Source organism: Geotrypetes seraphini, chromosome 11, assembly GCF_902459505.1.
Source record: "Geotrypetes seraphini chromosome 11, aGeoSer1.1, whole genome shotgun sequence".
NCBI classification, from domain to species: Eukaryota; Metazoa; Chordata; class Amphibia; order Gymnophiona; family Dermophiidae; genus Geotrypetes; species Geotrypetes seraphini.
In genome coordinates this window covers 122,134,851-122,200,320 of record NC_047094.1, presented here as the reverse complement: position 1 = coordinate 122,200,320, position 65,470 = coordinate 122,134,851, and the positions used below count along the sequence as shown (strand labels likewise).

The 65,470-nt window shown below is 44.8% G+C and overlaps 1 protein-coding gene across 7 annotated transcripts; it reads right to left on the bottom strand.

Annotated features, from left to right (window-relative positions):
* Window positions 1–11,943: 11,943 nt before the first annotated feature.
* On the bottom strand, window positions 11,944–61,049 carry SNPH (syntaphilin). 7 transcript variants are annotated; one of them, XM_033914292.1, is made up of 5 exons: window positions 60,970–61,049; window positions 38,921–39,007; window positions 37,081–37,188; window positions 27,665–27,814; window positions 11,944–14,049 (listed from the first exon to the last, which is right to left on the bottom strand). In XM_033914292.1, the coding sequence occupies exons 2-5, from the start codon at window positions 38,962–38,964 to the stop codon at window positions 12,867–12,869; spliced, it is 1,485 nt and encodes a 494-aa protein (XP_033770183.1). In that variant the 5' UTR covers window positions 38,965–39,007; window positions 60,970–61,049; the 3' UTR covers window positions 11,944–12,866. The 7 variants fall into 7 exon arrangements, with proteins under 7 accessions (XP_033770183.1, XP_033770180.1, XP_033770178.1 ...); XM_033914289.1 differs by lacking the exon at window positions 60,970–61,049 and adding an exon at window positions 60,724–60,938; XM_033914287.1 differs by lacking the exon at window positions 60,970–61,049 and adding an exon at window positions 60,540–60,610.
* Window positions 61,050–65,470: the final 4,421 nt, after the last annotated feature.

The window sequence follows — 65,470 nt, the reverse complement described above, 5'->3', positions numbered from 1 at the left end:
TGCTTGACTTTCAAGTCTATCTTTGGTCTGCCCCACTCTCCCATGTCCAGGACTTGGCAACTGAGAAAGCCTGCTTGCAATTTTTCACTCCAGCCACAGAGAGAACTTGAAAGTGCACTTCTGCCCACCGGATCAGCAACCATGCCTCGATTCATTTCTGGTGTCCCCCTGTCAATTCACATATGCCACAGTAGTGGGGTTGTCAGAAATCACCCTTACCGCTTTTCCTTCCAGGATGTTTTGGAGAGTTTTCAACGCCAGCCATATGGGTTGAAGTTCTAGACAGTTGATTGTTCAACCCTTTTACTGAGGAGTCCACTGGCCCCAGATGGAACAGTCTCCATAATGAACTCCCCAGCCAGAAAGACTGGTGTCAGTCATGAGAGTAATCCACTCGAAGGGCATGCCCTGCCCCTAGGCTTCTCCCTGAATCCACCAGCTGAATACACATGCTAATTCAATCCATGAGTGTGGCATCTGAAGGGGATGACACTGAGGGGACCCCTGAGACAGGAGGGACTCCTGTAGAGGCCATGTGCGCCAGGGCACAACCTCAAGGAAGGCCTCTATGGACTCCAATACTTGGTAATGCCAGGCAGTGGGGTTTGGGAGCACTAAGATCTATGATCTGTTTCTGGAGCTTCTGTCTACTTATCTCAGAAAGAAAAACAGGACCTTGTACCGTGTCAAACTGAACTCCCGGGTCTTCCAATGTCTGAGATGGTGTTAGATGGTTCTTTTTGAAACTAACAATCTAGCCCAGGCATTGTAGAAGAGACACCACTGTTTCCACTGCCTGCTTATACTCCAGCTGGGACGGGTGCCCTGATTAGCTACTTGTCCAGATAGGGATGAACTTGAACCCCCATTTTGTGAAGGTGTGCCGGGAGGCCATTGCCAGCCCAAAGGGAAGGGCTGCAAACTGGAAATGTTGCTGGAGAACATGAAATCTCAGATACTTTTAGTACCTCAGAAATATGAAGATAAGCTTCTGTGATATCCAGAGATGCTAGAAATTCCCCTGGAGTCATTGCTGCGATGGCGGATTGTACTGTTTCCATTCAAAAGTGCAGAATTTTCAGAAAAGCAATGACTGCCTTGATATCCAGAATGGGATTCCAATCCTCTGAGTCTTTCTTTGGCACAATAAAGTATGAGTATCTCCCGGAGCCAGATTTGCTTTCAGGAACCAGTTCTACAGCTTGAATATCCAAGAACTGCTGCAGTGTCACTCGGACCTTTGACGCCTTTTCCAGCTGGAGAATCCATAAATAAATCCAGGGGTGACAAAAGAAGTCTATCATGTCCCTTCCGTGTAATGTCCAGTACCTGGCAAAACGCCAACAACTGGCCTCCAATGCGAGGAGATGCAGCTGGAGTCCTGGCGTCATTGAGATTTTTTCTAAGACTTTTTGGTGCGAGAGCCCAAAACCTGCTGGTGTCTGGGGTTGCTATAGCATCTGTACTCTTGGGAAGATCTCTGGGTGGATGAGCTCATGGAATTCTGGCAGAACCTCCGTGAGATATGAAAATTACGGTGACTCCCTCCAGGGGGACAGTGAGGTCTGCTATCTGGAAGAGACTTAGGATGGCAGTCATGAGGTCATCCAGCCCCTTGCTGAAAAGCATTTGTCCTTTTGACGGGGAGCTTGTAAGCCGTCACTGCACAAGCCGAGACCTTACCTAGAACCCTTATAAGGTGTCCACTACATAGTCCACGCTACCTGTCCAAGCTCTGGCAATGGAAAATAAACCTTACAGAGCTAGTCTAGACTCTACTGTTCAAGAAAACAAGTTAGGAAAGTTTAGAAAAATTAGCATGAAAGACTAGAGTCAGTTTGAAAAGGCTATCCCCTCTAGAGTTAGCCAAAAAGGGAGAGAAAGCTTTTTTTGGATTGTTGGGGGGTTTTTTTGAAGGGGGAGAGGTCTAGATTTGAAAACAGAGCAGATATAGTCAGCACAGATTAACTAAGTAATTAAAAGTTTATAGAGAATAAATATCAGGCAGCAAACCCTATGACGAGACAGATTAAAATTAAGAATAAAATCAAAGAACACTTATCAGTGTTGTAGTTCAGGTCTTTCAAGGATAGCATATGGATGGATCTGTACCAGAGCCTCTTAATTCAGTAGCATAATTAAATGAAATAACTACTTCTGAAGTTTATTGGACGGAAGAGATTACTTGAGGGGACAAATTTGATTCCAGGAAGGACAGACGGGGACAGATTTGATTCCAGCGGGGATGGATGGGTCGGGTTTGATTTCTGTCCCCGCGCAACTCTCTAATCTCTAAGTTGTGTCTGGTCACTCAAAAGCACTGTCTCATGTAGAGGACTGGCTTAGTAGTTAAAGTTGCTGCCTCAGCACCCTAAGGTTGTGGGTCCAATCCCAGTGCCACTCCTTGTAACCCTGGGCAAGCCCCAAGTACCATTGTTAGATTGGTAGCCCACTGGGACAGATAGGGAAAATTCTCAGAGTACCTGATTTAAAAAAAAAAAAAGAAACTGTACACTGCCCTGAACTTTTCCAAGATATGGCGGTAGATCAAATACCAATAAACATAAACATTTATCTCTTACCTGTCTGTGCTGTGAATGAAAGATTAGGTTTCTTACCTCTGCTAATCTTCCTTCTTGTAGATCTCCTCTGGAGCCTGAACTAACGAGGTAGTGCATCCATTCCAGCCGTGGCTGCAGAACTTAAAAATAAAACCAACCCCCTCTGTGAGGTCACCTGTGAGGCCACTCCCCTTGAAGTTCAGTAGGTAGCAAAGCCTGGAGTATCTAATACAAATAGGAAATACAAGAAAAAGAGAGGGGGTGCGGGGACTCCCCGATACAAATCAATGCTGCTCATGATAACCAAATACATAATCAATAACCGCCAAAAAAAAGGCCAAGTTAGGATAATAAGAAATTGAAACATTTCACACCTGCAAAACTGAGTAACAGGTCACTAAAGAAGACCCAGCCTAAAGAGCAGAAGGGGCACCACCCCAGGACCCTTAAAACCCCATAAGCTTAAATAAAAGAACACTCGGGAAAATGTTAGCGGGGCTGGTCAAAGAGAGAAAGCCAACTGCATCACCCATAGCTGCCACATCAAACCAGTAAAACCCAGAAAAAGTATGAAGGGAAACCCATATGGCTGCCCGACAAATCTCAGGCGAGACCACATGAGAGTCAGCCCACGAGGAAGAGTGAGCCCTCACGCCAAGGGGAGGCTGCTTCCCCGCTGCCACATGGGCCGCGGAAATGCCCGCATGTAACCAACGCGAGAAGGTAGCCTTGGAAGCAGGCCGACTCCAGCGTGCAGGGCCCGCCAGGACAAACAGATGGTCTGACAGACGGTAGTCGTTAGTAGCCTCAAGGCATCTCAAAAGAAGACGCTGCACCTCCAGAGACCGCAAAACCCGGGTCTTAGACTTGGAACCCGACAGAACAAAAGTGGGTAGACGAACTACCTGGGTGACGTGGACTGCTGACCCCAATCACCTCTAGGCTTTCGCGGAAGCTGACCCCATTGAATTCCTGTTGCCATGAAGAAACATGGCAATGACAGCAGAAGAGAAGCCCCTAGCCCTCAAGGCCGTGCGTACATCACCAGGTCACAACCTGTCCGGAACTGGAAAGGCTGTCGGGCCTTGCATGAGCAATCTCCGAGAAACACAGACCCCTCACTAAGCTCAACCGCACCAGGTCTGCGTACCAAGGACAGCCGGGCCAGTCCAGGACCACTAGGAACACCAGACCTGCATGACTATTGAACTCTATGAAGGGAGCTAAACTGAGACAACTGGTATTGGAGCCAACAAGGGAACAGGCAATACTGGACCTATTGCTTACCAATGGCGAAAGTGTCACTGAGGTCTCAGTGGGCGACAAGTTGGCCTCCAGCGACCACAACATGATATGGTTCAAACTCAGGAAGGGTTTCGCCAAAACTAGCACATTAACCAGGGTCCTTAGCTTCAAGAATGCCAACTTTGAGGGTATGGGGGATTTCATCAATCAAGCACTACAAAACCGAGCAGGAACAGATAACGTAGAGGAATTGTGGTCGACTCTGAAAGCTATCATTCAGGAGGCGACCAATCGCTATATAAAATCAATGAGTAAACGGCGCAGGAACAATAAGCCACAATGGTTCTCTGCGGAGATCTCGGACCTCATAAAAGAGAAGAAAAAAGCGTTCATCTCCTACAAACATACAGGATCTCAGGACTCTAGAGAAGTCTATTTGGCTAGGGCAAGAGCTGTCAAAACAGCGGTTAGAGAGGCCAAATTCCGAATGGAGGAAACTTTAGCAAAGAACATCAAGAAGGGCGATAAATCCTTCTTCAGGTATATTAGTGACAGAAACCGCAGCACAAGTGGGATATTACGCCTTAGGAAACCAGACGGGAACTATGTAGAAGCAGACTCAGAAAAAGCTGAATTGTTAACTGAATACTTCACCCGCGAGGTGCCGGGTTCCGGCCCTCATCTGCAGAAAAAGAATGGCTCAGGAGACCCGTTTAGTAATTTCAAGTTTACAACAAGCAGTGTCTACTGTGAGCTGTCTAAACTCAAGGTTAACAAAGCAATGGGGCCAGACAACTTACACCCCAGGGTGCTCAGGGAGTTAAAGGACGTCCTGGCGGAACCACTATCCACACTCTTCAATCTCTCCCTTAGTACAGGTAGAGTCCCGTTGGACTGGAAAACGGCTAACGTCGTTCCACTCCACAAAAAGGGTTGCAAGACAGAGGCTGAGAACTACAGACCAGTGAGTCTCACATCTATAGTGAGTAAACTAATGGAAACCCTAATCAAACACCAATTAGATAAGATCCTGGATGAGGAGAATCTACGGGATCCCCGTCAACATGGATTTACCAAGGGGAAATCCTGCCAATCCAACTTGATCAGCTTCTTTGACTGGGTGACGGGGAAGCTCGATGTTGGAGAGTCCTTGGACATTGTATACTTGGACTTCAGCAAAGCATTTGATAGTGTCCCACACCGCAGGTTGTTGTGCAAAATGAGTTCTCTAGGATTAGGAGACACTTTGACAAAATGGACTGGCTTAGTGGTATGCTTCAGAGGGTGGTGGTGAACGGCACCCCCTCTGTAACGACGGCAGTGATCAGCGGAGTGCCACAGGGCTCGGTCTTAGGCCCGATCCTTTTCAATATCTTTATAAGGGACTTGGCTGAGGGGCTTCGCGGTAAAATAACGTTATTCGCCGATGACGCCAAACTATGTAATATAACAAGCAAGAGCACAATGAACAATATGAAACACGACCTACTCCTATTGGAGCAATGGTCAAGGACCTGGCAACTGAGTTTCAATGCCAAGAAATGCAAAGTCATGCACCTCGGCAGTCAAAATCCATGCGTGACTTACACCCTAAATGGCGAGATCCTAGCAAGGACTGTTGCAGAACGGGACTTAGGGGTGATCATCAGTGAAGACATGAAGACTGCCAATCAAGTGGAGCGGGCTTCATCTAAGGCCAGGCAGATTATAGGATGTATACGTAGGAGTTTCGTCAGCCGTAAGCCTGAAGTCATTATGCCATTGTATAGATCCATGGTGAGGCCCCATCTGGAATATTGCGTGCAATTCTGGAGGCCTCATTACCGCAAGGATGTACTGAGACTTGAGTCAGTCCAGCGAATGGCCACCAGGATGGTCTCGGGACTCAAAGATCTCCCGTACGAGGAACGGCTGGATAAATTGCGGCTATACTCACTCGAGGAACGCAGAGAGAGGGGAGATATGATCGAGACGTTCAAGTACCTCATGGGCCGTATCGAGGTAGAAGAGGATTTCTTTTTTTTCAAAGGTCCGACGGCGACAAGAGGACATCCATGGAAAATCAGGGGGGGGAAGTTGCACGGTGACACCAGGAAATACTTTTTCACCGAAAGAGTGGTTGATCGCTGGAATAGACTTCCACTTCAGGTGATCGAGGCAAGCAGCGTGCCTGATTTTAAGAAGAAATGGGATTGTCACGTGGGATCTCTGCACAGAGTTAAATAGGGGAGGGTCATTGGGGTGGGCAGACTAGATGGGCCGCGGCCCTTATCTGCCGTCTTTTTCTATGTTTCTATGCCCAGAATGCACCCTATCATAGGCCATGAGGAAAAGCCACACAGATGTTCCCCATCAGTCCATGGTTGAACCAGAGCGCCGAGCCCTGCTCTGCCAACCTCCCGTCAGTTGCTGAAGAACCTGTCCGCCTTCTGGTTCCCCGAGGACGCTATCAGATTGAAGGTATGGTGACCCCTCCGAAGAAACATGGCTTTGAACGCTAGCTCAGACAGGGACCATTCTCCCAGGTCCAGAATCCGACAACTGAGGAAGTCTACCAGCACATCGTCCACCCCTGCCACATGAGCAGAGGACAAGGCCATCAGACACTTTTCCGCCTAGGCAACAAGCATCTGAGCCTCTAGGCTCAGCAGGGGACTCCTCGTGCCCCTCTGACAAGATGACATAGGCAACCACCGGCTCAATGTCCGAGAATACGCAGAAAATCCCTTGAAATCGCAGCAGGCCAGACAGATCATACACATCTCCAGCTGACTGAACAATGCAGTCCACCAACAGTGGACTGGCACAGACTGGCAAACTGCTCCCCAACCGGAGAGACTCGTGTCCGTCGCCAGGGGCACCCAGTCCAAGACGCACAGAGGGAGCCCTCTGTACAGAGTAACCAGGTTCAACCACACCACCATACAGCTGCGAGTTGTTGCTAAGCACAGCAACTTCACCCCAGCACATCCCGCTGAGGATTCCACCAGGATAACTGAAGAGGATGGATGTGAGCCCTTGCCCACGGATCACAACTATGGTCGCCACCAAGAAACCCAATACCTGCAGATACTGCCAGGTTGTCCGGGCTGGAGCCACTAACATGTCCCGACTGCACTCCGAAGCTTGATTGTCCCGGATTCCATCAGAAACACCTGGTTCCTGCCCATATGGAACAGGACTCCCATGTACTCCAACCTCGCGGTGACACGTCATGAGATGGATCACCCAGCCGAGACTGTCCAGCAGTCATTGCTTGACAGACTGCCAAGGGTCTTCCACCAAAGAGGGAGCTCTGATCAGCCAGTCGTCGAGGTACTGATGGACTTGCACACCCAGTGAGTGCAGATGGACAGCTACCACCACCATGACTGTGGTGAATGATCTGGACGCCGACACCAACCCGACGGGCAGCGCCGCAACCTGGAAGTGCATCCTGAGAACATGCAACCTCAGGAACCTCTGATGATCCGGAAAAAAAACAAAAAATCGAGATGTGGAGGTACGCTTTTGAGAAGTCCAAGGAAGCCAAAAACTCCCCGGGCACTATTGCCACCACTGAATGCACCATTTCCAGCAGGAAACGTGGAACTCATAAGATGCGTTCACTGCCTTCAGGTCCAGAACTGGTCAGCAATCTTCAGTTCTTCACTGGCATGATGAAGTAAATGGCGTATCTCCCGGTGCCCCAGTTTCCCTTTGGGACAGGCTCTAAAGCTACCTGATCCAGCAACCTGTGCACCTTGGCTCGCACCTGGTTGGCCCTGTCCGGAATTCCCACAGGAGGGGACAAGAAGAATTCTGGCCGGAAAAACTGTAGTCAAAGGCCTTTCCTGGATGAGGACTCGCTGGGCCGAGATTACCATTTGCCATTCCGGAAGGAAGGCCGAAAGTTGCCCCCCGAATTGGGGGGGCCCTCGCCAGAGACCTGGTGGCATATTTTTCTCTAGGAAGGGGCAGAAGGCCGGGAGTAGGAAAACTGTTGGTGCGCTGCACCTCCAAAGCAGGGATTGGAGGGATCTCCGAAACGCTGTCCTGCCACTGGAGGTCCGATAAACTGAGAAGTGCGTTGGCAGGGACGAAAATCTGGCCGTCCCACACCCCTGATTGGATGAGGTTTAGAGCCAGGGAGCACCTCAGGCTACAGACCTTATCACTGGCCATAAGGTCATCCAAACCTTGGCCAAACAGGAGCGAACACTTAAAAGGAACCTGCTCACTGAGCCTTTAGTTGAAGTAGCACCCAACCACTGGTGAATCCAAGTCATTTGCCAAGCAGAGCCTGAAGAAGCTCCAAGCTTAGTTCAAAATGCTACAGAGTGCTTCGGGCAAAAAATTCAGACATTCCCAGGCCACACAGAAGTGGCCGCCGCAGCTCGCCCTCCCGCCATAGCGGAAACAGAAAGACGCTGGAGATCAAAATGCAATCGTCAGTCCTGAACATCCTGCAGGACAATCCCGCCATCTGAGGAAAAAGGTACGCTTGGCGACCTGAGCCACAGCTGAATCCACTGTCAGTGGGACCAGTCTCTAGTTGAAGACCGATTCCATGGGATACAACTTTGCCAAGTCCAAGGATAAGGAAGCCCTCCAAGGACTTCCAGACTTCTAACAGCACTTCCGCCAAAACCACACTGCATCAAGGAGGCAGACAATGGAGGCATAGACTCCGAACTATACATTCTGTTGGAACTGCATGGTCTGAAACCAGGTTCCGTGTTCAAGACTAGCCGCCTGCCCATCTTTATTTTTGGGCTACTGTGAAGAGCCAGCACTCCGCCTGGTAATCCACAAGGTCTCGGAACCCATTGGTCTGTATTACCCAGATCCGCTAAGTTAGCCACCTCTGCTGATTCCACCGAAAAAACAGGCGACAGCAACGGCACAGACACCGAAACAGAAGCAAGGACGGGGATGAGCCGCCTGCTTTCTGGCACCCCAGTAAAGAAACATATCATCATGCTGGCATCCAAAAGTGGATGGAGTACTGGAGTACTGTTGTACTGGAGTCTGAGTGGAAGAAACAGGCAAAGTCCCTTTTACTCCTGGTTGATTTTTTTTTTACAGTCAGATACCACTGAACCCCAAAATCTGGGGAAAAACAGTCACCGGCAGCCAGAGCTGCTCTGTGCGTCTCAGATCTCACAGGATTAGCAGACTGAGGAGATTATTTTCCTGAAATTGCGCTTGCGTTTTGCAAAAATGCCATCCGTGCCCAGTTTAGGTGCCCCAGATGCAGCAATCACGACTCCGGTGGAATTAAAGAGCATTAGGGCCTCTAAGGAGGAGGGGAGCGTGGGATCTGCTCACATCTCACTCCCCCTCATGGCCCGCAGCACACGGGATAAACGGCTGCGAATCCAGCCGCCATCCGCCGCATCTAAGGCATGAATCCATGCCATCCTGTCCTGAGGTGGCCATCTGTGAAGTTTGGAGCAAAAACGAAGCTTCTAAGTCCAAAAAATATACTTTTAAAAACTTTTAAGAAAATCCAAGATGGCCGCCGTGGATGCCGATTTTGACAGAAAAACAGCCATTAAAAACGCAGGAAAATGCTAAAGATGGCGATTTTAGGATTTTACAGGTGGGGGACCAGGGCATGTAGGTAAACCCCCCCAAACCCCGATTTGAGGACCACCCCCAAAATTGGCAAACTTTATGACTCACAGACACCACAGATACATATGCTGCAATGCATTTCAATGGCAGCCAGCATTACACAGTGCAAGCATAGGGAGATCATTACCTCAGGAGCTGATTAAACTGGAATTTCAGATCTTCTGGCCACCTCAACTTCCTTGCCAACTTAGATCATGACCGCCAGGACCCCCCAGGGAAGACACGCAGTGCGGTTCCGATCCCGGCATACCTCTTCGGAACCGCCGCAGCCTGCACTCTACCCCTTTGCGGACAAACTAGGGGAGAGATGGCTCCCAATCCTGGAGACCCAATCCAATCTGCAGGCTGCAGTTTCAGGCTTACAGGGCACCCTCCAGAAGCAGACAAACTTTAAAAAGTCTGCAATCTCCCACCGATGGATCACTCGCACAGAGTTGATCCGCAGCACGAGGGCAAACCCGCGGTACTGAAGAAAATAAAAGACTAGGAATTGAGAAATAAAATTACGAGCAGAAGAAAACTAGAAGTTCTCAGCAAGGCTGCAGAATCAAACTGAACTTCAAAGAGAGTGGTCGCACAGGTGACCTCGCAGAGGGGGTTGGTTTTATTTTTAAGTTCTGCAGCCAAGGCTGGAATGGATGCACTACCCCGCTAGTTCAGGCTCCAGAGGGATTGTACAAGAATAGAGTAATGGGAAAGAATGAATTATTGATCTTTGGTGTTTTGACTTCTAAAATGAAAGCCTATCGGGGGTACAGTACCAATACTGGGCTGTAGTTGTACAATGCTGAGCTGTGAGCAAGGGTTGGGTGAAGCTTGAAAATCTGCACACCACTTCAGAGGAAGAAAAGTTGCACCCTGCCACCTGACCCTTACTTAAGTAGGCTTCATAGTTTCCCTCTAACTCCCAGCTTGGCATGACTTGGTGCTGTGTGTCCTCTCAGCAGGTCAGAAGGACTTCCTGGATTTTTTTTTAAGGTTTTGTTAGTTTGCAAAAATTAGATAGTTCTTTGTCTAACAGATGTTGGCAGTCATCTGGAAGCAGGAACTTTAGATCATTTATTGTTTCATTGCCTATTTATTATGAATTTTTGGAAATCAATTTGGGACCAAATTAATAATTTATTAGATAACCCAGTGGCATTATCCTATGATACTGTGATATTTGGTATGGAAATGAGAGCAAAAAGTCAGATTTCTGCAAACAACAATAAATTATTACTTACAATGACTGGTGTTGCCATTCAGCAAATCACATATAATTGGAAGGATTGGAGGAGATTAAATTATAACTTTTGGTGGAACTCTTTATGTCATATCTATAAAATGGAAAGGTTTATTGCACTACAACAGGGATATTTTAAGAAATTTCAGGATGTGTGGAAACCATTAACAAAATATTGGAAAGATTAATTGTAATTATTTCCCTTATATTTATCAATTTAAGGTGTAGGGAGGGGGGAATTTTATTATGATATGTTTTATATGATAATGGAGTATATAATAATAATAATAATAACTTTATTTTTATATACCGCCAGCTATCTTGCGACTTCTAGGCGGTATATGGGTGGGAGGGATGGGAAAGGGGAAGGGAAAATAATTTATGAAATGTACCAATGATTGTTTGTAAGTGATGTATTTATTGTTAATGTGAATGAATATATTTAACACTTAATGTAATTATGAAAATGAATAAAGAATATTAAAAAAAAAAAAAGGTTTTGTTAGGAAATAAGAGAACTTCCTAGGGACTATATGAATATTTGCTTCCATAGTAATCTTTTACACTTGGCAGCCTCAGACCATGAATGTGCAATTTTATTCAGACTTTATTAAATTCTTATAGTGCATCAGTATGTCAGTTAGACACCATTCCCCCACCACTCCCACCTTTGCCACTGCTTGTGCTTATAGGTAACATACCTCTCATCAAGGCAGGATTAACCAAAAGGCCAAGTAGGCACGTGCCTAGGGCCCGAAATGGACAGGGGGGCCCGATGAAGGAGGGCATCAACATTGTTTTTTCCAAACGGCGATGAGCCCCTCCAGCATCGATTGTCAACGCGGGCCCCCCCGATCAGCAACGTGGGCCCCACCCTGATTGGCAACATTGCCCCTCCCCATCGACGGAAAGTAAAACAAGCAAGCAACGTGGGTAAGAAAGGCAACGGGAACTGTAATTGTGCAAGTGGTGCTGCTTGCCCAAAGCTTCCCTCTGATGCAGCTTCTTGTTTCCGCCTGGGCACATGGTGGGGTGGGGCAGGAGGCCCAGTGTACTTGTGTGCCTAGGGGCCCTTGACGAATTAATCCTGCCTTTCCTCTCATACAATTGTATTGAGAACCCTTTAGGAAAACCTTTTCATAGTCTCTCCTCTCATTCACTAGGTTTGTGCTGGTTCCTGGGATACACTAGTCTTGATCAAGGACTGGTTCTGGCCTGTATGCTGAGCTGACAGCACAGGTGCTGCTTTGAACACAGTGTAGGCAGAGAGAAAGGGGTACACAGACCAATGACAGAGACTTCAAACAGATTTATTTATGTTCAGTGATACAGATATGAGGGAAAGTCACAAGATGTGCACAAGCTGAGAGCTCCAGAGCTGATAAAATATACATTTTCATATATGTCTACATATGTTGGCTTTTGTTTTCCAAATATAATCTACTTCTCATTAGGCAAAATTTGGACATGTGCAAAGACCCTAAATGCATCTTCTTTTAGGAGGTGTGTTTTTACAGTCACCTCTTTCCCTGCATGGTGTCAGAGCTTCTTCCAGTATAGTGCAAAGCTGTTCCCCCATGTCTCCTCCTTCAAGGCAAGGTACCTATTAAATGTGACAACAGCTTTGAGGCCCTTTTCTTGAGGGCAGTTTACTTACAGCTCCAACCAGGAAGCTGAGTGAGGTAAAGAATCCAGTTGGGTGATAGGATATGCACCACCTTCTTTGCATAGATTCAGCTCATGTTCTGGGAAATCTGTATTGTGTTTAGTCAATCAAATGAACCTTCCACTTTCTCTGATCTGTCTCTTAAGGGCTGACTGAGAACAGGCTTTAGGTCAGAGTTGAAACAGATTCCATGGCTTTACTTCCTCTGCTGAGCTGCGGACACTGCAGATTAAAGATACAAGCTGGAGATACATTTCCCCTGCACTGCATCAATGGCAGGCGACTTGGGGTGAGCTCCTCTGTGGAAAACTCCACAAAGTTTAACTAGTGCCAGGATGAAGCAGTAACAAGAGCAGACTTACATATTCTCCTCCCATACCATCTGTAACTCCAGGTGTCTCCCTCACCCATACCAAGACCAAAGGACATTCCTATACCTTCCCAGAGATGGCTCAGATGTTCAAGCTGTCAAGCACTTATGGAAGGAATACATATCATTTACAATCTATGGACAGACTAGCTGTGGCCCTCTGCAGCACATAGAGATGAGTCATGGTTGTGTGCTTTGACAACTGATCCTACGTATAGAGTGCAAGGCCACTGTGCAGCAGCCACGTAACAAAGAGCTGATGTTATAGATAGGCTGATCTTGTCTGCGCTGGGAGCGACACAACCAGGCCACTGTAGGTACAACTGGTACCACCACTGCCAGCAGGTCCACAATGAAATGGCGACTCCAATATGTCTTCAGTGCTGTGCTGGTAGCTTCAGGACCCAGCTCTGTACTTTCTTCCTCCATGGTGCATATGACACTGTCTGGTGGATGTGTGCCAGAGGCAGCCAGCCAGAGGGAATCATGGTGATTCTTGAAAGTCTCTTGGGGATTTTGGTCACTTTTTTCTGCAGAGTTGATATCAGTCTGGACAAGGACCTTTGCTGCTGTAAGGTTTTGAATTTGGGTGTCACTGGTGAGACCTATATCCTCCATTTCAGAGACCAACTTAGAGCTAGATTTGCTTAAGATACAGGCCTGGGCTTTATGGACCTTTTCCATAATGTTGCAAGGACTGGGGTGGTACTGCACACACTCTGTTTGCACAGCCTGCTCTGCCATGCAGCTGGCCTGCACTGCAACCTCTGTACAACTTGGGACCTCGGCAATGTTCCCCAGCAGCTTATCAGATGTAGAACTGGTGGGATGCTGGGGGCCATGAAAGGACTCATCTTCCAAGTAGCGTTCTGCCCCCAACATCATCACACTGCTCCGAGCCAAGAAGTCTGTCTGGTTCAAAGTATCATCTGTAGCCACAAAGCCACTGTCTGCTGTGTCCTCTGCTGAGACACTCTGTGAGTCTCCAATGCTTTGCTCAGTGATGGTGTGCTCATTCAGTTTTGTGTATGTAGAGCTGCGCGTTAGTGAGCGGGCTGGGGAGCCTCCAATGGACTCTGTTGCCCCCTCATCCCTCAGAGTCCCATTCTGAGCTATTTCCATGCTATGCAGGAGGGTCTCCAGCTTCCGATTTTGGATATTAATGTCCACAAAATATTTTTGGATGCCCGTGTCCTTCTCTGGAAGGGTGTTCTTCACAGTGTCAATGACTTGCTTCAGTTGTTTGATCTCCTTGCGTGCTTCCTTCAGTGCCAGTTGAGCCTCTACACGGTGACACTCTTCTTCAATCCAGTCCTCTTGCATACGTGACAGCTGACTCCGTAGCTCCTCAATTTCCATGTTCCTACAAATAGGCACGTAGGTGTCAAAAAAATGCATTCCTGTGCACATTGAAATTTCAAAAATACTTTGTAAATAGGTCCAGAATCAGGCACTTGTAAAGGGGAGCTGAATTGAAAGGAAGAGCAGCTAGCCCTCTGGCCCAGCACTTTCTCACATGCCAGAAGCATTGCTTGCCTGCCTTGTGCTTTTAAACATGTGTGATGGGTGCTGCTATTTAGACTTTTGTGTCAGCATAACGTATGTTCCAGTGCAAAAAGCATGAGTTCTGAACCTGTGGGTAGTGCACCTTCACCCCCAAGGAATGTAGAGGGCATCTACTTTTTCAACTCCGTTTCCCTGCATCACCAGGCACTGCCCTCTCTTATAAATATTTTTCCTTCTGCAAGCGAGTTGAGAAGGTGTCTTTTCATCTGCTCTGTTTAAATTTCTTATTTTTGGGTTTTTATCTGATATTTCGTTCAAGGCTTTGGGTGCTATAGAGGCTCCCAATATTCCTGGAACAACTCTGTCCGGAAGAAGCTGCAGACTCAGTATTCTGGCTTGCTGTACATTTGTCTTGCCACACCTGTCTGGCCAGCCTGCCCTAACACTTGGATCAGTTTGGGGTTCAGCCCCTGGGAATCTGCTTGCCCTGGTATTGTTCAAGTGATTGAGCGCAGGATATATTTGACTCTGTACTGATCGGGAGACCTTGCAGATGCCCGAAGAGTCATGTGCAGACTGGTGGGGTAGAGGGTTTCAGCCTATGTAAAAGGCAGCCCGAAGAGACAAGGCTCTGGACATCCTGCTTGCTTGTCTGAGGCAGGAAGGCTTTCCTTTTCTACAGTTACAGTGAGAAGCTGATAAACATAAGGCTGAATTGCTTAACAAATATTTCTGTTCTGTGTTCACAACTGAAGCACTGGAAGCAGGACCGCAGAAGACAAATGCAAGTAGGGATAGAGGTGAGGTAAACCCTGATCAATTTTCAGAGGATTGTGTTCGCAAAGAGCTAACTAAACTAAAGGTAGACAAAGCGATGGGACTGGATTGTGTACATCTGAGGGTATTGAAGTAACTTAGGGAAGTTCTGGTGGCTCCGCTGGCTGACCTTTTCAATGCTTCTCTAGAATCGGGAGTGGTAACAAAGGACTGGAGAAGGGCGGATGTGGTTCTTCTCCACAAAAGGGAAGTAAGGAAGAAGTAGGGAATTCCAAGCCAGTAAGTCTGACTTCTGTGGTAAGTAAATTAATAGAAATGCTTTTAAAACAGAGAATAATGACATTTCTGAAATCCTGTGGATTACAGGACCCGAGGCAATATGGATTCACTAGAGGTAGGTCTTGTCAGACATATGTAAACCATTTTTTTTTATTGGGTGACCAGAGAATTGGATAGAGGGAGTGTATTTGATGTGATGTATTTTAGATTTTACGAAAGTATTTGACAATATTCAACACAGACGTCTAATAAATAAACTGAGTGCCCTTGGGACGGGCCCCAAAGTGATGGACATGGTCAGGAACTGGTTCAGTGGAAGGTGACAGAGGGTAGTAGTCAATAGATATCTCTCTGAGGAAAGGGATGTTACCAGTGGTATGCCTCAAGGTTTGGTTTTTGAGCCTGCTCTTTCTAACATTTTTGTAAGCGATATTGCTGAAGGGCTGTCAGGTAAGATTTGCCTCTTTGCAAATTATACCAAAATCTGCAATAGAGCAGACACCCCTGATGGTGTGAATAGCACAAGGAAGGAACTAGCAAAGCTTGAAGAATGGTCTGAAATTTGGCAGATAAGATTTAATACTAAGAAATGCAAGGTCATACATTTGGACTGCAAAAACTCAAGGGAACAGAACAGCTTTGGGGATGAAGAACTTTGTGCATGAAAGAAGAGTGGAATTTGGGTGAGATAGTATGTGATGATCTACAGGTGGCCAAACAGGTTTAAAAGGCAACAGCGAAAGCTTGAAGGATGCTAGGGTGTGTAGGGAGAGGTATGGCCAGTAGAGATGTATGACCAGTAGAAACAAGGAGGTATTGATGCCCCTGTATAAGACTCTCTGGTGAGAACTCATTTAGAATATTGTGTACAATTCTGGAGACCGCACCTTCAGAAAGATATAAACAGGCTTAGTAGCCTTCTTCTGGACCGACTCCATCCTGGAAAGTGGTCTTCATCATAAGACGTATGAGAACAGACTTAGGGGAAGATTCTGTAATGTTCGCAGTAAAATCCAATGGGTCGCTGTTGCTGCCGCTATTGTAACCATTTCAAAAAGGCAAGTCATTCTTAAAAAACATACATTCAAATCTGCATATGCCAATCGTTGGTGAGAGCAATCGACAAATGCACAGAATACACACACAATTTTTTTTTAAACCCATATCAAAGATCGACAGGAGGGATGACCACTCCCTCCCGCCACCACCATCAAGCATCCCACCTGACCACCTCCCCAGCAGTTTTTTAGCCGTTCTTACTCTGTATCATAGACAAAAAAACTCCACTACTTCTCTAAATGAAATCTTTCAAAATAGGAGAATATTTCACCACTGTGCACAGGGAACAGGAAAAAGAACCTTCAGGAAGGTAACACTTATCCTGAAGGTTCTTTTTCCTGTTCCCTGTGCACAGTGGTGAAATATTCTCCTATTTTGAAAGATTTCATTTAGAGAAGTAGTGGAGTTTTTTTGCCTATGATACAGAGTAAGAACGGCTAAAAACTCATTGGGTTGCCGTCTGCATATAAAATTAGTTGAGGCTTTTTTCTCCACTTTACTTAAATGATTTTTCAAAGGATAGTTCCACCACTGGGCTTATAACATTTTTGCAACATTTTTTTGCTGCAGTAATTTATTTAAGATTGTTATTGTTAGTATTGTTTCTAGAGAGACATTTAAATACCTAAGTGGCATAAATGTGCATGAGACAAATATCTTTAATTTGAAAGGAAGCTCTGTAATGAGAGGGCATAGAATGAAGTTAAGAAGTGAGTAATCTAAGGAAATATTTTTTATAGAAAGGGTGGTATATGCATGGAATAGTCTCCCTGTAGAGGTGGTGGAAACAAAGACTGTGTTTGAATTCAAGAAAGCATGGGATGGGCACATGGGATCTCTTAGGGAGAGGTGGAGATACTGGATGCTGTGGATGGGCAGACTTGATAGACAATTTGGCTTTTATCTGCCTTCATGTTTCTATGATGCAGGCACAGCACATGGCAGCACTGTGAGTACAGTCCATTGCTGTCTGTAGGGGACATCGATGTAGAGTAGATTTGGGCTTTTTTGGAAGTTTCTGGGGCTTCCTTGAGGATTCCTCACCCCTAAAATCCTGTTGTTGGAATTTTTTGTCCATTACTGTAGCTCCCCGGGCTGTTTTTGGGACTAAAATTGCTGCCACAGCAACCATCTTAGATTTGTCAATTTTATTTTAAAAGCCTCAAAACACTTTGGGTCTAAATCTGGTCAGGATGGACTCCATAGGGATTCAGTTCAGGTTTGTGGCTCTGATTTTGTGACTCTAATGTATGATGCTTATTTGAAACGCAAGCAGTCCACCGGTCCAGCTGAGATGATGCTGGTTAGTACGCAGGAGAGGCTGTCCTTGCAGAACTTGGCTTCTTCTCAGGAAAAGGGTCTCTGGGAGCCTGAGGTCCAGTCAAAGAAGGACTGGGATGATTGGAGATCTGAATCAATGCCTCTACTCTCCAGAATTTCTTCCTTTTTAGGGGACACAAGGTCTCTTGGGGGGGCGCATCCAGCCAGAATACTGTAGCAGCCCTAGACTAGGGAGAGGATCTGACTTTTTAAACTAGCTTAAATGAAGTCATTGCAGTCTCTCTGTGGGAACTAGATTTAGAGGTTCTGAATACTAGTTCTATAGCACTTCCTGTTTAGTAGCTCTAAGACCCAGAATATGTTTTTTCCTTAGCATCCTGAGATTACTATGATGTTGATGGAGCATTGGGAGACCCCAGAAGGTCCCTTGTGGGGGCTAGGACAATGGTAAAGTTTTACCCCATGGCTCCTGACTTCCAGCAACTGTTTGCGATACCTAAGGCAGATTCCTTGGTGGCACAGGTTACAAAATGTGGAGAAGTTGTCCTAAAGGATGCTCAAGATCACAGGCTGGATTTGATCCTCAAAACATAGTTTGAGGCCTTGGCTTTGGGCCTTAAGTTATTGGTGGTGGTTTGTATGATGTGTTTAGAGTCATAAGTAAGATGTTTGCTTACTCTATTTTCACCCATAGGATGCTGTGGATCAGACAATGGGCAGGTGATTCGAATTCGAAAGCCACCTTGAACATGCTTCCTTTTAAAGGGCAAATGCTCTTTGGTAAAGGGCTAGATGATGTTATGACCAGTGTGATGGATTGGCAGCCTAAGCCAGATAGTAAGCTTAGAGAGTCAAGTCGTGGATCCTTTTGAGACTACAGATGGTCTTGCCAGGCTTCGGTGAACTTCACTTCTCAGAGATCATTTAAGGGGTTAAGGCAAAGCTAGGATTCAGGTTCATCTGTACTTGGATGACTGGCTCATCAGGGCTTTGTCCCAGTCAGAGGGCCACAAGGCAGTGTCGCAAGTAGTCCACCTCTTACAGGCTAGATCACCAATTTCCAAAAGAGTCATCTGGATCCTTTGGAGTACTTGGGGATTGTATTCAACACGACATGTCTTTCATCCAGGGGCTCACAAACAAAAGTTGAGGTGGCAGATATTAGAGATTCTGGCAGTCCCCACAGCAGGGCATTATCTACAATTATTGGGGTCTATGGTAGTGACAACAGAGGTGGTATTGTGGACAAGAGCTCATCTCCAACCTCTCCAGAGCACACTATTGTCCTACTGGTCGCTGCAGAAAGACTTTCTTCAGATGCCTTTAGAGTGAATAATGGAAGCCTATCAAAGTATGTGATGGTGGCTAAGGCCAGAGCCACTGTCCAAAAGATTGCCTCTCCACACAGCAACATGGGTGATCCTGACAACAGATGCCAGCCTTTACGGCTGGGGAAGTCATTGCAGGGTGATCCTGACAACAGATGCCAGCCTTTACAGCTGGGGAGGTCATTGCGAAGGTCGTTCAGCCCAGAGCCACTGGGAGCCTTCACAGAGAACACGGTCCATCAACATATTGGAGCTCAGAATCATTCAAATGGCTTTATGGGCCTTCCAAGAGACTCTGGAAGGGAAAGTGTTCAAAGTCTTCTCAGACAATGCCACAGCAGTGGCTTATATCAACAAGCATGAAAGCATCAAGAGTGCGCCATTAAAGCTGGAGGCCCAGATGTTATTCACTGAGCAGGGAATCTTTATCTGCTAGTCATCTTGGCAGCGCATGTAGCAGGAGTGAACAAAGTTCAAGCTGATTTTCTCATTCAACAGACCCTGGATCCACAGAAGTGGTCATTGGTCCAGATAGCGTCTGACAGGATTGTTCAGTGCTGGGGGCATCTGATATTCAACATGATGACGTTAGCCTGCAATTATAAGACCATACGATACTTCAGTTGAAGGTGCAAACGGGGAAGCGCTGTGTGGACACTCTAGTACAATCTTGGCCTGCCAGGGATCTATTGTATGTGTTCCCGCCCTGCCAATAATAGGTCAAGTTATTAAAAGAATAGTGGCGCATTGAGAGTTGGTGATCCTCATAGCTCCAAATTGGTCACATCATCCATGGTACGTGGATCTAGTTCAGCTGCAAAGAGATCAGCGTCTGAGACTCCCTCTCCATCTAACCCTGCTCTCGCAAAGTCCAATTACCTTTGAGAATATGGAACGCTTTGGGCTTATGCCTTAGTGCAAAAAAGGTACTCAGAGGTGGTCATAATCATCCTTCTTGCCTCTAAGAAACCAGTGACAGTTATGCGAAAACCTGGAAATTATTTCAACACTGGTGTTCAGAGAAACATATAGAGCTAATTAGGGCTCTGATAGCCACGATCCTATCATTCTTTCAGGAAGGTCTAGCGAAGGGCTTGGAAGTTCGTTCCTTAAAGGTTCAGGTGGCAGGTCTTTCCTGTTTTCAAACTTGATTAGAAAGAGGTTCCTTGGCTTTTCACCCTGATATTTCTAGGTTTTTGAAGGAAGCAGTGCAGTTGTACCTGCCTGTGCATCAAACTTGTCCTTCATGGAGCCTTAATCTCGTGTTGAGGGCCCTCACCCTATTTCCAGGGGTCCATTGCTGGGGTGCCTGCCTGTGTGACAAACTTGTCCTTCATGGAACTTTAACCTAGTGTTAGCTGTAAGTAAGGCCCCGCACAAGCCCTTACAGGAGGCCACACTGATGGACCTCACTGTAAAGACGGTTTTCCTGGTAGCCATCATTTCAGCTAGAAGAATTTCATAGCTTCAGGTCTTGTCATACAGGGAACCATTCCTCATAATCACTGAGGCAGGAGTGTTCCCTCTTTTCTGCCAAAGGTGGTGTAGGCATTCCATGTGAATTGAGAAGTCTGATTGCTGACATTTCAAGTCACATGTGTAAAGAAACAGGATATAGTTCCAGCACTAGATGTCCGAAGGGTACTCCTTTGCTACCTGGAAGTGGCAAATGATTTAAAACTTTCAGATCATCTTTGTCTCACAGGTCCTGGCCTGAGAGGAAGACCAGACTCTAAAGCCTCGATTTCCAGATGGATACAAGCGTCTATTTCCTCTGCATATACTGGTTGTGGTAAACGTCTGCCAATTTCTTTGAAAGCACATTTCACAGAAGTGTGGCTTCTTCATGGGTGAGTCCAAGATGGTTCTGCCCAATACCTTTACTAAGTTCTACAATACAAGGAACTGAAATGCAAGGGACCTGGGGAGAGGAAGAAGCGATATGGATCACTCTGAAAAGAGAAGATGGAACTTCTATCTACGTGGGTGTAGTCTACAGACATCCGACTCAATCACAGCAAATTGATAAGGATCTGATTGTGAATATCCAAAAGTTTGGAAGGAAAGAGGAGGTTCTACTGTTGTGAGATTTCAACCTGCCGGATGCAGACTGGAATGTTCCGTCTGCGGAATCGGAAAGAAGTAGGGAGATTGTGGATGTCTTTCAAGAGGCTCTACTCAGACAAATGGTGACGGAACCCAAGAGGGAAAAAGCGATATTGGATCTGGTCCTCACTAATGGAGAGAGTATCTCTAATGTTCGAGTGGGTGCTCACCTGAGAAATAGTGATCATCAAACGGTTTGGTTTGATATAACGGCTAAAGTGGAGCGTGGCCGCACGATATTTAAAGTCCTAGATTTAAAACGTACGGACTTTAATGCAATGGGAGAGTACCTGAAGAAAGAGCTGTTAGGATGGGAGGACATAAGAGAAGTGGAAAGACAGTGATCTAAGCTGAAAGGAGCGATAAAAATGGCTATGGACCTTTATGTGAAGAAAATCAATAAAAACAAGAGAAAAAGGAAGCCGATATGGTTCTCCAAACTAGTGGTGGAGAAAATAAAGGCGAAAGAATTGGCGTTTGTGAAATATAAAAACCCCCAAGAACAGGAGTGCTGAAAGGACTACAGGGTGAAACTGAAAGAAGCCAAGAGAGAGATACGTCTGGCGAAAGAACAGGCAGAAGAACAAATGGCTAAAAATGTAAAAAAGGGAGACAAAAATTTTTTCAGGTATATTAGTGAAAGGAGGAAGATGAAAAATGGAATTGCTAAACTAAAAGATGCTGGGAACCGATATGTTGAGAGTGAAGAGGAAAAAGCAAATGTGCTAAACAAATACTTCTGCTCTGTGTTCACAGAAGAAAATCCTGGAGAAAGACCGAGATTGTCTGGCAAAGTTACACGAGAAAATGGAGTGGATTCTGCGCTGTTCACGGAGGAGAGTGTTTGAGCAACTTGAAAAACTGAAGGTGGACAAAGCAATGGGACCAGACAGGATCCATCCCAGGATGGGAGCTCAGAGAGGTTCTGGCGAGTCCTATTAAAGACTTGTTCAACAAATCTCTGGAGATGGGAGTGGTTCCTTGGGATTGGAGGAGAGCGGATGTGGTCCCTTTTCATAAAAGTGGTCACAGGGATGAAGCAGGAAACTACAGGCCGGTGAACCTCACTTCAGTTGTTGGAAAAATAATGGAAGTGTTGCTGAAAGAAAGGATAGTGTACTTCCTTGAATCTAATGGGTTACAGGATCCGAGGCAACATGGCTTTACAAAAGGTAAATCATGCCAAACGAACCTGATTGAATTTTTTTATTGGGTGACCAGAAAGCTGGATCGAGGACATATGCTAGATATAATTTACTTAGATTTCAGCAAAGCCTTTGATACAGTTCTTCATAGGAGACTGCTGAACAAACTTGAAGGGCTGAAGTTAGGACCCAAAGTGGTGAACTGGGTTAGAAACTGGCTGTCGGACAGATGCCAGAGGGTGGTGGTTAATGGAAGTCACTCGGAGGAAGGAAAGGTGAGTAGTGGGGCCGATCCTGTTCAATATGTTTGTGAGTGACATTGCTGAAGGGTTAGAAGGAAAAGTGTGCCTTTTTGCAGATGATACCAAGATTTGTAACAGAGTAGACACCGAAGAGGGAGTGGAAAATATGAAAAAGGATCTACAAAAGAGGAATGGTCTAATGCCTGACAACTAAAATTCAATGCAAAGAAATGCAGAGTAATGCATTTGGGGATTAATAATCGGAAGGAACCATATATGCTGGGAGGTGAGAAGCTGATATGCACAGACGGGGAGAGGGACCTTGGGGTGATAGTGTCCGAAGATCTAAAGGCGAAAAAACAGTGTGACAAGGCAGTGGCTGCTGCCAGTAGGATGCTGGGCTATATAAAGAGAGGCGTAGCCAGTAGAAGGAAGAAAGTGTTGATGCCCCTGTACAGGTCATTGGTAAGGCCCCACTTGAAGTATTGTGTTCAGTTTTGGAGACCGTATCTGGCGAAGGACATAAGAAGACTTGAAGCGGTCCAGAGGAGGGCGACGAAAATGATAGGAGGCTTGTGCCAGAAGACGTATGAGGAGAGACTGGAAGCCCTGAATATGTATACCCTAGACTGGAAAGGAGGGACAGGGGAGATATGATTCAGACGTTCAAATACTTGAAGGGTATTAACGTAGAACAAAATCTTTTCCAGACAAAAGGAAAATGGTAAAACCAGAGGACATAATTTGAGGTTGAGGGGTGGTAGATTCAAAGGCAATGTTAGGAAATTCTACTTTACGGAGAGGGTGATGGATGCCTGGAATGCGCTCCCGAGAGAGGTGGTGGAGAGTAAAACTGTGACTGAGTTCAAAGAAGCGTGGGATGAACACAGAGGATCTAGAATCAGAAAATAATATTAAATACTGAACTAAGGCCAGTACAGGGCAGACTTGCACGGTCTGTGTCTGTGTATGGCCGTTTGGTGGGGGATGGGCTGGGGAGGGTGTAGATGGGCTGGAGTATGTTTTAACGGAGATTTCAGCAGTTGGAACCCAAGCACAGTACCGGGTAGAGCTTTGGATTCTTGCCCAGAAATAGCTAAGAAAAAAAATGAAAAAATTTAAATTGAATCAGGTTGGGCAGACTGGATGGACCATTCGGGTCTTTATCTGCTTTCATCTACTATATTACAAAGTGGATAAGGCAACACAAAAGGACTTTTCTGTTGGATTTGCAGTGTTTGCACTAGGCTCTTCTATCCCATACTAGGCTTGAAAGATTGCTTTGGTGCATCCCACAGGTTCAGGACTTATGTGCTTTTTGCACTGGAATGGAAGATTAAGTTCATACCTTGATAATCTTCTTTCCAGTAGAAAAGCACATGAGCCCTGATGCCCCCACCCTATCAGTTTTCAGTGTAGCTTGCTTTTAGCCTCAGACAGGTATGTTTTTGCAGATGCTCAAGCAATAAAAACATAAGAACATAAGAATAGCCTTATTAGGTCAAACCAATGGTCCTTCAAGCCCAGTAGCCCATTCTCATGGTGGTCTATCCAGGTCACCAGTACCTGGCCAAAAACCCAAGGAGTAGCAATATTCCATGCTACCGATCCAGGACAAGCAGTGGCTTCCCTCATGTCTTTCTCAATAACAGACTATAGACTTTTTCTCCAGGAAATTGTCCAAACCTTTCTTAAAACCAGCTACGCTATCTGCTCTTGCCACAACATCAGGCAACGCATTCCAGAGCTTAACTATTCTCCGAGTGAAAAAAAATTTCCTCCTATTGGTTTTTAAAGCATTTCCCTGTAACTTCATCAAGTGTCCCCTAGTCTTTGTAATTTTTGACGGAGTGAAAAATTGATCCACTCGTACCCGTTGTGCTCCACTTAGGATTTTGTAGACTTCAATCATATCTCCCCTCAGCTGTATGTTTTCCAAGCTGAAGATCCCTAACCATTTTAGTCTTTCCTTATATGAGAGGAGTTACATCCCCTTTATCATCTTAGTTGCTCTTCTTTGAACATTTTCTAGTGCCACTATATCTTTCTTGAGATAAGGAGATCAGAATTGAACGCAGTACTCCAGATTAGGTTGTACCATGGAGCGATACATTATAACATTCTTAGTCTTGTTAACCATCCCTTTTTTAATAATTCCTAGCATCCTGTTTGCTTTTTTGGCCGCCGCTGCCACACATTAGATGGAAGGTTTCATCATATTGACTATGATGACACTAAGATCCTTTTCTTGGGTGCTAATCCCCAAGGTGGATCCTAGCATCCGGACTCTAGTTACGGCTTCAAAGATATAGTAGTGTCTACTTAGGATTGCTCTTGACAAGGTCAGAGCCAAACAAGTGTTATTGTTGGTTGCACTCAGGTAGGTGGTTTTCGTTCCATCTTGCTGATGTTATGTTGTGTTTTCTTGCAGAGCAGATCGAAAGTATGTGATCTGCCCCTCTGCCTCTCCTTGTTGTGTCTCCTTTTTCAGTGGTTATCTTTGCTTTGGTACAAGCTAAGGAGAGAGGGCAGTGCCCAGTGATGCAGGGAGGCAAAGTTGAAAAAGTAGATGATGCCTTCTGCATTCCTTGTGGGTGAAGATGCTCTACCTACAGGTTCAGGACTCATGTGCTTTTCTACTGGAAACAAGATTATCGAGGTAAGAACCTAATCTACCATTTTTTCCTAAGACACCTGTGTCTTAACTTCACCCCCCCCCCCACCACTACTACTACATCCTTGGGCCTTGACTGTTTAAAAGGGAAATGAAGCCCTATTTGGCATGTGTATTATTTCCTCTCTTTATAAGATGACTTATAGTGCATACACACTTATCTGCATAACAATTGACTCCTCAGACAGATAAGCTTGTCTGTAGGTGAAAAGGTCCATGCTTTTTTTGACAGGTCTCTATCAAAAATTTGCCCCTCTATGGACATAGCTAGCACAGCACTGGTGCCTCACAACAGGTCACTCTGCTGTTTTTCCTCAGGAATTCTACCCCTAGCCTTTTCTGTCAGTGTTGCTGTTCTCCTGCTTATGCCTCCCAGCTTTGTCCTTTATTCTCTCACCCTGCTGCCTTCTCTACTCCCTCCTAATCCTGTCACACTACTAACATTGCTTCCTCTGCTCTCTTTCCTGGTAATTAGTCCCTCATCTCACTATTGCCATTGCTCCTGTTGTAGCCCAGCCTCTTCCTCCAGTTCTACCTTATCCATATTGCCATCATCCCCTGCCTTTTTCATCCATCACTGCTTATAACCAGAGTAGCAGCAGCATCTCTACATGCTGCTGTATTTCCTTCTCCTTTTCTGAGCCCTCATCCCACATCCAACTCTCTTTCATTCCCCCTGTGAAATCCACCCTTCATACCCCACTCTTTCTATCATCCCTCTTGAACATCAATTATCAGCATCCTACATATTTAATTTTTCACCCTTCCTAAATACCAAGATCCTCTGTCCCCTGCCTACATGCATACACACACAGCCCATCTATAACTCTTCTCATCACTGCAACAGCAATGCTGTACACTTTGACACCCAGCTCAACACTCCCTTTGTGACACTTAGACTCTCCCCATGTCCAACACATGCCAACACTGTTATATATATTTCCCACATGGTAACAGAACATGACAGCAGATAAAAATCAAAATGGCCCATACAGCCTAGCTTCCTTACTGATGTGTAAGAGTAACAGAGAGAGAGAGAGAGGTAGTGTGAGGTATGTTGGAGTGATGGGTAGGATGTGTGGAAATGACAGGATAAGAGGCAGCCTGGGGTGTGTAAAACTAAAGAAGGGGAGAGGCAGTGTTGGGTGGGTAGGAATAATAGGAAGAGCGATGAAAGGCAGTGTGAGATGTAGAGGAATAATGGGAATGAGGTAATGTGGGGAGTATATGAGTGATAGTGGTTGAGTAAGAGATAGAATGGGGTATGGAGAAATAATGGGGGCTGAGAGGCAGTATAGGGGACATGGAAGGAAAGAGAGACAATGTGGGTTGGGGAGGAATAATGAGGGTAAGAGGCAGGGTTGGGAATGTAAAAGTGATGGGGGAGTGAGGCAGTGTGGGATGTAGAGGAGTGATAGGGGTTAAAAGACAAGGTGGGGTATGTAGTAGTATGGGGTGAGAGAGAGTGCAAGGCATGTAGGAGTAATGGTGGTGAGGGGGAAGGGAAAGGGGATGGGACAATATACTGCCTTGTTGTGGTTACAATCAAAACAGTTTACATATTATATACAGGTATTTATTTTGAATTGCCAGACACAAAGAGCTTCCATAAGAATTGAATCCCATTCCCCTGGTTCTCAGACCATTGCATTAACCATTAGGCTACTCCTTCTGACTATGGCGGTATAGAAAAATAAAGTTATTATTATTCACTCCAGTATATAAAAGGCAGTATGTTGGTATTCCTCAGAAAAAGAAAATAACATCTGATCAAAAGACAGATTTATTAGTTTGTACAGAGATTGATTTGACAGGATTCCCAGGACACTATACTAGATAGATCTGCTCTCTTCATCACCTGTTTGAGTGAGTTTGACAAAAATTTGATAATGAGATCATATTTTAAGAACAGATATGTAAAATTTTGTGGAGATCTTGTATCAATTTTTCCTTATGTAACTAAAGCAACACAATATCGTAGAAAAGAATTCCTTAAATTAAAACCTCGAGCAGTATCTCTGAAAGCCGTTTTCTTTTTGAAGTTTCAACAAAAAGAATTTATATTTTGGGACCCTTTGCAATTACAATTTTTGAGCAAACAAGAATTATCTGTGAAGACTGGGGTTGATACTGATTGCTGATCTTTGTTGGAAGTTAAATAGCACAGTAATAAGTTTTGGCCCAATATGGGCTATATTTTCTTTGTGAATACTATGGTGACATTTTTCAAGGACTCCTCCAATATTGGTGGGTTAGAAAGATATGAAATGAGAGGTTTTCTTTTTTTTTTTTTGTAAGGATTATGTCTGTTATCTTTATTCTTTTACTGTTCTGTTCTGTTTTGAACTGTAAATTTGGAAAATTATAAATAATTTTTTAAAAAGGCAGTATGTTGGGTTTTTGAGGAGGAATTGAGGTAAAAGACAGTTTGGGTTATGAAGGCGCAATGGGGGTAAGAGGCAGTATGGGATGTAGAGGAGTGACAAGGGGGATATTAGATGCACTGTGGGGTGTATCTGGACTGGATGAGAAAGGAAACCATTACTTCATTCACAGGACCTCTCCACCCTCAGCTTCTCACCTGTCCTGTAGGTGATCCATTGCATCTTTTAGTCGAGCTCTTAAGTGTCTGATACAAACTTCTTTCTGCTGCAAGGGTGTTAGGTACTGCTCAGGGGTGGGTGGATTTATTCCATGGTTATCACTACACAAAGTGTATTTCATGGGACGCCTGCAGAAACAAAACATTAATTAACCTAAACATTACCTTACCCATATAGCCCTCCCTGGGCTAATCCCTTATTACCATCCCTGCTTATACTGCCCCTACTGCTTATGTACTGTGTATAAACACCTCATTATCTGGGTAAGGTCATTACTCAGATCAGAGTACTGGGTATTATTTGAGCATGGCCAATGTGATCATTAGGTGAAGTTTGTGGGTGTTATCTGGAAGTGGCAGATGTCATTGTTCCGGTTACAGTGTGGTCATTATCAGGTGAGGGTGGTGGCAGGGGTCATTACTCAGGAGAGGATATTGTACGAGGGCTGTTCAAAAAGTATCAGACCTTTATTCATAAAAAATACTCATATTCAGATACAACAATTTTATACTAATCTCCTTCAAAGTAGTCCCCTTGGGCTGCCACACACTTCTTCCAACGGTTCTGCCACTGTCAGAAGCAGTGCTGGAACGCCTCTTTTGAGATTGCTCGCAATTGGTCCGTCGCATTCTGTATGATGTCTCCTCTTGACTGAAATCTGGTCTCTTTCAGGGATATTTTCAGCTTGGGGAAAAGCCAGAAGTCACATGGAGCCATGGCGGGAGGAATCACAGGTGTGTTGTGTTTGGCCAGGAAACTCCATATCAAATGTGAAGAATGGGTAGGTGTGTTATTGTGATGGAGCTGCCGATTGCCCATTGCCCACAGGTCCGGCTGTTTGTGTCTCACAGCGTTACAAAGGAGATGCAGAACCTCTTGGTAGTATCCCTTGGTGATGGTTGTGCTGTGTGGTGTCTACTCGTGATGAACCACGCCACTGGAGTCAAAGAAGACGGTCAGCATGACTTTGACATTGGTGCAGACCTGCCTTGCTTTTTCTAGCCTCGGGGATGTTGAATGCTTCCATTGTGATGACATCAACTTGGTTTCTGGATCGTACCCATAAACCCAGGACTCATCACTGTGATGAGGAAGTTGGGATCACTGTTCACAGTCTCCAGCATGTCCTGTGCAATCTCCAAATGGAGTTGCATTAGCAGCTTTGGCACGAACTTCGCTGAAATTCTCCTGAAGCCCAAATCCTCAGTCAAAATGGAATGAATGGATCCAATGCTGATGCTCATCTCGTCTGCAAGTTCTCCGATTGTGATTCCACGATCCTGCATCACTAAGGTCCTCACTTGGTCAATGACGATCTCATTTTTGGATGTTGAGGGCCTACCAGAATGTGCTTCACTTTTCACTGATGTGCGGCCATTTCTGAAGCGGTTGTACCACTCCTTTATCTGTATGGTGCCCATTGCTTCATCCCCGAAGACCTGATGAATCTTGCGGATTGTTTCCACTTGGGAATCGCCAATCTATACACAAAATTGAATGCAGTAGAATTGTTCAATTTTTCTGTCATTTTGTCAAAAATGAAAATCGTATGGCGCTCACATACACTTCCTCACTCATCGGTGATCTGCCGCCGACTGACAGCTTCTGTAGATGGGAAAAAATTCAAGCATGTGCATTAGGGTCGCCTACATACATGCACCAAATCACGCGTCCCTAGCTTTTTTTTGTTTACGCAAGAAAAATTAAGGTATGATACTTTTTGAACAGCCCTCGAATACTATATGGGCATGCAAGGTGTACTCATTACTCAGGTGAGATTGGTGGATGTTATCTGGAAGGGGCAGGTGGGGGAAATTAGCTGAGAGTGGTGTTATCTGGATGATCAAAGAGAGTAATAGTGAAGATATTACATGAGGGTGGCATTACATAGGGGGAGTGGTGACTGTTCAAATGGTGGAGTTACATGTAGTGTGTGTGTGTGTGTGGGGGGGGGTATTCCAGCAGAGATGGTGTTAACTGGATGCTTGTGAGGAGGTAGAACTCGGGGGGATTTTGAGGGCAAGGCTGCTCTCTCGGGATGCCATCATTAATTGGGAGAGGGTGGTTACTGAGGAGAATATTGTGCTATCTAAGCACAGGGTTCTGGTCATTCTTTTATTAGGGTGCTGTTACCTGGGCCTAGTCATTACCGTACTCTGGTGAAGGAGGATATTATCTGGAAGTTGTCACTGGAAGTGAGATGAGTATGATAAGAATGGGATGTAGCTGGGATGTTATCCGATCATACTAATATTATGGGTGTAAGCTTACTCAGGAAGTACTGGCATTAGCTATACAGAGGCGGTATGGTGATTGCATTTCCCTGACGGTAAGAGGGGGGAGGGTAGGATGATATATTTACTCAGTCAAGAGTAGTGCAAGCTGGGTTTGAGGGGAAAGGGTTTAGTTATTTACCCAGGCAATAGTGATGTTTCTTGAACTCGGGGGTGCAGCTGTTACTCAGTGGTGTTATCTTCCTTCATTTTTGTATAACAGACAATTTTTTATCTAATTTATGTTTAAACAATTTTATTGAACAGTCAAAGATATCATTTAACCTTCAACCACTAAAGCTGTTCAGGTTTTTAAAGTGTCATCTCTTTCCCTTAACTTTTCTTCTCCTATCCATCCCCACAATAATAACAGCTTATGCAATATATTACATCAAAAGAGATACACCATCAAATAGGCATATAGCATGTGTATATTTACAGTAGTATATCAAATGTCATCATTCTCCCTTTCTAATCCTACACCGTCTTCTTCTTCCCCTAATCTTCCTCCCAAGAAACAAAAAAGATACAGTATTATCTAACACGAAAAGAGATTATGTACTTACCCTGATAAGCTCTTTTCCAGTAAATAGGTGAGACATTCTAGACCAGGAGTGGGCAACTCCAGTCTTCGAGGGGCAGAATCCAGTCGGGTTTTCAGGATTTCCCCAATGATCTATTTGCATGCAGTGCTTTCAATGCATATTCATTGGGGAAATCCTGAAAACCCGACTAGATTCCTGCCCTCGAGGACTGGAGTTGCCCACCCCTGTTCTAGACAGTAGGGTTATTTCCCTTTAGCCTCACAGTTGCAGAAGGAATCCATTCTGAATTTTTCACTTTGCTTCTATAGTACTTCACTGGGCTGTTTAGCTCTCTCTAACTGTTAGTACCCAAGCATGGAGAGCCACCCAATACACATGAAGTAATAATAACTTTATTTTTCTATACCGCCATAATCAAACGACTTCTAGGCGGTTCACATTGAAAGAAGGCTGGACAATCAGCGAATTACAGAATGCATTAAGAGTATTGTTACATAAGAGAATGGGGTTACAGAATTACAGATGCATGGAGAGAAAAGTTACATAAGAGAATGAGGTTATATGGGAAAATATGAGAGGTTGGAGATACCCGAGAGATTTCATCAGGAATTGCAGCGGGGAAATAACAGTGAGAGAAGGTCATCTGTTTAGGTAATAAATTTGTCGAATAGAGTGGTTTTAATTGATTTTCGGAATGCGTTGTAGTGTTGTTTGGCTTCATTTATGCAGTTTCCCAACCAGGATTGCTGCTGTCTGTTTGCTTGGTACATGAAGGTTCTGTCCAGGAAGGATTTGTATTTGCAGCCTGTGATCTTTGGGTATGCAAAGATGTTTTTGTTTCTGGTGGTTCGTGTAGGGTTGTGTAGTATGAAGTGTGTTTGCAGGTAGGAAGATGCTAGACCCCAGACTTGTTTGAAACAGATACATGCAAATTTGAAAAGTATTCGCGCTTCCATTGGTAGCCAGTGTAGTTTTTTGTAATAGGGGCTAATGTGGTCTTTTTTTCTCAGTTCGAAGATTAAGCGGACCACAGTGTTCTGTACTAATCTCAATTTTTTTACTGTTTTTTGTGGGATACCCAGGTAGATGATGTTGCAGTAGTCCAGGATAGATAGGATCAGCGACTGCACCAGTAATCTAAAGGATGTTGTATCAAAGTATTTTTTGATAGTCCTTAGCTTCCACAGCATGTAAAAGCATTTCTTCACCAGTAAGTTTGTGTGATCAGCCATGGTTAGGTGTGTATCTAGTGATACCAAGTATTTTTATGGTTTTGGATATTGGATATTCGTGGTCATTTATTTTTAACAATGTTTTCGTTATTTTGTCATTGGGGCTTGCCAAAAAGACTTTTGTTTTTTCTGTGTTTAATTTTAGTTTGAAGTTGGTGGTCCATTTTTCGATTTCTATCATTGTGTGTGAGAGGTTATCTAGTAGTGAAGTAGAGGCACCTATAGCAATAGGCACCTGAAGTAGAGGCACCTATAGCAACAGGCTCAAACCAACTGTTCTACTCAAGAAGTCAACCAACATTAAAGTTGGCCCACACAAGCTTCAAAGAAGCTGAGAAACCACTCCCGAATAAATTGAAACAAATATACAAATTATTTCCAGCCTTCAAAGGCTGCCAGGCATCCAAGAAACAGCTTGGAGAAGCATAAACTGACTAAAACTGTAAGCAGGCGCAGTAAAGACTGGGCAGGAGTCTAGAATGCCTCACCTATCTACTGGAAAAGAGCTTACCAGAGTAAATACATAATCTCTTTTTCCAGTATAATAGGTGAGACATTCTAGAAAGTAGGGACGTACAAAAAGAGTTCCCCAAAAACTAGGGTAGGTTTGCTACGTTGACCCAGAAGACCGAAGACCCAAAGGCAGAGTCCTGTCTTGCCGCTATGTCCACTTGAGAGACGTGAGAAAACATCATGTCGCCAGTCTGCAAATTTCCACAAGGGAGACAGCTCTAGCTGCGGCCCACAAAGAGGCCACACTTCTGGTAAAATGTGCCTTAATGGAAACCAGAGACCATGTCCCTACAAGAATGTAAACTGATGAATCAAACCTACAGATCCAGCTGGAAATTGTAGCCTTGGAAGTGGGTGCGCCCCGCTGAATGGAATGAATCAGCACAAACAAATGGTCAAAGAGACAAAACTCTTTGGTGACCTCTAAGTAACAGAGAAGAACTCTGTGCACACCTAGTTTCTTCAACAGGTGGTCCTGTGACTTGAAACCAGTTAGCTGAAAGTCAGGCAAACACACATCCTGATTGACATGGAAAACCGAAACCATGTTCGGCAAGCAGGAAGGAACTGTCTGAAAAGAAACCCCTGTCTCCAAAATATGGAGGAAAGGATCCCTGCAAGACAAAACCTGCAGTACCGAAACATGATGCGCTGATGTAATGGTGACCAGAAAAACCAGTCTTGAGTGACGTCCAAGAGGGTAGCATCTTGAAGTGGTTCAAATGGAGTCTTAGTAAGGCTAGACAATACCCAGTTAAGGTCCCAGGAAGGGAAAAGGTGCTTAACCAGCGGTCAGACATGAAGAGTACCTGATTGTAAAACCGCTTAGACAACCTTGATAGGCGGTATATAAAAAACCTAATAAACTTGAAACTTGAAGAGCTCCCTTTAAGAATCTAGTGACATCAGGATGAGATGCCAAAGAAGACCGACGCTTCTGAGATCTAAAACAGGAATGCCCAGCCACATGGACTCAAAGAGAAGCCACAAAAAGGTCTTTATCCAAACCAGCCTGAAGAAAGGTGAGAATTAGCAAGATCGGAGCTTAATAAGGGTCCACCTGGTCCTGTGCTCTCCAAGTGTGGAAGGCCTACCAAGCCTGTAGTGTAAGCCGACACTGTAGACAACTTCATAGATTTCAGAAGAGTATCAACAACTAGGCAGAATATTCTTTCACTCCAAGACTGCGTGTTCAAGAGCCAAGCTGTAAGAGCAAAGTGATCTGGATCCTCCATGGGTACGAGACCCTGCTTGCAACCTACTGCACCCCAGCACTGCTGCACCATCCTTCTTAGATACTTTTACTGCTAATTTTAAATTATTTTATATATTTTAACAGTTTCATTTACCTGTCTGTGATTTTATTTTGTAGCCTTTGTTGCTCCTTACTATAAATCAATTTAAATACACTTTTAGTGCAAGATAGGGGAGAGCTTAGCGATTACCTGTCTTCTCTCAATCGCGTCCAAGCCACACACCCTTATCATGTATTTCAAGGTGGTTGTAAAATTAAAAATTAGGGTAATACAAATAGTATATCAAAACAATTAACAACGAACAAGACATCTGGACAATTTACAAAAAGACTAAACCAACAGGTACAAAAGGGAAAAGGGAGAACTACAATGTAATGTTAAGGAAAGAGAAGATGTTGAGAGGAAAACAAGAGGGCGGGATAACAACATTTAAGTCCAAAAGAAATGGGCAAAAAAAGTTTTAAAATCCTTATAAGGACAGTCAAACTTGAAAAGCATCCTTAAACAGTAATGTCTTAAGAGAAGACTTGAAATTATCGAGTGTTGTTGTCTCTCTTAATGAGTTTGGGGCTGAATTCCAAAGGGTGGGAGCAACCACGAAGAAGATAGTGTTTCTCCTAGGATTAATATGGCTCAGTGATGGAATGACTAGTAAATTTTGATCAAAAGTCTACTGATAAATTCAGGCTGAGCTGTTTTTCTAGTTTTAAAAATCAATAATACTGTTTTATATGTAACTCAATGATTGATAGAGAGCCAATGAGCTTTAATTAGAAGAGGAGTTACATGGTTAAATTTCTTGGCCTTATAAATGATTTTAACAGCAGTATTTTGAACTATCTGTAAGTATCTTAGTTCTTTTTTGGTGATTCCATGGTATAAAGCATTACCATAGTCCAAACAGGAATTTTAAATTGTATTGTGTTATATTTTATCATATTGTAATTAATAATTGTATTTATGCATTTATTATTTATTTAATAAAAATTATATAAAGTATAGACATCTCCATATACTAAATATGTAATATACAATGTTTATATGTATTGTATCACTAAATAGCAGATGTCACTCTCCTGTTCTACAATTCTACTTCTTGCATATCAAGGAGCAGCGTCCCTGTATTACTTAGGACCATACATTTTTTACAAAATTAACCAAGCTGGTTCACTTGTCTTTTCAAAATCCACTGCAAACAGATCTTTCCACTCAATCACTGGTTCACTCCAATTATTCCAATTGGACTTGACCAGCGATAGAGTGGAAAGATCTGTTTATACTGGATTTTGAAAAGACAAGTGAAGTCGTGGGAGTGACAGGATGTTTAACATTTTTACTCACTTCTAAATTTGACCTTTATTTAATGCTCTATTTATATGATAGAACTACCAGCCGTTGAGACTCTTGACAAAGGCATAGATGCTGAAACACTGTTAGTGTCAAGTCTTCAAGTCCACGCAGTGCTACTATCAATAAAGTGAACTTTGAACTTTACCACCCATGGCTAAATTATTGACATTTCATCCTCATGACTCCTTTGTTGTGCCTGAAAAGACAAGTGAACAAGCTTAGTTAATTATGTAAAAATGAATGGTCCTGATGCTATTTCTTGATAAGCAAGAAGTGGAATTGGAGAATTGGACAGTGACAGCTACTATTTATTGATACAATACATATAAAAATTGTATATTGTGTATTTAGTGTGGGAAAAGTTTTAATTACTGATGATGAAACGAGCTCCTTCATTTCAAATGAATATCGTTGAGAGGTTGAAGCAGTAAGGGCCCTTTTTCGAAGCCATAATAGCAATTCTCCCACAGTAAATGCACTGAAGCCCATAGGAATTAAGTGGGCTTTGGGGCATTTGCTGCAGAAGAATCGCTATCGTTGCTTTATAAAAGGAGCCCTAAGTTTGTTGTGAGGTCTTTTTCTCCACTACACCTTTTTGAATCTATTTTTAGTTACATGACTTGTGCCTGTTTTCTCTTATGTTCTAATTTTTTTGAGTATTTGAATTAATAACTTTGTGAAATTTCTCAAAATTACCCTTGAGGATATTAGTTGATTCCACACAACAGAAGCCAGCCCAAGTAGTGCCTTTGATAATTTCTATTTATTAATAGATGGAATCTCCAAAAGAAAGTAATGTTCTCAGCATAAAGCTCTCCAAGGGAAATTCAGGATCACCCATCTAGTCAAATATCCTGGCACATTCTCTCAAACAACTTTGTGCAACCATACTCAAATTAAGTTGGATCCTTTGAGGGATCTGCAGTCAGAGAAGTTTTCTTAATAGTGGAGGTGCTCTAGAAAAGGGGTCAGTAACCTTTTTACAGCAAAGAGCCAATTTATCCAAAATGTTTGACCCCAAATTTACAAATAGCAGCAAGGTGTAGCTTCTCTCCCCTCCAACCCCTTGCAGGTCTCTGCACCTCTCATCCCTCCCTCCCCCCAGTCAATAGCCAAGGTTCTCTCTCCTCTCCAGGGCCCGACCCTTTAATCTTCCTCCCAACCCCACAATTCCCCTCCCTCCCAGGTCTTACTGAGATTCCTGGTGGTCCAGCGGGAGTCTTTGTGGCAGGAGGGCAGCCCGCTTGCTCTTGCCTCCTTGCCGCTGCCTTCTAAAATGGCTGACGTGACCTCTCACATCAGTTCATGGTACTACAATAAATGTCGTGAGCAGCTGTAAGAGGTCACAGCAGCTATTTTAGAAGGCAGCCGCAAAGAGGCATGAGTAAGAGGGCCACATTCCTGCCACAAAGACCCCCAATGGACCATCAGGTATCTCTGTAGGCCCGGGGAGGATGAATCATAGGTTTGGAAGGGAGATTGAATGGGCGGGGCCTGGGGAGCCACAGCTATATGCAAGAAGAGCCGCATGTGGCTTGCGAGCTGCAGGTTGCTGACCCTTGCTCTAGCACAGGGCTGCCCAAGTCTGTTCCTTGAGATCTACTGGCAGGCCAGGTTTTCAGGATATCCACAGTGAACATGCATGAGAGAGATTTGCATACCAAGAAGGCAGTGCAGGCAAATCTCTTTCATGCACATTCATTGTGAATATCCTGAAAACTTGGCCTTGATCTCGAGGACTGAACTTGGGCAGCCCTGCTCTAGCACATTGTTTTGCTCAGAAAATAATCTTGTTACAGCCTACAGGTGGGGGTGTGGTCATTACTTATTTATTTAAAAATTTATATATTGCCTAAAAAGTCTAGGCAGTTTACAATTAACATACAATTTTTTTAAAAAAAGAACCCCCCCAAAACAGTACATCATCTATGTAATAAAACTGCTGCAACCCACCCTGCTGATCACATACATATCCTCTACATAAGTACACCAGCAAATAACTGTATCCTCTAAAGAGTAAGAAAAAACTCTGATCTTACATTAACTACTATTTGTAGACAATTCATTCACATAAACACTTCAACAAATAATTGTGTCTTCAAGAGTTTTTTTTAAAGACATCTCTGATCTTACAGAGGCATAACTGACCTGACAATGTATTCCAAAATTTCACTCCAGCAACTAAAAACATAGCATTCCTAACTCTTAAGTAAGGTTAGTGTTACCTGGGGGTGGGGCTGCTGTCACTGCCCTTGCAGGAGCCTGAGTTACTGCTGCTGCTCAGGGATGAAGTGCCATAGGTATCTCTCATGGTCACAGGTGGGGAGGACCGCCTGCAGGCAGGGAGAAAAACCTGTTTCTCAGATGCAGATGATGAAGGCGACTTATAGAGTAAGGAAAATCTGCTCCTTCCATCAAATAATGGTAAAACACAAAAAGTACAAAATAAAAGTGCATGCACAATCCATGTACAATACTAAACTGTAAGAAATACAACAGCAAACACTGGTTCTACACTTTCACATCAAAAGCAGAACCTGCCCCCTATTCTAAACTACCTAACAGAAATGGGATCAATCCTAGGGTTACCAGACATTCAGACTTACCTGGACATGTCCTTTTTTTAGAGGACTGTCCAGGTGTCTGGATGGCTTCCTGGACTGGAGGGAGTGTGTCCAGTCCAGTCCAGTCCCCACCCCAGAGTCAAGTAATGCTTTTGTGAGTCTCCCCGTCCCCAGTACCTTCTCTGGCACTGCTGCAGTTTAAAAACTTCAGGCAACCGGAAGCTGGCAATGTTAGTGATGTGATTCTTCGGCTGTCGGCCTGCCCCAAAAACTTTCACTTTGTAGTGTCCTACCTACCTGGGAATAGGAAGTGCTGCAGAGTGAAGGCTTCCGAGGCAAGCCAACAGCCAAAGGATCTCATCGCTAATGCTGCTGGCTTCTGGCTGTCTGCAGCAGCAACGGAGAAGGTACTGGGGATGGGGAGACTCACAAAAGCATTACCCGATTCTGGGGTGGCCCAAGTGAAGGGCTGGAGAGAGAAAGGCTGTGCTTGGGGTTGAGTCAGTTTTGGGGCAAAACTAGTGGGGAGGCATGGGTGGGATGGGGATGGGATGGGGGTGAGGCATGGGGCAGGACAGGTGGAGTGTGGGCATGGTGGGGTCAGGTGTCCTCTCTTTTGGCTTAGCAAATATGACAACTCTAATCAATCCTATCAACATCCACTGAACAGAAGGTGGCACAAGTGCCCCAGGTCTCAGATTTTGGAGTATTCTTGCTTTACTGATGTCTTTGCCTCATTAATGTGATCTCTCCCCTCCATTCTATGGGCAGAGGGAGAGCAGGTCTTACCTGAATGTCCAGTCTCTTCTGCTAGCTTTGATCTGAAGTCTGCACACAAAGGGCCAGAGAGATGAGATCATGCAGGGGAAAAGGGAAGAGGATCATGCTGAATTTTATTTTAATTATATACAAATATTACAGGAGTCCTTCATAGGCTGATTTTCCCTGGGCCCTGCAATCCTCCTAGAGGCAGCTCTGCATGCAAGTTCAGGTGCAGAACCAAGATGAGAGGACACAATAAAAAGAGAAATGACACAGAGGAACCTCCTATGCAAATATATGACTGTAGAAAGAAATAAATTGGTAATATGAGAAGTAGTTGCGTGCCAGTCGTGGATGAGTGGTACTGCTGTATGCTGTCATGCAATTCAATTTCCTTTGTGGGACTTGGAGTTCCAGTCATCACTTCAAAGTGATACCTAGTAGCTGGACTAGAACCTACAACTGCAGGATTTTGAGGAGAGGCGTGTTGATTCATGGCTGTCAGCTGGGGTTAATCACTGTGACAACTGGACTAAGCAACCTGAGAGAGCAATATTAAATTAGGGAAAGACGACACAGGTCATTGAACACAAATGCTCACAGCACGAAACAGCTGTGCGTGAAGACACATGGCATCAGAGCACAGCCTTGATGTGAACAAAGAAGAACTAAACCAGCGAGTCAAAACAAGACAAAAAAGAGCAGCAGCTGAGGATTGCCTTCCCTTGTGCAGTCTTACCTTCGAGAGGCGGTAGATGGTCTTCGATTACCAGGCAAGGACATGATACTGCTGGGAACTGTCAGTATCAGGAGAGGAAGGGAAGTCCTGGTTTGAGAGAAAAAAAAAATCTATGACATCAAACCATTTTCCTCCTCCTAAACCTGAGAAAGGAGTAGACCTGTGCAGTTCTGCAGTGGCATAAGAACCAAGCTAGGAAGAACTAGGGGTGGCAGTATTCTTAAAGCTTGCATAATATTTAGTAAAAGCACAAAGAGAATTCTACATCTCCCACGCCCCACCAAGGAAAGATCAGGTTCTTACCTCATAAATCTTCTTTCTGGTAGACAGATACTCCATTTCGCAAGAACTCTTGTAGGGAGCTTCATTAGCACTCTTTTGCTCTTCTTCCCATCCATCTGGGTTGTCCTTCAATTCTAGATCTCAAAGCAGTGAGCATGGCCCTCAAGATACCACGGGTGGACTTGTATCCCCGCTCTGCGTAGGTGAGCTGCAACTACCACCATTTTCTTGGTGAAGGTCCATGGTGCATTGGCCAACCCGACGGGCAAGTCCGCAAATTGGAAATGTTGCTCCAGCACATGAAACCACAAAAACCTATGCTCTGGAAAAATGGGAATGTGCATATAGGCCTCCGTCAAATCCAGGGAGGCAAGAAATTTCCCTGGCGCCACTGACGCAATCACTGATCTGACTGTCTCTATTCGGAAATATGGTATCTTGAGGGCCGCATTAACTACTTTGAGATCTAGATGGTCAGTCCTGGAAAGGAAATAACATAGGGAGGGGTAGGGGAACACTCTCCGAGAAACATATTTGTTCTGCTCATAACATTAAGCATATAATAGATTAACTTATTTTAACCATTTGTAATACAGCACAAGGTGAAAAACAAACAAGTCACCAACTTGAGCGCAACCTGCACTAAGAGTGTGGGAGATTTTATAGATACTCCCTAGTTTATTTAATGCGACAGTTGAATGTTCTATTCTGGTAAAGCTGGACAAAAGAAACAAGTCTGAATTCCCAGGCATCATTGAGGCAGCAAGCAGGCAAATGCACATTTGACAGGGCAGGCTTCAGGAATGGTCTGTAAGAAGATTAGCAAGGTAAGAACCGAACCTTTCCTTCTGGTATGACAGACACTCCATTCCTAAACAAGTGGGATGTAACAGAGCAATCCCTCAAGCTTAGGGTAGGACAGATGAGCCTGCCTTCAGAACCAAAGATCCAAAGACAGAAATCTATTTGGCCACCACATCTACTCTGTAAAATTTTGTGATCATATGTAGAGAAGTATATATACATCAAAAACCATTAAATGGTTAGATTTGTTGGTAGACCCTAAATTTAATTCCTATAATAACTGAGATTTTAACTGTGGGGGCAAGATTATATGAACTGAGATGAATAGAAGTTTTATATATATATCTTTAGTAGTATATCAAAGTATAAAAAAGCACTTTCAAGCACTGATGCACTTTAATATTAAACACTTTATAAGTTTTAAGGTATAATATTGTAGAGTATTCTGATGGTCCAAGTATTAGATTGGTAGGTGGATACGTATAAGAAACATATGAATTCTAAATCATTAAATTAAATAATTTTTTAGAATAGTTTTAAACTCTGCCCCTAACCCCCGCAAATACCAAGGGAGAAGTGTACTTTCAAATCAGGAAATCCAAGGGCAACGTGACAGCGATTTTAGCATCAAAAACAGCCTGGAAAGCTACACTGAAAAATTAAAAAAATATCAATTTTAGAATTTTAGAGGAGGGGAAACCTAACTTTAACCCCAGAACTGAAGAAAATTTGATTTTAAAGATTCTCCCCAATCTGGTTTGCTAGGCCGTCAGCCTGTTACTCACTGTGCCATGCTGTGTGCTGCTTAGAAGCTTCAAACAGCTTACAGGGAGAATCTCTGTGGAATCCAGACTGCTTGTGTCTTCTGACTGCCTCTCAGGCCCAATGAACTGGCTGGAGACCTTAACCCCCACTGGATCATGCGCATGCAAATGGGAGAAAGAACACATTTGGCCCTGATCCTGGAGAAACTACCAGAGCCTCACAGCCTGTGCTCAAGTCCACTGTGGATGAACCTAGGGTGAGCATTGCTCCCAAGGGAATGGTCACTGAGCCCCTGAACTGTTAGTGCAGGCTGTCCAAGTGGGTGCACTACAAAGCAATCTGCCCCTTGGAAGCAGACTCTCAACCTCAGAGTCTGTGCTCTCCCACAGCCAGAGTGGTCCCACAAGAGGGATCTCCTGCAGCACTGAAAAGCCTTGTAAACGGTTAGCAAAAAAGAATGAATTTAAATGAAAAGTGACACAAGCAGAAAAGACAAGCTCCTACCATCTCACTTGTAGGAAAACAACTGAGGAACTGAAGGACAGCCCAGATGGATAGAAGGAGGAGGAGTAAAAAAATGCTAATGAAGCTCCCTACAAGAGTTCTTGCCAGAAGAGGTTAACTACCCACATTCAGGAATAGTGTCTGTTAGACCAGAAACATTTAATGCTTTCTGGGCTATTAGGTATTGCCACCCAAAAAAATGTCTTGGGGTCACTATGGATAATGAATTGAAATCCATGTTGAGACAGTACACCCCCAGACATTACAGAACAAATGTTTCAGCTACCATGCTGTGGCCTTCTTCAGGGTATACTGTGAGGTCTGCAGTAGAAAATGACACGGTGGCTGTTACCCATGGCTAGCCGTGGGTAGCCATGGGTAACCCACCGAAACTGTGGTGGGGGAAGTGCTCACTATGGATACGGGGACAAGGCCATCCACCGCCCCGTGGAACAGTGAATGGCCTTGTCCCTGTTGTGCATGGCCCCTCCCTCCTTCCTACCTACCTACAGGCCAAATCTATCTATCTCCCTCCCGTTTTAAGTTTACAGAGTAACCTGTTGAAGCCGCCGGAGCCTGCCTGAAGTTGCGTGCGTCTGTGGCTGGAAGCTTCTCCTCTGATGCAACCAGAAGTTGCGTCAGAGAAGCTTCCGCCCACAGATGCACACAACTTCAAGCAGGTTCCAGCAGCTTTAACAAGTTACTCTGTAAACTTAAAACGCGCCACGAAGTTAAGGGGGAGGGAGGGAGATGCCCGTCCACACGACAGGTGCTGAAAGGCGGTGGAAAGGAAGAGATGCTGACGGGGGGTGGTGAGAGGGAAGGGTGGTGGTGGAAAGGAAAAGAACAGACGCTGAAAGGGGGTGGAGAGGAACAGATGCTGAAAGGAAATGGGGAAGACAGAGTGGGGAGAAGACGAAGGGAAATGGGGAATAAAAAAGTCGGGAGTAGACACTGAAGGGAAATTGGGAACAGACAGTGGGGAGAAGTTGCTGAAGGGAAATGGGGAAGAGAGAGTGGGGAGAAGTCGCTGAAGGGAAATGGGGAAGAGAGAGTGGGGAGAAGTCGCTGAAGGGAAATGGGGAAGAGAGAGTGGGGAGAAGTTGCTGAAGGGAAATGGGGAAGAGAGAGTGGGGAGAAGACGCTGAAGGGAAATGGGGAACAGAGAGCTGGGAGAAGACGCTGGAAGGGAAGAAGACAGAGATGCCATACAATGGGGGGAGCGGATGGAAGAAGATGGGTGCCAGACCAATTGGGGGGTGAGTGGGGGGTGAAGGGAGAGGCATAGTAATAGAGTAAATGGAAGTCGCAGAGAGAAGACAGACAGTGGATAGAAGAAATTGAATGAGATGAGGAAAGCAGAAACCAGCCAACAAAGGTAGAAAAAAAGATTCTATTTATTTATTTATTTATTGCTTTAGGATAAAGTAGTATATTAGTTGTGTTGATAAAAATTTATAAACAAAGCCCTGCCAGCTGAACATCTAATTCAGCAGCCAGAACTTTGATTTATAAAGAAGGATTAAGCTAAATATTGCAGTTCTGAGGCTTGTATGGATGCTGCGGGGATAGTAGTCGCGGGGACAGGGACGGGGCGGGGACAGTGGTCATGGGGACGGGGCGTTGACAGGGATAGTGGTCGCGGTGACAGGAACAAATTTTTTCCCCGTGTCATTCTCTAGTATGCGGTGGCCTCTGCTCCACCCCTCCCCCGATCCAGCAGGGGAGAAAACTTTAAAAAGAAGCAGCTCTAACGGCACGCAGCCGTTTGGCGCGAAGGCGCACGGGCAAAGGCGCATGCACCTTAGTGTGCGTCTTTGTAAAGCGACTGCCGGGAAGCCGACTGACCTGCTACAGACCAGATAGCTACCACCTCGCAGCGTATTTCGTCCCCCAGAAGCGGCTGGGAACCCTTACAATCACAGCAGCCAGAGCCGACCACCAGTTCCTACCTGCCTGCCTACTCCCACCAACAACAGCGACCTACTAAGGTTTTTACCTAAGTTCCTCTGCAGGGCAGTCGGTCTGCCACCTGCTCCCCACCCGCTCCAGCGCCCCACGCCGAGTCCAACAACTTCAGGGTTTGCAAGCCGCCTTCCTCCTTACTAGGCCAGGCGTGTGAGCATGTTCAGCCCCCCAGAAGCGACCCAGGTACCCTAATCCCGCAGCAGCTAGAGCTGACCACCTGCTACCGCCCTCCTGCCTACTACTACCATTATCAACAGCCAGCTAAGATTTTCACCACCAGAGCAGCTCCATTGCTATCGGGAGCTGCCCCAGCTAACCTCAACGGCGGCAGCCACAAGGGAGGGAGTTGGAGCCAGCGTGGGAGACGAACTCCGCCCCCAAAAAGCCCTTGCGGTGCGGCTTTCCAAAGATTTTCACCACCAGGGCAGCTCCATTGCTATCGGGAGCTGCCCAAGCTGACTTCATCGGCGACAGCCGCAAGGGAGGGAGTTGGAGCCGGCGTGGGAGACGAACTCTGCCCCCCAACAGCCCTTGCGGCATGACTTTCCAAACATTTTCACCACCAGGGCAGCTCCATTGCTATCGGGAGCTGCCCAAGCTGACTTCATCAGCGACAGCCGCAAGGGAGGGAGTTGGAGCTGGCGTGGGAGACGAACTCCGCCCCCCAACAGCCCTCGCGGTATGAATTTTCAACAACTCCCTCCACGGACCGGGAGCACACAAGGGCAGACACAATACACAATCAACTACCTAACCACTGAAAACCACACAGACTCTATCATCTGCCCCCACCTTCATAATGAAGCTAATTCTACAAACAAACACCCAGATCATCCTATTAATAATCCTTCTCATCTATAGTTATAAGGTAGAAGCAAACAACCTACCCAACATTCCCACTAGCTCAATTGCAAACAAAACCCATCACCTTACAGGAGAGTCCCAACAGACGGAAACTCTAACCACCAAACAAGCGTTCAACACCCCATAACACCAGCATGGGGAAGAAGAGCAACACAACCCAAGACCAAACCTCACCACAATCCACATTCACTCATCTACCCTAAAATGAATCACAACTACCAAACAGAAACCACCACCCTTAAATGTGCCGCACTACTTAAACATCAGAGCCCTAGGCCCAAAAACAGAACTTATAAAAAACTGGATAAAAAACGAAAACCTAGACTGCCTCTTCCTCACAGAAACCTGGCTAACATCGGACTCAGACCCAAGAATTACGGAAGTCTGCCCTCAGGGATACAAAATTACAGTGACCTGCAGAGAGAAAAAAAGAGGAGGTGGATTAGCAATTTTAATCAAAGACTCCCTAACCCTAAACATATTGGAAAAAACATCCACCCCTTACATGGACCTTCTAGCATGTCAAATCTCATCCACCACACTAAAAAACGCACTAAACTGCATGCTCTGCTATATAACACCGGGAAACTGGACCATGGTTTGATCTGAATTTGAAAACTTCATATACCAAAATTCACTAACAGCAGCACACAACCTTATCCTAGGAGATCTAAACCTTCATCTTGAAGACCATTCATCCAAGCCAGTAGACAACCTCCTTTCTTTCCTCAATGCCTTATCCTTCCAAATTTTAAATCCACAAACTACCCATGAGATAGGTCACCAACTTGACATTGCAGCCTTCATGACCCATCAATCATCTACTTCAGAAATTCAAACGTCTAACGGAACCTGGTCCCCATCCCTCTGGTCAGACCACTACACTTACACCTTCAACATCAACTGGACCAAAAACAAAACCAACCCAATTTCCAAAATAGTAACCTACACATCACGCAAACGCATCGAACCCTCCACATTCTGGTCAAAAGTAGATGAAACAATCCAAGAAGACAACCCCAAAGACTTCATTTCACACTGGGGCAATTTGAGCAATAACATCCTTGATGAAAAAGTCCCACTACGAACCAAAACCAGAACCTGCAGACGATCAGACCAATGGTTCGACGACAAATTACTCCTACTTAAGAGACAATGTAGACATCTGGAAAGAAAATGGAGAAAAAACAACCTAGATCACACGAAAACCGCCTGAAAAAAAATTAACAAATACAAGCTTCTACTAAAAGAAAAGAGGAAAAAACATTACACTAACCTAATAGGCACGGAAACCCAAGACACCAAAAAACTAATATTAAAAGATCTAACTAACACCATACCCTATTTGACCACTAACAATAACCCCTCCCCTTCAGCCTCCCTCCTAGCAGAACACTTCAAGAATAAAATTACAAACACCAGAGCTACCCTCAATAGTAACCTAGCCCACCTAATTGAAGTCACAATACTTCCCACAGAAAATGAATCTTATGCTGCAGACAGACCCTGGTCCCAATTCCCTAAGATACATTGGACCGAATTCAACAAACTCTACAATAAGTAAAGCTACACATCCTGTGAACTACTGCCCGCCATATCTCCTGTCATCAGCGAGCACTAAGTTCCGTACCTTACTCCTACACTGGATACAAACCATGCTCAGACGGCATTTTCCCAACTGACCTCAGCGAAATCATCATCACCCCAATCCTAAAAGACCCAAAAGGACCAATAGATCACCCATCCAACTACAGACCAATCGCCTCAATACCTCTATTTATCAAACTAACAGAAGGATTAGTAGCCAAACTCCTCATCAGCTATCTCGAGGACAATAACTTACTCCATCCCACGCAATCTGGCTTCAGAACTAACTTCAGCACAGAGACACTACTATGCTCCCTTATCGACACAGCAAGACAACACCTCAGCATTGGAAAAAAAATGCTGCTCATAAAATTGGACCTGACGCCGGCATTTGACTTGGTAGACTATAACATCCTACTGCAAATCTTGGACTCAATAGGCATCTCAGATAAAGTATACTCCTGGTTTGAAGGTTTCTTAAAATCCAGAACATACAAAGTAAAATTAGACAAAGAAAAATCCAAACCTTGATCCAACCCCTGCGGCGTTCCACAAGGATCCCCACTGTCCCCTACTCTCTTCAACCTATATATGGCCTCTCTTGGCGTTTACCTGAACAAACAAGGCCTAACCTCTTATAGCTATGCTGATGACATCACCATCCTCATTCCTTTTGACCAACCAAAGCTCTTAATGATAGACACACTACACTGAACTCTAGTTACAGTTACGACTTGGATGGAAGACCACAAACTGAAACTCAACACAGACAAAACTAAATTCATCCTCCTAGAAAATAACAAAATCCCAACCATAACCAACTTAGAAATCAACTCTATCAATTACCCTTTGCAAACCACCCTAAAACTACTAGGTATGACTATTGACAAAGGCTGCACCATGCAACCACAAATAAACAAAACAATACAGAAATCTTTCGCAGTAATGAGAAACCTTAGACAAGTCCGAAAATTCTTCGATAAAAACATTATTTCAGCTCCTAGTACAATCTCTAATCCTAAGTATCCTAGACTACTGCAACATCCTCTACCTCCCCTGCCCTGCAATAATGATTAAACAATTACAGACAATTCAGAATACAGCTCTGAGACTCGTCTACTCACTGAAGAAACATGACCACATTACTGAGGCTTTCATCAACTGACATTGGCTTCCAATCCAGGAAAGAATACAATTTAAATTCTATTGTATACTATTTAAAACTATAAATGGAGACAGCCCAATCTACCTGAGCGACTGCCTCATCCAAACTACCTTTACCAGGCATAGAAAAACACACACACTTACCCCCCCAATCAAAGAAAATGGAAAAAACTATACGACGGCCTACTAGCCACTCAAGCTGCAAAAATAGATAACCAAATCTCCAACCTATTGATAACTACCCCAGACTACAAGATGTTCAGAAAGGAAATAAAAACTATACTCTTCAAGAAATCCCTTAATAAAGCTTAATACCATGAATACCCCTTCTTACCTTCCCTTCTAACTTTGTAATCCTTCTTCCATAACTCTTTTTGTAATCCGCTTTGAACCGAAAGGTAATGGCAGAATAGAAATCTGTAATGTAATGTAATATATTGTGAGTCCTCAAACATATAAAAATAAACAGCAGACCTCACAGCATACCCTGAAGAAGGCCACAGCATGATGGCTGAAATGTCGATTCCACCTACCCAAGTTCTACCTAGCCAGATGCGGCAAAACCCGGAAAACTGCAACAATCACTACTACTTGTTGGTATTATCAGATGTATACTGCTATACTCTTTAATTCGTTGTATGTACAGTTTCTCTTTATTGTATTTACAGTTTCTCTTTATTGTAAACCGCCTAGAAGTCGCAAGATTGTTGGCGGTATATAAGAATAAAGTTATTATTATTATTATTACTTAGTAGCTTCATTATATGCCTACTGGTCCTAGCATTTTTGGAAAGAGTAAACATCTACCCACTCCATTCAATATTTTAAAGACCTACTATTAATCATTTCTATAACACTACTAGAAATACGAGAGCTGTACATCAAAACAATCTAGTCAAAACAGACAAACTAGACAAGAAGGTGCATCGGTACACTGTGCTGATGGGGAAATTACAGAGGGAATGATATTGGTGATTAGAAGTGGGTTGGAGTTTGAAATTGAAAGCATTTTCAAAAAAGTGCACTTTGAGTCTGGATTTGAATATCGACAGAGATGAAGCCTGACGTGTCAAGTCAGGCAGTTTGTTCCAGGCATACAGTGCAGTAAGGTAGAAGGGACAGAGTCCAGAGTTGGCTGTAGAGGAGAAGGGTACAGAAAAGAGAGGCTTATCTGATGAGCGGAGTGCCTGTGCCTGGAGGGAGGAGTTGGGGAGAGATGAGAGAGGAGTGATACTGAGGAGCTGTGGAGTGAATACACTTATAGGTCAGTGAGAGGAGTTTTAACTGTATGCGGAAATGGATAGGGAGCCAATGAAGAAGTAATGTGGGCATAGTGACAATGACAGAATATGAGGTGTGCAGAAGAGTTCTGAACAGATTGAAGGGGACAGAGATGGTTTAGACCTCCATCATATCTCTCCTGAGCTATCTCTTCTTCAGGCTGAAGAGCCTTAGCCACTTTAGCCTTTCCTCATAGGGAAGTCATCCCATTCCTTTGATCATTTTCTTTGCCCTTCTCTTTACCTTTTCTAATTCCACTATATCTTTTTTGAGATGCTCTCCCCTCAACAGCAAAAGAGCCGATGGGACCCATTTCACTGACTAGGCTTCTTCAAGGTGTGTGCTGATTTGTAGTGAGATTTTCTCGAACCGCTGTTGCAAGGGGAGAGCAGAGTACTTTAACAGGAAGGCTTTTACCACTGCAAGCCTAAGATTAGTAGGTTTTTTCATATCTGTAACAGTATTTTTCTAACATGTTACACAATATCAACCAGTTCACCTTTATCCACATGTTCATTCACTGCTTTTAAATATTAGCATTACATTAGCCACCCTCCAGTCCCTGCTGGATCTTAAAGATAAATTGGAAATTAGTAATAATAGGGTCCAGAGAAGAGCAACTAAAATGGTTAAGGGGCTGGAGGAGTTGTCGTACAGTGAGAGATTAGAGAAACTGGGCCTCTTCTCCCTTGAAAAGAGGAGACTGAGAGAGGACATGATTGAAACATTGAAGATAATGAAGGGAATAGACTTAGTGGATAAAGATAGGTTGTTAACCCTTTCCAAGGTAGGGAGAACGAGAGGATACTCTTTAAAGTTAAAAGTGGATAGATTCTGTACGAACGTAAGGAAGTTCTTCTTCACCCAGAGGGTAATGGAAAACTGGAACGCTCTTCCGGAGGCTGTTATAGGGGAAAACACCCTCCAAGGTTTCAAGACAAAGTTAGACAAGTTCCTCCTAAACCAGAATGTATGCAGGAAGGGCTGGACTCAGTTAGGGCTGCCGTGGGAGCGGACTGCTGGGCACGATGGACCACTGCTCTGACTCAGAAGCGGCAATTCTTATGTTCTTAAGACATGCTTTGCTAGGCTCCGCAGCCAGCAAATGAAAACCAGTTAATATTTCCCCTTTCTAGCACAGACAGATCAGGCTCCTCTGGTGCAGGCAACAGACCACTTCGGGTGGTGCACTTTTGGGACCTCGGAAGCAAGGTATGCCGGCAAAAATCCCTAAAGCAGCTAAAAGCAAGTCAAACATGCCAGACTATAAGATGCCATCACCGCCCGCCATGGCATCTTCTTTTTTTTATATATATCTTTATTTTAAAGCCAAAAATAAGTGCAACATATTATACAGACAGAGTAATGCATTTGGGGATTAATAATCGGAAAGAACCGTATATGCTGGGAGGTGAAAAGCTGATAAGCACAGATGTGGAGAGGGACCTTGGGGTGATAGTGTCCAAAAATCTAAAGGCAAAAAAACAGTGTTACAAGGCAGCCACAAGGATGCTGGGCTGTATAAAGAGAGGTGTAGCCAGTAGAAGGAAGAAGGTGTTGATGCCCCTGTACAGGTCATTGGTAAGGCCCACTTGGAGTATTGTGTTCAGTTTTGGAGACCGTATCTGGCGAAGGACGTAAGAAGACTTGAGGCGGTCCAGAGGAGGGCGACGAAAATGATAGGAGGCTTGCGCAAGAAGACGTATGAGGAGAGACTGGAAGCCCTGAATATGTATACCCTAGAGGAAAGGAGGGACAGGGGAGATATGATTCAGACGTTCAAATACTTGAAGGGTATTAACGTAGAACAAAATCTTTTCCAGAGAAAGGAAAATGGTAAAACCAGAGGACATAATTTGAGGTTGAGGGGTGGTAGATTCAGGGGCAATGTTAGGAAATTCTATTTTACGGAGAGGGTGGTGGATGCCTGGAATGCGCTCCCAAGTGAGGTGGTGGAGAGGAAAACGGTGACTGAGTTCAAAGAAGCGTGGGATGAACACAGAGGATCTAGAATCAGAAAATAATATTAAATATTGAACAAAGACTAGTACTTGGCAGACTTGCACGGTTTGTGTCTGTATATGGCCTTTTGGGGGAGAATGGGTTGGAGAGGGCTTCAATGGCTGGGAGGGTTTAGATGGGATGGAGTAGGTTTTAATGGCGATTTCGGCAGTTGGAACCCAAGCACAGTACTGAGTAGAGCTTTGGATTCTTGCCCAGAAATAGCTAAGAAGAAAAAATTTAAAAAATTTAAATTGAATCAGGTTGGGCAGACTGGATGGACCATTCGGGTCTATCTGCCGTCATCTACTATGTTACTATGTTTTTACACTTTAACAGCACTTAAATTCTATCAAATTATATTATATGACAAATACATATATCATCCCCCCTGAAGGGGCATATACTTCTTGCAAGTTTATTCTATTCCTGATTTTGTTACATATGAAGACTGCTGCAAACAGTTTGCATTTGCCAAGAAGCTACAAGGTCTTTTCTTTTTGTGTTCTGAGCTCTGTATCTTACAACCTGTTCTGTAGCAGACTTGGTTTGCCAAGGTCATATCCTCCTCATGTTATGAACCCCACATCCTGTGTTTTAGCTGAGTGATTTTGCTTATTGTGAGTCAGGACTTAGATAAGAAACATTTGCTAGAACTTAGACAAAAAGACAGCATTATATGCCATAGTTATGGAAACTTCCCACTAAACCCCCCCCTTATGTTTGCTATCTCTTTCTAGCTGCTTTTATGTATCCTGTTACCAAATATGGTCTTAGCATCTATACTAAAAAGTGGTCAGACCAAGGGACTTGTTCCCAACGGGTGTCATCGGTTGAAGTTTTGAAGGCAGTAAGGTCGAGGAAAGTGGTGGTCTAGTGTATGTCCTTTTTCATGGGTTGGAGAAGAGGTAAGTGAGGGGAAACCTAGAGAGGTAAGGAAGTTGTTAAATTCGATCGTATCCTTGCTGTTGGTGTCATCAAGGTGGAGATTAATATCACCAACAATCAGTAGTCTTTGAAATTTAAGAAAGGCATTTGTAATAGCCTCAAAGATGAGACTGGAGGAGTTGTTCCAAGCGGTGGGTGGGCAGTATAGTAATAAGATGCCCAATGGGTGAGTGCGGAGTTCATCATTGACAGAGACAAGCATATATTCTAGAGAGGCATGAGTACCCTTCTCGAGGAGCTGGACGTCAAAGAAAGATTTGTAGAGCAGTGCCAGTCCACCTCCTTTTCGGTTGGATCTGGGGGAGAAGAGGCCTTGATAACCATGGTGGAGGAGTTCGTTTTGTGTAAAAAGATCATCTTTGGCGATCCATGATTCCGTGATGCACAGGAATCCAGGGTCGAACTCATCTAGAAGGTCCTTCAAGGACCGACTTCCCAGCAATACAATGGCTTGATATAAACCGACTCTACAAAAAATACAGCCAAGCATCATGCGACCTGAACAACTGTCCCACATATCTGATAACAAATGCCTCCCCCAAATTTAGAGCTCCCCTCATGCAATGGGTACAAACTACGCTCACGGAAGGTCAATTCCCACAGGACCTAGGTGAGATCATAATCACCCCAATTGTGAAAGATCACAAAGTCCCAATAGATATCCCCTCCAACTACAGACCCATCGCTTCAATACACGTTAAACTAATAGGACTAGTTGCACAATACCTCACTAACTACCTGGAAGACCACAACCTACTTCACCACTCACAATCAGGGTTCAGAACCAACCATAGCATGGAGTTACTACTAGTAACTCTACTAGACACAGCCCGACAGCACCTTAGCAAAGGCAGAAGGATGTTGATAATTCAACTTGATCTCTCTGCTGCATTTGACTTGGTAGACCACACCATACTACTACAGATACTAGAAGCCATAGGGATCTCAGGCAGTGTGTACAACTGGTTCCAAGGATTCCTTAAATCAAGAACATACAGAGTAAAGACAAACGATCTTAAATCAGACCCCTGGTCTAACTCTTATGGAGTACCACAAGGGTCACCACTGTCGCCAATGCTCTTAAACCTCTTTATATCCTCCCTTGGGACCACTCTAGATAACCTAGAGGTAACATTATTCAGCTATGCAGACGACATCACCATTCTTCTCCCCTTCGACTCACCTGATCACACTTCAACAGAAAAACTGAAAAAAAACACTAGAAGCAGTGGAAAAATGGATGATAGACCACAAATTGAAGCTGAACTCGGACAAAACAAAATTTCTACTGCTTGAAAAGGCCAAAACCCCATCCATTACAGAATTAGAAATAAATGCCACCAAATACCCTATACAGTCCGCTCTTAAACTTCTAGGAGTGATGATAGATAGATGCTGCACAATGCAGGTCCAAATCAGCAAGACTACCCAGAAAGTCTTTTTAATCATGCGCAATCTACGAAAAATAAGAAAATTCTTCGACAAAGAGCAATATAGGCTCACTAGTATTTTAGCCCGTTACATTAACGGGTGCTAGCTGTCTGTCTTTCTTTCCCCTCCCACTTCCCTGTGCAGCAGCCACAGCAGCATTCCCTCTCCCTCCATGTCCCTGTGCAGCAGCATTTCACCCACCCTACTTCCCTGTACAGCAGCATTTCGATCCCCCCCCCACTTCCCTGTGCAGCAGCAGCATTCCCTCCCCCCACACCACTTCTCTGTGCAGCAGTAGCGTTTCCCTTACCCCCCCTTCCCGCGATCCCGACAAACCTGCTGATTCCAGCAGCGTGTGCAGCACTCTACACACGCTGCTTCGGGGCCTTCTACTGCCCTGATTTACTCTGGCACGTCCATGATGACATCATCAAAGACGCGGCAAAGCAAATCAGGGCAGTAGAAGGCCCCGAAGCAGTATGTGTAGAGTGCTGCACATGCTGCTGGAATCGGCAGTTTTGGAGTCGGGACCGCAAAGAACGTAGAGGCTGGAGTGTTTTTTCGGCGCTTCCCTTTCTGCCCTGCGAGGTGTTGCCGCGGCTCCTCTCGATCCACGCCAGCGTCGGAAGCCTTCTCCGCCGTTGGTGAGAGGAGCTGAATATTGGGGAGAGCAGGGAGTCCAGTGCTGGCGGCCAGTCCTATCGGCGAGTGTGGGTAGGTGCTGGGAAGAAGGCTGGGGACTCGCGCATGCACACTCCTGCGGCCACAGACCTACATACGGATCATGGAAGTACGCAGTTAAGAGTGCGCATGCGTGGCTAGGGTTTTATTATATAGATAGTCCAATCCCTAGTCCTAGGTCTAGTGGACTATTGCAACATCCTCTACCTACCATGCCCGCAAACATGATAAAACAATTACAGACTGTACAAAACACAGCCCTCAGATTGATCTATTCACTAACCAAATTTGACCACATCACCACTGCCTACCTAGACTCACACTGGCTACCTATACAAGCATGAATTCAATTCAAATTATACTGTCTACTATTCAAAGTAATAAATGGCACTGCCCCCACTTACCTAAACAATCGCCTAAATTGGAACCATTTAACTAGACAAAGGAGAACTCAGACCCCATTTACCTACCCCCCATTCAAAGGTACTCAGCGCAAGATGTATGACAACCTACTAGTGACGCAAGCAGCAAAACTTGACCACTCCATCTCCAACATGCTGACAAGAACAAGCGACTTCAAATCATTTCGAAAAGAAATCAAAACCCTGCTATTCAAAAAATTTATCTAGATATCAAAACTCATCCCCTTGTCCATCCCCTCTCTTGTAAATTTCCCTCAAAGTCTCTACCACTCTTGTAATTTTCTCTTCAAAGTCTCAATCATGTAAACAGCTCCCTAAATTGTAATTTTCCTGGAAATGTCCAGTTATCTTCTTTTGTAATCCGCCTAGAACTGCAAGGCACTGGCGGAATAGAAGTCACTAATGTAATGGTTGACAGTAGCTAGCATATATTCTAATGATGTATCACTACCATTTTCGAGAAGCTGTATATCAAAAAATGATTTATAGAGAAGTGCCAGTCCGCCTCCTTTCCGGCAATTTCTGGAAGAGAAAATGCCTTGGTAACCATGGGAACAGAGTTCATTTTGTGTAAATAAATCATCTTTTGCAATCCAAGATTCAGTAATACACAAGAATCCAGGATCAAAATCCCCTAGTAAATCATTTAATACTCGAGTCTTGTTGCATGATCTAGCATTGCAATATAATATCGGGACTGGACAAGTTGGTAGTACAATATTCTTTTACAAAGTTTCCTTTCATTCAACCCCCTTTATCAATGGCCTTCAGCTTAATTCAGTATTAATCAGAAAGTACAGCCTATTGTAAAACCTATTGTTGAACAAAAAGTTACCATTTATCAGAACGTTACTGCACGATACGTTTAACTAGATACTGCATTTATCAGAACGTTACTGCACGATACGTTTAACTAGATACTGCATGACAAATCTAGCCAGTGTTAAGGCCAAAAGTATACTGCACAAACCAAGCTAGTGCTAAGACCAAACGTATAGCTAGAAGTATACCTAGCTACTGCGCGACAAATCACTTGCCGGTAGTGCAATACTCCGGTGATTCAGCATCAGATATCACATAGCTAGCTAACGCATAGCGAGCACACAGCGAATGGACTAACCACCACCCAGCAGGAAAAACAACAACCAACACAAGCAGGAGAACCAACCAACTCACACCAACAACCGAAATACAAACCCAAGTATAAAAAAAAAAAAGACCAAGAATGGCAGGGAAGACGAGAAGTACCAAGACTACAATCAAGATAAACCCCCTAGCTGCCGAAGAGATCCAGATGAAGGCCACAGTCTCCGTGCAGACTGAGGAAGACCCCCCCGATGGACGGCAGAGATCTCTGTACAGACCGAAGCTGACCCCCACCTGAAGACTTCAGTCTCTGTGCAGATGGAAGAGGACACCCAGCAACAGCTCAACGGAGACATCCTACAGGAACTGACAAGTCTGAGGGAAGAAGTGCAGTGGCTAACAAGTATCCGAGAGAGCGAGGCATTCATCGATGGATTCCTCCTAGAACTATCTCAGGTTTCCGAGCAAGGGCAAGAAGTCAGGCCCGCAGCATTGGAAGTATCGGCTGGGGTACAAGAAGACACTAGAGACAATGACACCTGGCAACTAGTCACATCTGCAAGCAAACACAGACGGTGGTCCTCCTCCTCTAGATTATCTTCAAGCAAGCACAGCAACCTCACATCAATTCCACAGATCACCCTGAGCAACAGATTTCAGCTCCTACAAGAAAGACCCGCCAGCAGAACTCAGGAGGACATTCAGGAAGTCATCCAGGAGTGCAATCTAGAAACCCGGCAGACGACCCCAACTCAAGAAGCAACAAATCAGTACCCCCCCCCCCAAGAAGCGCAGAGTAGTTGTCATCGGGGACTCTATGCTGCGGGGAACCGAAGGACCGGTATGCAGACCTGATCTACAAGCAAGAGAGGTCTGCTGTCTACCAGGAGCCAAGATCTGGGATGTGAATACCTGCATAGGAAAAATAATCAAGGCCCAAGACCACTACCCAATGACCCTCATCCACATTGAGACAAATGACACCGCCAGGAACTCCCCGGAGAAGATACAGGAAGACTTCAGAGCCCTAGGAGAGAAACTGAAGCAAATGGAAACGCAGGTGGTCTTCTCCTCCATCCTACCGGAAAGAGACAAAGGGAGAGCCAGAGAAGAACGGATCAAGAGGACTAACGAGTGGCTAAGGGAATGGTGCAAGGAGATGAACTTCGGCTTCCTGTACCATAGAAGGGCACTTCAAGGACTGCAGGGGCCTGATGGGCTACACCTAACCAGAAGAGGGAAGACCGTCCTGGGATGACGCCTGGCTCACTTGCTCCAGAAGGCTTTAAACTAAGTGAGCCGGGGGAGGGAACCCAAGCTCATATAAGTTGGGTAAGTAACTTGGAGGTAAGGAATCACGCAAATACTAAAGGGGACAGAGGGAGAGAAGAAGGCAGAGCGAAAGACAGGGACTTAGTATCTGAGGTAAGCAATCAAGTCGGTAGAGTGGGAGACAAAGGGAGAGATGGAGACTCCATCTTGGGGTCAGTGGGGAAAACTTGCATGGACAGGAGGTCAGGGGGAAGAAATCGCTTGGACACTGAAGGAGACCGAGGCATCAGAAGGGGTGACAAAGGCAAGATTGAAGGGGACAAACTATCTCATTCAGAAAACAAAGGCAAGACTGAAGGGGACAAACTATCTCATTCAGAAAACACTCCGCACAAAAAGAAAGAATGAACAGCCATGTATGCTAATGCCCGTAGCTTAGGCAACAAAATACTAGAACTGGAAACAGAAATGAGAAATACTGACCTTGATGTAGTGGCGATATCAGAAACATGGTTCTCTGAGTCCCACAGATGGGATATGGTCATACCAGGATATAACTTACTCCGTCGAGACAGAGAGGGCAAATCAGGAGGAGGGGTAGCTCTGTACATTAGAGAAGACATCAAAGTTACTAAAATCACAGACATCAAGTATACGGGAGAGTCCCTCTGGGTGAACCTTGCCAGGGGCAATAACCAATGCATGTATCTGGGTGTTGTATACAGACCACCTAGACAAAAGGAGCAAGCAGACGAACTAATGGAAGACATTGAGACCATCACACTGCGTGGGGATACAGTGCTGGTGGGAGTCTTCAATATGCCCGATGTGGACTGGAACAAACCTTCCGTAAAACCAGCGGCAGCAAGAGGATACTAGCCTCCATGCGAGGAGCATGCCTCAAGCAGATGGTATTGGAACCACCAGGGATCAGGCAATCCTGGACCTATTGCTCACCAATGCTGAGTGTCACAGAGGTATCGGTGGGAGACACCTTGGCATCCAGTGATCACAACATGGTGTGGTTCCACCTCAAGAAAGGAACCACTAGGTCAAATACGTCGACTAAGGTACTAAAAGGGACTTAATTTCAGAGCATGGGGGACTACGTCTACAAAGTGCTGCAAAATCAAAGCACAACGGACAATGTAGAGAAACTATGGTCAACCCTGAAATCTACCCTGCTAGATGCAACCAATATATACATAAAAACCGTGAGCAAACAGACCACAGTGGTTCTCCGCGGAGATCTCAGAACTGGTAAAGCAAAAAATAAAAAGCGTTCGTTATCTACAAACAATCATAGCAACCGGAAGCTAAAGAAACTTATATGGCTAAATCCAGAAAAGTTAAAACGACAGTCAGAGAGGCTAAACTCCGGATGGAAGAAAACATAGCTAGGCAGGTAAAGAAAGGGGAGAAATCCTTTTTTAAATACGTTAGCAACAGGAAGAAGAACATAAGCGGTATTGGGCGCCTAAAGAAACCTGACGGCAACTTTACAGACTCGGACACAGACAAAGCAGAAATACTCAACAACTACTTCTGTTCAGTCTTCACCTGCGAAGCGCCAGGATCCAGTCCTCAGCTACAGACAAGGGGGGTTCGGAAGACCCATTCCGGGACATGGAATTTACTGCAAGCGAAGTCTACCATGAGCTATCAAAAATAAAAGTGAACAAAGCTATGGGCCCGGACAATCTACACCCTAGAGTACTTCGAGAATTGAGTGATATCCTGGCAGAGCCGTTGGCCGTGCTCTTCAATCTTTCCCTAAGCAAGGGAAAAGTACCACTGGACTGGAAAACTGCCAACGTTATCCCGCTCCACAAAAAGGGAGGTAGTCAATGTTGGAAGATTGTGGCTGTGGACAGCCAGGCACATTGGCTGGAATTTTGGGTAGCTTCATGGACATCATGGAGCTTAGCTTGGAAAGGATGTCATTAAGCTCTGAGATTTATCTGCCATCCCTGTAGTCCAGAAGTGCAACAGCTTCAGGAAACATGGTGCAGCAGGAAGTGTCCACCTCTGATTTAGCTGTCTCTGCTGGAGGGACTTCTGCTGCCATTTCCTTGCCAAGTGGATTGGTTGAGACAGCTATTTGGGGAGCTTCTGTTGTTGCCCACGGAGCAGGGAAGTTATCTACAATGCCTTCTGGAAAACCCCAGAGGTGTTGGATTATCAGCAGAGGTAACAATGAAGTTAATATGGGAAGCATTTTAGAGCTTGGACAGGTCCTATTAGATACTGTCTTCTCAATTTTCTAAATGCAATGCAGATTTTTCTACACAACTTGAGACTCAGGCTCAGGCCTACAGCTGGCATGCTTTCATATGAATTTAACTTGAATTTCTCAAGTCATCTATGGAACTGATATCAGGGAAGTCAACTCTTGTGATCACTTTTGTGTTGGAGCCTGACCATAACTTGGTGCTGAAGTAATTCTTCAGGGGTATGACCAGATGGGGTATTTATGACTGAATTATAATTTTTCCTGACTTGTGTTACCAGTGACCCAAGTTATAAGCTTTTTGGTCTTGAGGCCAAGGGTTTTGGCTCTACTTAGGACATTTTTTAATTTCCTTCACGTTGTTTTGTAATTTTTGAGTCTAAAACATATTTGTTTCTGGAACTGAAACAACTTCTGGAATTTTGATTGTTAAGTAAGTCCAGTAGTTTCTAATACTTAACAATAGGACCTTAACTGGCTGTTCTATAAACTGCTGTGCATATCTTTATAAAGGCTATATATTTCTTTTCCTTTATTCTTGTGTAATTGTTACTCTCCAATTATGGGCTAACGTATAATATTAAATATTTTCTTTTCATCTTTAATATATTTGATCTTATTTCATGCCTTTATCTGAATGTGACAAAGTTTCATAAATAATTAAAAAAAAAAAAAAAGTGCACAGCAGATGCCACATCAATCCCACATCTTTCTGAAGCCTACTTCTGTTTTATTCTTCACTGCCCAGTCTAGGAGGGCTTTCCATTCTTCTACCAACCTTTCTGTGAATAAATATTTCCTGAGCTCCTTGTTCTAGAACTTGGAACCAGGCAGAATTTTCCTCTAGCCATCTGCTACTAGTAAGGGAGATTTTAATAGCACCTGTTTTATTTCAGACTGGAAAAATCTGACAAGCAGAAGGTAGCAGACATTTCTGAAGTATCTCTCAGCAGTGAGATACCGTATATTGCAAATGGTGAAACAGAGCTAGAAACTCGCTAAAAAAAGCAGGGGGGAGGAGGCAACTTCATTCATTAGCAATAGATAAATAAAGGATCAAAGTGAGCCTGAAGCTAATGCATAAAAAAAGAAGAGAATGCAATTAAAAAGCTCTAAAACAGGGGTTCTCAACTCATTCCTCAGGACCATGGCAGGATTAACCAATAGGACAAGTAGGTATGTGCCTAGGGCCCGAAATGGTCAGGGGGGCCCCGATGAAGGAGGGCATCAACATTGTTTTTTCCAAACGGCGATGGACCCCTCCAGCATTGATCGGCAACACGGGCCCCACCCCAATCGGCAACACAGCCCCCCCCCCCCCATTGACGTAAAGTAAGACAAGCAAGCAACGTGGGTAAGAAAGGCAACGGGAACTGTAATTGTGCAAGTGGTGCTGCTTGCCCAAAGCTTCCCTCTGACGCAGCTTCCTGTTTCCGTCTGGTCGCATGGTGGGGTGGGGCGGAGCAGGGGGGGGTCCAGTGTACTTGTGTGCCTAGGGGCCCTCGACGAATTAATCCTGCCCTGCTCAGGACACACCCAGCCGGTCAGGTTTTCAGGATTTGAATGCAAATTTATCTCATGCATATTCACTATAGATATCCTGAAAACCTGACTGGCTGGGTGTGTCCTGAGGACAAGGTTGAAAACCCTTCTCTAAACTACCGGTAATCTTTCTGTTTGCTATGTTACTATGTTTGTCTAAAATGTATTGAAGGATTACAAAAAATTTCAGAAACCAATGAGAGTACCTTAGGGCTAACAACTGAGAAAGCCAGAGTTCAAATCCTGTTGTCATTCTTTTGTGACCTTGAGCAAGTCACTTTATTCTCCTTCATCAGGTACCAATTTAGATTCTAAGACAAGTCCTCAGGCACACAGAACTACCTATTGGAATTTAATTTCAAAACATTTCACAAAAAAATGCAGTAGCAGCACAAAGAAAACAAAAAGAACAGACGTGTTCATGTGTGTGTGTGTGCATGTCGGTCTGTCTATGTACATTTTAATGCGCACAACATACTGTATGTACCCTTTATCGCAGGCATGCGGAAAGAGTTTCTAGAATGAACGGAACATTTGTCCAATCTTAATTCAAACGGACCTTTTACATCAAAAGCAACATATCTTTTATAAATGTGAAGCTAAACAGTTTCTGGTCTTTAAACTGAAATTGAAAATCTGTAGGATATGGGGGATAGGGGTATTCCCTGCCACACGACAGCTCTAAATAAAGCAGGATTAACTTCGGCTAAAACAATAATTTACAAAAAAAAAACCAACCACGGGCATAAAAGGAGGTTCTAGCTCTGGCCTTGGCATCAAGCCGCACCTTCCTCCATGCACGCTGGGGAGCAGCCTGCAGTGAGCGATTTCCCCGGACTCCATCATGGAAAGAGCAACATGGAGAGGAGAATTGGGGCTGAACCTCTTTTTTCAGTTCCTTTGGTGCAGTAGCATCGCAACCCATCTGCAGCAGAGAATCAAGGAGAAGCAGACGTCCATCGGACACTTACCTGGGCTCCTGGCCCTGCAAAACAGGGGGAGCTTCCCCTTTAGGGAGCTGATCCTGCCTATAGAAAGCCTCCGTGGCTCAGGGATTTGAGCTACCTCCCGGCCGACTGTGCATCATGACGCTGCTGGAGGATCCCAGGGACCCGCAGCGCTTCTGCTGCTCTGCTCGCAGGCACCTGCGTAATGCAGGCTCGGGCGTCCTTAAAGCCATAGACGCAGAATTGTGAGGGGATTTTTCAGCAACTCACCTTAACCAGGAAAGAGGAACAGGACGCGTCCTCCCCCCTCTTAATCGGCAGTCCCAGAGCCGCAAAGGGACATTAGGATTGTTTATTTTCTCCCTACAGTATCCTGTAATGTACATCTTACTGCAGCTGAACGTCATGATCATTTATAGAGTTTGGAAATTTTTAAAAACATATTTTACAGTACCTATAATCAGTGGCGTACCTAGGGTATGTGGCACCCGGGGCCCATCATTTTTTGACACCCCCCCCCCCCCCCTCATGTAAATTTTTTTTTTTTTTTTTTTTTTTGCAATAACCATGAAATGGAATAAATGGTCAGAATAGAAACAGGCAGTGAAAATTTTCTTTTTTTTTTTTCAAAGTATTTTTATTGAGAATGGCAAAAGGTCCAGACAAGCAACCATGGTCTGTACAGAAACTTATACATTATCAAAAAGAACACAGAATGAGAGTAACAGCAACAACAAGCATGAACAAGCCTCTCCCAAGAGAAAATTGCCAATGAGAGGCATAGCAATACACAACAAAAGGCCAAAACTTGGGGCAAGCAAACAAATCCCACCCCAGAACCCACAAGAATAATAAGCCGGACTAGACCCTCAGCCATATTTTATAATGAAAAAAACCCCCACAAGCAACAACACCCAGACCGCTCACCAGACACACCAATCCGCACAACAAGCACCCAAGAAACACCCAGCCACCACCCAGACAAAACTACCAGACACACCTACCCCACCAAGCCCAGACCCAACCCCCCCTCCCCAGAGAGTGCAAGCGCAAAGTGGACCGTGAAAAGGGCAGCTGCAGAAGTGGAAAGCCCCAGATAAGTAGGTTAGCTAAAGAAAGCCCACAGATAGAAGAAATCAGGATAACAGAAGTTCCAACAAATGCTCCCACAGAAAATTTTCTTTTATTGAACCTCATTTATGTAACCATTATTCCAAACATAACATAACATAAATTATGTCTGAATTGTCATGACATCAGAAGTACATATGGAGTAGTTGCAGGTGAGGCTTGGGACAGTTCTGATTATGTTAGTTTGGTTTTATGTGTTTTTTTAATAGAAGGGTTTTTATTTCTTTTTTTAAGGTTTTGTAGTTTGTGGTCGAGGTCAATAGGTTGTAGAGTTGGGGGTCAAGTGTTGCAGCTCGAATGGCTAGGAGGTTGTCGAACAGTTTTTTTCTTTTGACGTTTTTGGTTGGAGGGTGTGTGAATGGTGCGTGAGTTCTCCTATGTCTGTTTGAAGTGGATTGAATTATTTAGCTGAAGAAATTAGTTACCCCCCCCCCCATTCCACACACATTAATTCTCTTCCATTTTTGTTCCCATTATAAAAAAACACTGATAAGTTCCCAGGAAAAAAATACATTAAAATAAGAAGTGAAAACAAAGGCCCCTACAGATGAGAACATAACATAAGAATAGCCTAACTGGGTCACACCAATGGTCCATCATGCCCAGTAGCCCATTCTCATGGTAGCCAATAGTGCTGCCCGATTCAGAGAAAAATATTTCATTCGATCCGATTCACCCTGTTGAATCGATTTTTCGATTAGATTCACTGTTAATGACACCGCTTTTTAAGTTTAAACAAAGTATAACAATAAATTTCACAACAACAATAAATTTCACAAAGTACTTTAAAAAAAAAAAATCACATTTTTCCATTAAAGCAGTTCTGGAGACATTTGCTTGAACAGTCTTTTTTCCCAGTCCATAAGCAAGCAATATGAAAAAGATTTCCTTAATTATCTACTCAAACATTTTTGCTATTTACTTTCATTGTACCTAGACTATTATTCAGTAGAAAAAATTTAGTTTGTTCAATCAAGCAGAACATTCACTCATAGAAGTCCAATGTCCACACAGGATTTGATTGAACAAACAAATTTTTTCTACTGAATAATAGTTTAGGTATACTGAATAGCAAAAATGTTAAAGCCACACAGAAAAGCAGTAAAAGTCAATAGGTTCTCCAAGTGGGAACAACTGAGTGCACCAATCCAGGGCAAGCAGACGCTTCCCCCATGTCTTAATAACAGACAATGGACTTTTCCTCCAGGAATTTGTCCAAACCTTTCTTAAAACCAGCTACGCTATCTACTTTTAACATAACTTCTGGCCACTTCATTTTTAAGCTTAGATCTTTCCTTCCAAACAGAGACCTTGCTAGATGTCAAATACAGCACAAGGTAACTTCACATGGACTTAACTGTGCAGGAAATGAATCTCCTCATACACCCACCATATAGTGCAAAAATGTGCAAAGGTCTGTTTTTTTCTTTCGATCACTACATAGCCTAATGCTACACAAGCAGCGCTGTTACAAACATATTCTGAAGGTCAATGCTAAGGTTGACAAAGTTTCCTTCCTTGGACCAGAAGGAGATACTGACAAACCACTGGAAGAGATTCTAAAACAACTACCCAGAAATAACACCCAAAGACCCACTCAGTGTGTGAACCAGTTGAGTGGAGTGGACTAACTGGGGGTGGAAATGGGCCCAGAGTTTGCTCAGCAGAATTTCCCAGACTACCTCTTCCTCTCAACACACTGACATGCTACCACCACCACCAACACTAGGAACACCTCACCGAGTATGCCAGCAATGCTTATAAACTTTATAAAACACATTATTATATTTTCTTATAAAGCATATATTTTAACTGAACTCAGCCTTGCCATTCACAAAAATAGAAAAGTTCCCATTTCAAGCTGTCTCATGTACACTTTTCAAATCTAACATATTGTAATCACAAAACAGAAAATAAAATTATTTTTTCTACCTTTTGTTCTCTGATCAATATTCAAATCTTGTTGGTCCCAGGCTCTTGTTGTCTTGCTTGCCAGGGTCTCCTTTCTCCGTGCTAACCATCCGTCTGCCATCTCTGTTCTCCCCTTCCGTTTCCCTTCCCTCTCCCGGAGATCTGGCATCTTTCCTTTTTTTTGTCTCCATCCACAGATTCACCTTTTCTCAACTCCCCACCACCCCAGGATCCACCATCTCTCCCTTTCTGTTCCCAACTATCCTCCTATCCAGTATCTCTATCCCCCCTCCACACCATCCCCTGTTTCCAAGTTCTCTCCCTTTCTGTTCCTTCCCTCCCTAAATCCCATTATGCACCATCTCTCTCCCACTCCTCTGTTTTTAGACCCATTATTTCTAACCCCCAAAGTCTGGCATATGCACGTATCTTTGAACCCCCCCTTCCCTCTCTCCCTCTGTGTACTTTTACACCAGGACCCCCCTCCCCCGAAGGTCTGTCCCCCCTCCGAAGGGCTACACCCCACCCCTGAAGACCTGCACCCCCCGAAGGACTTTACCTCCCACCCGAAGGTCTGTCCCCCTCTGAAGGCCTAAACCCCACCCCTGAAGGCCTGCACCCTCCCCGAAGGATTGTACCCCCCACCCGAAGGTCTGTCCCTCCCTGAAGGCCTGCACCCATCCCGAAGGCCTGCACCCACCCCGAATGCCTGCACCCACCCCGAAGGCCTGCACCCACCCCGAAGGCCTGCACCCCCGAAGGCCTGTCCCCCCCCTTGAAGGCCTATCCCCCCTTAAAGGTCTGCCTGTCCCACCCCCTTGTAGGCCTGTCCCCCCTTAAAGGTCTGCCTGTCCCACCCCCTTGTAGGCCTGTCCCCCCCTTGAAGGCCTGACCCCCCCTTGAAGGCCTGCCTGCTTGTCCCCCCTTGAAGGCCTGTCCCCCCCTTGAAGGTTGGCACCCCCCCAAAGGCCTGCACCCCCTTGTAGGCCTGTCCCCCCCTTGAAGGCCTGCACCCCCCCTTGAAGGTTGGCACCCCCCCCAAAGGCCTGCACCCCCTTGAAGGTCGGCACCCCCCCTGAAGGCATGCACCCCCCCTGAAGGCCTGTCCCCCCTTGAAGGCCTGTCCCCCCCCTTGTAGGCCTGCGCCCCCTTGTAGGCCTGTCCCCCCCCCCTTGTAGGCCTGTCCCCCCCTTGAAGGCCTGCCTGCCTGTCCCCCCCTTGAAGGCCTGCACCCCCTTGAAGGTCTGCAACCCCCCCCCCCCGAAGACCTGCACCCCCCCTTGAAGGCCTGCCTGCCTGCCTGTCACCCCCCGCCCCCTTGAAAGTCTGCCTGCCCGCCCGCCCGCCCCACCCTGAAGGCCTGATGCCCCGACCCACCCCGAAGGACCATTCGCCCCCCTGGCCTCCCCGCACTACCTATGAAGCAGCCGCAGCAGGATCGCGACGTCAGCTATATTTGCGCTACTTAGGAGCTGCTTCCTGCGTCGCGGTCCCGCCCCCTCCTCTGACGTCAGAGGAGGGACGGGACCGCGGCGCAGGAAGCAGCGCCCAAGCAGCTGAGGGATTGCTGACGTCGCGATCCTGCTGCGGGCTGCTTCATAGGTGTGCTGGAAGGTCAGTGGGGCGAGCGGTCCTTCGGGCGTGGGGGGGGACTGAGCGGCAAGGCCGGGAACACCCCCTCAGGGCTGGTACCCGGGGCGGCCCGCCCCCCCCCGCACCCCCCTAGGTA

Coding starts and splice junctions, on each gene's coding strand:
- SNPH (XM_033914286.1), bottom strand. CDS start 39,318: ATGGATGGGAAGAAGAGCAAAAGAGTGCTAATGAAGCTCCCTACAAGA. Junction 37,189..38,920: donor CCATCTACCGCCTCTCGAAG/GTAAGACTGCAC, acceptor CCCTGCCTGCAG/GCGGTCCTCCCCACCTGTGA. Junction 27,815..37,080: donor GACAGCAGCCCCACCCCCAG/GTAACACTAACC, acceptor TTGTTTCTGCAG/GCGTCCCATGAAATACACTT.